Source organism: Capricornis sumatraensis, chromosome 20, assembly GCF_032405125.1.
Source record: "Capricornis sumatraensis isolate serow.1 chromosome 20, serow.2, whole genome shotgun sequence".
Taxonomy (NCBI): Eukaryota; Metazoa; Chordata; class Mammalia; order Artiodactyla; family Bovidae; genus Capricornis; species Capricornis sumatraensis.
The window spans coordinates 58,386,615-58,447,562 of record NC_091088.1 but is presented as its reverse complement, the minus strand read 5'-3'; the positions used below and the strand labels follow the sequence as shown (position 1 = coordinate 58,447,562).

General features: G+C 52.2%; 3 protein-coding genes and 1 non-coding gene across 8 annotated transcripts; 2 read left to right on the top strand and 2 right to left on the bottom strand.

Moving 5' to 3' along the window:
- Window positions 1-446: 446 nt before the first annotated feature.
- PPM1N (protein phosphatase, Mg2+/Mn2+ dependent 1N (putative)) lies at window positions 447-4,446 on the bottom strand. Its single transcript, XM_068993093.1, has 5 exons — window positions 3,535-4,446; window positions 2,394-2,511; window positions 2,212-2,317; window positions 2,067-2,127; window positions 447-515 (listed from the first exon to the last, which is right to left on the bottom strand). The coding sequence occupies exons 1-5, from the start codon at window positions 4,444-4,446 to the stop codon at window positions 447-449; spliced, it is 1,266 nt and encodes a 421-aa protein (XP_068849194.1).
- Window positions 4,447-5,855: 1,409 nt separating this feature from the next.
- On the top strand, window positions 5,856-14,235 carry RTN2 (reticulon 2). 2 transcript variants are annotated; one of them, XM_068992653.1, is made up of 10 exons: window positions 5,856-5,906; window positions 7,765-7,809; window positions 7,933-8,403; window positions 8,510-8,773; window positions 11,159-11,366; window positions 11,741-11,879; window positions 12,029-12,098; window positions 12,226-12,272; window positions 13,528-13,586; window positions 14,154-14,235. In XM_068992653.1, the coding sequence occupies exons 1-10, from the start codon at window positions 5,873-5,875 to the stop codon at window positions 14,233-14,235; spliced, it is 1,419 nt and encodes a 472-aa protein (XP_068848754.1). In that variant the 5' UTR covers window positions 5,856-5,872. The 2 variants fall into 2 exon arrangements, with proteins under 2 accessions (XP_068848754.1, XP_068848755.1); XM_068992654.1 differs by lacking the exons at window positions 5,856-5,906; window positions 7,765-7,809; window positions 7,933-8,403; window positions 8,510-8,773 and adding an exon at window positions 9,469-9,481.
- A 3,764-nt stretch (window positions 14,236-17,999) lies between these two features.
- TRNASTOP-UCA (transfer RNA opal suppressor (anticodon UCA)) lies at window positions 18,000-18,086 on the top strand. The gene has a single exon. It is a non-coding gene; the product is annotated as a tRNA-Sec (tRNA).
- A 4,223-nt stretch (window positions 18,087-22,309) lies between these two features.
- FOSB (FosB proto-oncogene, AP-1 transcription factor subunit) lies at window positions 22,310-26,863 on the bottom strand. Of its 4 annotated transcripts, none has more exons than XM_068992400.1 (5): window positions 26,735-26,863; window positions 24,503-24,823; window positions 24,148-24,255; window positions 22,969-23,150; window positions 22,310-22,845 (listed from the first exon to the last, which is right to left on the bottom strand). In XM_068992400.1, exons 1-5 carry the CDS (start codon window positions 26,861-26,863, stop codon window positions 22,680-22,682), a joined length of 906 nt encoding a protein of 301 aa, XP_068848501.1. In that variant the 3' UTR covers window positions 22,310-22,679. The 4 variants fall into 4 exon arrangements, with proteins under 4 accessions (XP_068848501.1, XP_068848499.1, XP_068848500.1 ...); XM_068992401.1 differs by having other exon boundaries at window positions 22,733-22,845; window positions 22,986-23,150; XM_068992398.1 differs by having other exon boundaries at window positions 22,310-23,150.
- Window positions 26,864-60,948: the final 34,085 nt, after the last annotated feature.

Below are 60,948 nucleotides of genomic sequence, written 5' to 3'. Positions count from 1 at the left end.
ACATATTTGCCAAATGACTGAGCAAATAATGCATGTTTGTTTTTTGTGTTTTTTTTTTTACAAGAAAAATCTATTTTGAATTATGTAATTAAAATTTAATCATAAAAACTTTCCCCAACCTCCCTGCCAAACAGATGAAAAATAGGAAGCAAAGAGAAGATTATTGAACTGAGTGTTTTTCAGAGTCCAATCAGCTCTAATTATTAGACATTTGGTTTTGGGGTTTGGGGTTTTTTTTTTTTTTCGGTCTAGCTGGTGGGTGGAATTTCCCCTCTCTCATAAGACGTCTTATGAGAGGGAAGTATGAGAAAGGGAAATAAACACTCTGGGGTTCCTCCATCAGCTTCTCTTCCTTCCGCTGGTCTCAAAACTGGGGAAGGGGAGTTCTCTTCCTTAATTCCGCTGAGGTCCCAGCTGGGTAGAGGGTCCTCAAAGGATGACAGCTGTTAAGCCTCCAAGTGCAAGGCAGAGATTGAATGGGCGCCAGTGGGTTCCTCAGCCCCTTTCTGCCCCTTCTGTAAAAACAAAATGTGGAAGACGGTGAATAGGAACCCCTTCTTGCCTCTCGGTATTTACTCCCTGGTGTTCTGAATGCTCCACTCCTATTTTTTCCTTTGAGGAACCAACATTCCTCATCTCTTCAACCCCTTTGTTTTAGGGCGAGGGGACCCCAAGGCCAGGCACTAAGGGATGGGCCTGTGACCCCAGCCTGGCCAGTCAGAGACACGGACACTGGTCGGGCACGTGACCCAGTATGGCCAATGAGAAGCAGCTCTGGAACCGCGGCTGCCCCCTACTGGGAAACGCGTGCTCTCACCACTGGGGATCTTAGGTTCCTGGGACGTAAACCTGGAGCAGAAACTCTCTGCCACCTCAGACCGTGCCAGGAAATGAAGCCAACTCAGAGAAAATAAAACTAACTGCATGACATCACTTGACAACTGGATGCAGTCATGCCTTAAGTCCCTGAACTCTTCAATTACACGGACCAGTAAATTCTCTGCTTTGTCTTCGCAGTTTGAATGAGGTTTCTGTCACTCACAAATCAAAAGAATCCTTACGAAGTTCTCCTTTCTGCTGCTAAGAAATTATCCATACCCCAAGCCAAAGAGTAATAAATAACCCAGCTCCCTTCTCTGCCCTGCAAAGGCCTTCCAGTTTCCACTCTCCCATTTCCTCCCAGACCTCCACCCTATACCTTAATTTATATGGCTTCACCCACTACCTCCTTGGACATCTTCAAATAAGCTTTGTGATCCCATGGACTGTTGTCCACCAGGCTCCTCTGTCCATGGAATTTTCCAGGCAAGAGTACTAGAGTGGGTAGCCATTCCCTTCTCCAGGGGATCTTCCCAACCCAGGGATCAACCCAAGTCTCCTGCATTGCAGGCAGATTCTTTACTGTCTGAACCACTAGGGAAGCCCCCCAAATAGGGTATCTGGGCCCAATCCACAACCTCTCTCCTCTAAGACCTAGACCACCCTCAGAGATGTCCTGGTGGTCCCCGCAGAGCAGTCAGGTTGGTCATCAACGTTCTGTGAATTTTTCTGCCTTATTCCTGGATGGAGGGGTGGTGCTTGGGATGATGGAGCTTCACGGAGCAATGTTGTTGTTCAGTCGCTAAGTCATGTCCCATTCTTTGTGACTCCATGGGCTGCAGCAGGCAAGACTTCCACGTCCTTCACTATCTCTGGGAGTTTGCTCAAACTCATGTCCATTGAGTCGGTGATGCCATCCAACCATCTCATCATCAAAAATCTCATCTTCTGTTGCCCCCTTCTCCTCCTGCCCTCAATCTTTCCCAACTTCAGGGGCTTTCCCAATAATGGAGCAAAGTCAGAGGCACATTTCTTGGAGAAGAAGCACAATCTCTTCTCTGCTTCTGCTTCCGATCCCACCCCCCCCCCCCACACACCTATCACAATTCTTCAGGAACAGGTGTGAGAATTTATTAATATATGGGGCAAATCCACTCTGGCTGCAATTTCCCCATCACTTAAAGGAGTAGGGTGGGGGCTTGAATTACATGCTTCTATGAAAACGTTCAAGAAAACAGGGTCCTTACCACACAGTGCTGTCTTGAGGCCTGGCAGAACTGAGAATAAGCTTCAGCGATGACTGTGGCCCTAGAGAGCAAAGGAAGGCCTTCAGGAGGGCATCCTCCTCTGGCCAGCAACTCTCCCATTCCAACCTACCCCACCCCAACTCACTTGCAGTAGAGCCCTCCCCCAGGAGGTAAATCCGGGATGTCCTCAGAGGCCAGAGTCCTGAAAACTGTGTTCAAGCTGGGGGGCTCTGAGGCAGAGGCACACAGCTCTGAGAAAGAGACAAGAATTGTGGGGGTGCTCAGCTGGCAGACAAACCCTTCCGCTGGACTCCCAACACCGCTCACCTGCAACTCTGTGTCCCAGGGCTGCATCGAGCAGTACCTCCTTCCTGACGGCCTCCTCACAAGGTCTGGGAGCCCCCGGAAAGCAGACCAGGAGGCAGGTCATGTTGTCCAGGCTGCCCTGGAGAAGGTGGAGAAAAGAGAGCCTGGTGGAACACACGTGAGGGCCTCAGCACAGGGCTCTATGCCTTCAGCAGCAGTTTCCCAACATCCCCCTTGTTCTAGTACCCCCTTCCCAATCTGGTTATGCGCATTTCTTGAAAGTCCCACCCTTCTGCCACTCTAAAGCAAGCCTCTCACAAAGACCAACTGCTTAGGCCACGCCCTCTCTTGCTGTCCTAGCCCCACCCCGTCAAGCAGAACCACTTTGGCCACCTGATGCGAAGAGCTGACTCACTGGGAAAGACCCTGATGCTGGGAAAGATTGAGGGCAGGAGGAGAAGGGGGCGACAGAGGATGAGATGGTTGGATGGCATCACCGACTCAATGGAAATGAGCCTGAGCAAACTCCAGGAGATAGTGATGGACAGGGAAGCCTGGTGTGCTGCTGTTCATGGGGTCGCAGAGTTGGACATGACTGAGCAACAGCAACGACAGCTTCTCTTTTCCAAAGCTCCTCGCACTTTGCTGTTTAGCTGCTCTTCCTTCTGCCACTAATCACACCTCAGTACCCACCTCTAGGCCTAAGCGTTTGTGTTTAGTCGCTTCAGTCGTATCCGATTCTTTGCAACCCCATGGACCGTGACCCACCAGGCTCCTCTGTCTGTGGAATTTTCCCGGCAAGAATACTGGAGTGAGTTGGCATTTCCTACGTCAGTGGATCTTCCCAACCCAGGAATCGAACCTGCGTCTCCTCCATCTGCTAGACTGCAGGTAAATTCTTTACCACTGAACCACCTGGGAAGCCCTAATAGCTGTCCCATTCCAAAAGACCACGCCCTTTCTCTTAAACCCTTCCCGCGTATCTATCCATCTCATCTTGTCTCCAGTCTTCCCTCAGTCTCGGCCCTCTGCATGTTTTGACCCTGCCCCGTTCTTGCAGGCCCCGCCCATCCTCTAGTTTTACTTTAGCCTCTCCATCAAAGCTCCTCTTCTCTAAATCCTTGGTTCTTCCCTCAAAGACCTCAAGCCCCGCCCCCAAGACCTTGCAAAGACACGTGTCCAACAGCTGCGCGCAGAGAAGCTCTGGGGCCAAGCCCAAACAGAGGCGCGATGCCACCAGTCCCGCTAGGGCAGACCCGGACATCGCATCCCACACGCCATCAGAAGCCAAGAGCATGAACTCGTCCTCCGCTTGGCGTGCCAGGGCGGTCACCTCAGGCTCCGCGGAAACGAGTTGCTGTTCCGGGGGCCTTCCCGGAGCCTCTTTGTAGGCAAAGTCTCCCAGTGCTCTGGACACTGCCAAAGAGCCCTCGAGGCGCCGACGGCTGATGGTGCCGCCCGCGTCATGGATGCGTTCACGTTCTCGGGGACGGATGGGCCGATGGTCCTCGGTGCTGAAGGCCACGGCGCCGGCGCGACTCAGTACCGCGCGAGAGTCACCGCAGTGCGCCAGGTACAGAAAGCGCGGGGAAACCAGTAACGCCACAGCGGTGGAGCCCCCCGGCTCGCCGCGGGGCCAGAGCGCACGCAGGCGCGCGTCTGCGCTCAGAAAGGCGCGGCGCAGTGCTTCGCATACGCCCTGGGGCTCGCTGGGCTCCGGGCCCAGCGCCTCAAGTACTTGGCCCTTCAGGTGGCGCGCGCCGAAGAGGGCGGCTCTTGCCCCGCCGTGGCCGTCGAGGACTGCGAAGAAAGCCCAGCCCGGGGGCAGCCCGGGTAGCGCAAGGCAAGCGCAATGAGCGTCCTCCATGTGTGCGCGCCAGCCCTGTACTGCGCTAGCCCCGAAGCGTAGACCCCACGCCGCCGCCGCACCCCCGTGCGGCCGCTGGGCGCAACGCGGCGCGTCTAGGAGGGACTCAGGCCGGTTGGGAGACCTGCATCCCTCCTCTTCCTCCATCTCCTCTTCCTTGCGGGCTGGCCAAAGGAGACGTTCCAGCAGGCGGGCAAGGGCCGCCATCCTTCGGCCTGGGGATTAGAAAGACTTCACCCTCTGCACCTGCTAACCATCCCCGCCCCACCCGCTCACTAATCCCCTGCCTTGTGACATTTTAAACCATCTAAATCTCCTTCCTATGCCCTTGACTTGCACTCAAGTCACTAGAAAGGGTTGAACTCTTAGGGCTTCCCTCTTTCACGTCTTCAAAGCGAGGCTTTGGGTTTGGATCAGAGAAAAATGACAATAGTGCCAATCTAGCACTGACCATAGCTACACATAATTTTACATCATCATCTCCAGTTTACCGAAGAGGAAACCGAGTCACAGAAGTAAACAGTGTTATTGGGAACAATTTCTAGCATCTGTATTCTCAACACAACACTCGGCTTCGGGTACCCAGCCCTGCTCTGTCCAGTCTTCTCCCATATCAGTGGTCCCATCCCGGGTTTCAAAAGCTTTCAATTCTTAACTTTTTTATTTCGACCTCTCGCTCTCGGTCTAGTCCCTGGGTTTCAGTCGCTTCTCTTCCAGGTCCTGCCCATCCATTCATACATACAGTGGCTCCAAATATTTGCTATCCCGACTGGACTCTAGCTCCGCCTCTTAGCTACAGGCCCAGCCCCCTCACTCCAGATTGCGCTCACCTTCTGAGCCACACCATCTCCCTTGTTTGTTCTGCCTTATTCCCCCTAGGCCACGCCTCTAGCTCCTCTGTCTCGGACTGACTCCGCCCAACTCTGAATAATTCCAAATTAGCTTAAGGCCCTTCAAGTCTGAGCTCCTCCCCTTGTCTCAAAAGTTTCCAAGTAGTTTCTTCTCGCCCCCTTTCCCACTCCCACTGAGATTCTAAGCTCGCACCTTTACCTCCCAGCGGTAATCTTTGCACCCTCCCTTCATTGACACCTCTAGCTCCACCAGAACAGAGTCTGAATTCCACGCCTCCATCCTCTCCGCCTGGGCTCCTGCATCCTTATCTCTCTGAGCCCCTCACCCAACCCTCGGCCCCACTTCACTCCCACTAAAGGCCCCGCCCTCCTTTCTCTAGACCCCGCGGTTCAGACCGCCTTCCAAGACTTCTCGACCAGTAGCCTACCGCCATAGCTCCGCCCCTCTATTAGGAAGACCACACCCCTCCATCCTCCCGCGCTTTTCCCCGCCCCCTCGCCCTCCCTCAGGTTCCTCCCCTCGGTCTGTGGCCCCGCCCCTGGCCCCCGCGCTGCAGTGCCCCCCCCCACCAGCGGCCCCTCCCGCCCCTACCGAGCTGAACTGAGGGCGGCGGCGGCGGCGGCGGCGGCGACTGCTGGAGCAGCCCGGCGGGAGGAGGCGGCGAGGATGGCGGCGGCGGCGGCGGCGTCCTGGGCGCGGCGGAGATGAGCGCTCGCGGCCCCAGGCCCAAGGCGGCGTGGCCGGAGTGGGCGGGGGTCCCGATGCAGGCCCGAGGGGGGCCATGGGGCAGGTCCTGCCGGTCTTCGCCCACTGCAGTGAGTAGGGGGAGGCTCAGGCCTGGTGTGGGGCCCAGAGGCCCGGGTGGGCTCCTCTTCGGTTTCCACTCCGACCTGGGCCGCGGGAGAGCCGAGATAGGGGAGGAGGTGAAGGAGACAAAGGAAGATCTGCCCTCCCCCATGTTCTAGCAGCGATGGGGGAGACTTGACCCGGAGAATCTGAGTGAGACTGAGCAGAGATTGGGGGCACTGAGAGAGCCGAAGGGGGGCGCGCTGGGCGCTTGTATGTGCCGCGGGGCTCCGCCCGGGCATGAGGACGCTCTCCAGGAGCTGTCCCCTCGCCCTGGTGCTGGCCGCAGCCGGCGGGGAGGGGATTTCGATGGAGGGGTAGAGTGAGTATGGAGAAGAGGGGTCTGACTCCCCCTCCCCCGCATCACCCATCTTCGCATCCCAGCTCCGTTTTCTGCCCAAAATCAGAGGCAGCCCCGGTCTCACCCGAAGTGTCCAATCCCCTGTCCCCAGGAAACAGCCAATCTCTGGGTTGGGGCTAGGACTCCTGGATCCTTAGCTGTTTTTACCACTTTCATTCCTGGTCTCCTATTCCCCATCTGAGGAAATGAGGTGGGAGCGGGGGGCATGCGATTTCAATTTCCAAAAGGTATTGAGCATCTCCTGTAGGCAAAGCCCAAAGCTAGCTCTGAGAGGCTGAATTCCATAATTGAAATTGAGCCTTATCTAAGCCTCATGATTTCTGAGCCCAGAGCTCTAATGGTCCTGGTCTAACATTCTCTGTCTCACACCCCTGAGGTTCTGAGAACTGGAGATTTCAACACTGACCTAGCCATTTGCATGTCTTGGGAGTCCAGATGCCAAGATTCTAAGAATTTGTTATTTCATCGTTTTAGCGTATCATCCCTACATTCTAAGATCTTGTCCCTACCTGGGCTTACAAAGGAAGGCCCTTCGTCTTCTCCCCACCCCACCCCCACGTTACCTCTCTGCTCTCATCTCCAATCATCTTCCCTTCAGTCACCCTGTTCCAGTTATATCTGCACACTTCTCTGTTCCTCAAATAGGCAAAGCTTAGTGCTTGCCTCAGGGCCTTTGCACTGGCTTTTCCCTCTGCATGGAAGACTCTTCCCTAGATATTCTCATGGCTTCATCACATCATTCAGATTTCTGCTGAGATGACATCCAACGAGTCTTCCTCACCAACCTGTCTGAAATAGCATCCCCTTATTTTCTCTTCCTTTACTTTGATTTTTCTCCGAATACTTAGCACCCAACACCATAAATTTAATTGTTTGTGTCTATCTCCCCTATAGAGTGTAAGCTCTATAAGACTAGCGGTTTTGTTTACAATTGTATCTTCAGGATCTAAAATAGTGACTGGAGTTTATTAAGCACTCAAATAATGGTTGTTGAAAGAATTAATGATTGAAACCTAGAAGTCTCCTAAAATCCCTAAGGGCTTCCCAGGTGGCGCTGTTGGACCCGCTTGCCAATGCAGGAAACGTAAGAGACGCGGGTTTGATTCCTGGGTTGGGAAGATCCGCTGGAGGAGGGCACAGCAACCTGCTTCAGTATTCTTGTCTGGAGAATCCCATGGACAAAAGAGCCTGGCGGGCTACAGTCCATGGGATCGCAGAGTCAGACACGCGGGAAGCAACGTTTAAAGACTCTAAGATCAAGATTCCTGGATTTGAACTTCCAAGACCGAGCTTCCGATAGCAGGGATAGGAAGGTTTTACAGTCTGTATGCAGAATATTCTAAAGGGCCTGTGATGAAAATTCTAAGATTTCTTAATTCAGACACGTTTCCAGGACTGGCTCACTACTGGCTCACTAAGTCAGGCAGTCTAAACTTCTAAGAGTCCTCGATATTTTTCTCTTGCAGAAGAAGCTCCGTCTACAGCTTCATCTACCCCTGACTCCACAGAAGGTAAACAAAGAGGGAGGATGTGAGAGTGGAACTTGAAGGGGGCCCACAGCTGGGCCAAGGGATTAAGGGGAGTGGGTTAGGGTCTTCGGCAGAGGAGTTCATGCCCTCCTTTGCTTGTGGCAGGAGGGAACGACGATTCGGATTTTCGGGAGCTGCATACAGCCCGGGAATTCTCGGAGGACGACGAGGAGGAGACCACGTCGCAGGACTGGGGCACTCCCCGGGAGCTGACCTTCTCCTACATCGCCTTCGACGGTGTGGTGGGCTCTGGGGCTCGCAGGGATTCAGCCGCTCGCCGCCCACGGCCCCAGGGCCGCTCAGTCTCGGAGCCGCGAGACCTGCCCCCTCAGCCCGGCCTGGGCGACAGCTTGGAAAGCATCCCCAGCCTGAGCCAATCCCCAGAGCCCGGGCGTCGAGGTGACCCCAGTTCTGCCCCTCCAGCTGAGCGCCCCCCGGAGGACCTGGGGCTCCAGCTGGATCAGCTAGGCTGGGCGACCCGGGGAGCAGTGACTGCGGAGGACTCTGCCACCAGTAGCTCCACTCCGCTGGAAGACGAGGAGCCCGAAGGATCAGTGGCTGGAGAGGCTGGGAAAGGTGAGATGTCTGAGGTGCTGAGACTGAAGCCACAAGGGTGGGTGGTTTCTTTCCTGAGGGCACCTCCAAAGCGAAAGCTCAGAGCCTTCTCTCTCTAACGCACCAGAATTGGACCTACCACTCGGATTTGTGCAGTCCTCGCCGCTGGAAGTCTTTACTCCACAGCCCAGCCCTGTCTCTGGGATCCCCCAGACCCCCACCCCATCCCCGCCTCGATCCCAATCCCGGGATTCGAACTCTTCGCCGGATGAGCCCTTGCTGGACGAGAAGGAGGAAGAGCCCTGGGGGCAACTGGAGCGGGAGCCAATCACGGGGCAGTGCCTCGATAGCACGGACCAATCAGAATTCACATTGGAATCACACGTTCTAGGTAAACTCCGCGAGGGAACGGGCTACTTTGGACCACTGGGAGGGTGGAGGATTGATATTTAAAGGCACCAAACTCCCGAAGGAACGGAGGAGAGTGGAGAAACGGAGGAGGTATTGCTATTGGCAGGACATTATAAACTCTACCCTTAAAAAAAGTCCCGTTATCTAAGATTGCCATTGGCTCTTTTTATATCGCTGCCCCTCCCACTCGAGAAATTAGCCCGCCCATTGAGGGTTTAGGATTGGGATTGGCTAATTGCTTAAAAAAAAAAAAAAAAAAAATCCCTCTTTTGTAGTGCTCCCCCTAGAGGCTGATTTTGGACAGGCCAAATCCCTGAAAATGTAAGGCGCTCTTTTGAATGTAGCCACCCGGCTCGCAAAAGTAAACGCGGAGCCTTTTAAAACCTTTCTTCTTCCCTGACCACTAGCATTGGCAAACTGTAAATATACCCGCCTTGCTTTAAAGTATGCTCAGTCTTCATGAACAGTTCCTATAGGTTGGTTGTAGACATCCCTGCTTTCGGCTGTTTACAAAGAGAGCCATACCGTTTTGGAATTGTTCCCACCTCTATGGAGAGCCATTGGCTGGGTACAAAGGGGGCCCCGCCCCCTATTCCCTCCCTCCGGGTTCCACTGAAGTGGGCAAAATCCCTGAGAAGCAGCGGTGTCTGTAGCCTCTCACTCGGAGGAGCCGAGATGGGGAGTAAAGGTGGGCTTTCGGGGCGGGCTGGGACGCGAGGGCTGGGGGACCGTGGAAAAGGCCCCAGATTCGCTTTTGTCGCCCTCAACTCTGGGGGATGTTTCCTCTTGGTCCCAGACTCCTCAAAAATGCAGGCTGGGGCTGAGGGGCTGTGGGGGTACCTAGGGAGGGCGTGGTGGGAGTGTGGGGTCCCCTCTCTCTCCAGCCGGAGCTTTGGGGCCCGAGAGCAGCGAGGCCCCCTCCCCCAGCCTCTGGTCCAGGCGGCGCTGTCACTCAGTAGCCGGACGGGCCAGCACAGCTGCGGCAGAGGCTCCCTCCCCCGCAGCGCGCCTAAACTTAGCCCCCGCCTCAGACGACCCGGCCCGTCCCCCACCCAATGGCGCAGGCCTCGGGGAGCCTGCAGGGGAGGGGTTGAGGGCAGACCTACCCTAGTTACAGTAGATGGGAGGATGTGTATAGGGAGGATGCAGAAGTGAGGAGAGTCAGACTCTGAGGGGGACTGGTTGGGATGGGTCAGTTTGATTGCAGGAAGGGTGGTAGGATGGAAACTGTCCAGAAATAGAAGGCAGGGTACCAGGCTCTCAGTTCAGTGCTCAAAAGGAAGCCGATTATAGGGAAAGCTGTTAAAAGTTAAGATGCGTGAGATGAGGGTTGGGGTCCAAAGGCCACTGATCAAAGCTTAGGCTGGGCCTGGGAGGTGAGTTAGAAATTTGAGTTAGAGCCTAGGAAGGAGAATGATGTCATTAATATTAGGACGTAGATATATGTGTTGGTAGGGATATCAGGGAGATGTTACTTTATACCCCTCAGGGTGCATAAAAGAAAAAGAACAATAACACCCATTGCTGGGCAGGATGCTGGGAAGGATTGTTAGACTCTGGTTTGCAAGCAATTCAATAAAATTTATGATACTTGAAAATACAAAATTAGTCCACCCTGCGATTTGACCCCTGGGATTGTATCTCAGAAACAGAACCTCTTGGAGGTTCTGTTGTTTCCAGTACTGTCTAGGAAGGGGATGGAGGGAGGAAACAAAATAAATGGCCCAGCAATAGATACATGGTTGAATAAAATGAATAATGGTGTAGCTACACCATGGAATATTGTGTAGCCCTTAAAAAGAATGAATTAAAGGCTGTTCTAGTTGACCAGAAGAGAATTCTAGGAGAAAAAGTAGAGTGAGATATGCATGATGCAGAAGAATGATTTTTTTTCACCCAAACTTCTGTTCACACATACTCTATGGGCAGGAGTAAGCTTATGGGGACTCGCTAGACAGTTAACTTGGGTTTTCCAGGAGGCATGCATGGAATGAAAGTGTTAGTCGCTTAGTCATGTCTGATTCTTTGTGACCCCATGGACTGTAGCCCGCCAGGTTCCTCTATCCATGGGATTTTTCAGGCAAGAATACTGGAGTGGGTAGCCTTTCCCTTCTCTAAGGGATCTTCCTTACCCAGGATCGAATCTGGGTCTTCCGCCTGGCAGGCAGATTCTTCATTGTCTGAGTCACCAGGAAAGCCCAAGCGTGGAATAAAAGAAGACAAATAAAACTTTGGAAATTGGGCTAAGGCTCCCACAGGTGTGTCAAGAGGTCATGGTTCAGCCCCAAGACAGGAAATACGAGGTCAAGAGGTCAGCCAGGGCAGCTCCACAGCCCAGCCTGATCGACGCCCCCTCCCTCCACAGTGGTGGACCTGCTGCACTGGAAGGACGCGAAGACGTCAGGAGTGGTCTTCACAGGCCTCATGGTCTCCCTGCTAAGCCTCCTGCACTTTAGCATCGTGTCCGTGGCCGCCCACGTGGCCCTGTTGCTGCTCTGCGGCACCATCTCTCTCAGGGTTTACCGAAAAGTGCTGCAGGCCGTGCACCGGGGGGATGGCGCCAACCCCTTCCAGTGAGAAGCCCCAGCCCGGCCCCCCACCCCTTATCTCTGTCCAGACCCCAGCGCTGACCCATGACCTCAGATCAGGCACTGACTTCTCACTCTGGCCCCGACCCATCCTCTTCCTGTTCCTAACTCCAACCTGATACCCTGACATTAAACCGGACTCTTGACCCTTGGTTTCCAGGGTCAAGACCCTAACCTCTGATCCTCTGACCTCTGACCCTAACCTCTCCTTGATCCCATCTCCTGACCCTGACCTCCACCCTACCCCTCTACACCTGGTCTCCTTCCCAGCTCTCATTTCTTGTCCTTGTCTTGGGCATCCCCCTCAGCCTGGGCCCCCTCCACCTGCCGAGTTGCCTCACACACCTCTGTTCTCTCAGGGCCTACCTGGATGTGGACCTGACCCTGACTCGGGAGCAGACTGAACGTTTGTCCCAGCAGATTGCCTCCCGTGTGGTTTCTGCGGCCATACAGCTGCGGCATTTCTTTCTGGTAGAAGACCTCGTGGACTCCCTCAAGGTGCCCTGAAGCCCCCCACCTCCCTCCTGGGTCCCCAGCATGCCCCTGGCTGCCCCTGGTGGGGTGGAGGGGGAGGAGGGCCATTGCTGTGTGAGTTCGCCGCCTGGGGTGCACCCTGTAGGCTCTGCTCACCCTCGCCTCACCCTTAGCTGGCCCTTCTCTTCTACATCTTGACCTTCGTGGGTGCCGTCTTCAACGGTTTGACTCTTCTCATTCTGGGTGAGCTGGGAAGGCTGTGGAGGGCAGGGTGGGGAGGTAGGGCGCTGGGGCTTGGTGGGGGACAGGGTTATGAATGGAACTGTCAATCTCCGGGGAGGACCCTGACCCCCCACCTCTGTGCCTGCAGGAGTGATCGGTGTATTCACAGTCCCTCTGCTATATCGACAGCACCAGGTGAGTGTGACAGGCCTTCAGTTGGGAGTACCCCAACCAAACACAACTGGGCTGATCGCACCCTGCCCCCCAACAGCCAGGGTCGATGACAAATGTCCCAGCCAGAGACGAGAGGACCAGCTGGTGTTCCTACCCCGACAGAGTCAGGATCTGACTGACACGTGCCAGGCACAGGTGGTCTGCCTGCTGCCCTTCCTCCAGGCAGCTAGTCTACCTAATACATTTCAGGAGTCAGCGACAGGCATTTTGATTGGTGTCCCATGACAGAGCCAGGATCTAGCTGATGTATCCCAACCCAAGGCAAGTGGACTCACCGATGCTCCTCCCCAACAATGATGCAAGGCCTGCCTTGACATGTCCTAGCTCCAGAGAAAGCCTGACTGGTGTCTTCTCTCCCTGACACAGCAGGAGGCCAAACAACACTCATCCTAGCTAGAAACAGGCAGACAGATGAATGCCTCCTCCTGACAGCCTGATACCCTCTGTCCCTGTAATACCACCAGGGACTGACAAACACATATTCCATTTGCAGACAGATAGACAGACTGATGCTGTCTATCTCTACACATAGCCTGGGTCTGACTGGCACCCATCTCAGCCAATCAGGTGGACTGACTGATGCCCTCACTCCCTGAAACTGCGAGGGACTGACATTTCAGTTAAATCAGGTGGGATGTCTGTTACCCAGAACACTGACAGAACCGGGCCAACTGACATACATCCTATCCAGAGACAGACAGATGGACCGCATTCCATTTTGACATTCTCCAGCACAGCTGAGAGCCCAGTGATGCCCCTGCCTGCCAGGGATATAGTCCTAACTAACTCCCTCACATGCTGGAATCACCAAGACTCACAAAGTCAGCTAATGTGAATTTAAATCAATCCACTCAGGGACTTGACAAGCAACACTAATGCCCTCTGCTCTTATGCTGTCCCTAAACACACATACATACACACATCTCAAAGATAAACAGTAGTGCCCAGGACACAAACTCACTGGCAAATTCTTGTGTCTACCCATCATCCCTTCCTACACAGAGTATGGTCCGATCAGTTTGACACTTCAACTTGGACTTCTGACTTCCAAGGGTATTTTATTAGGTTTAGAGTTGAAGGTGGCATGGTAGGCTGCTCCCCCAAACTCCTGATTTGAGTCGGGGCAGGGGAGGGGGAAGGAAGCAGCCTCCTTAATGAATTAGGGAGAAGAGCCCCCTCCAATCTCTCCTTTCACCCTTTTTCTTCATCCCCCCAGGCCCAGATTGATCAGTATGTGGGATTGGTGACCAATCAGTTGAGCCACATCAAAACTAAGTAAGTGAATGTGGTGGAGATGGATGGGATGGGGAATGGGGAAACTTGGGGACCGTTCCCCTTGCCCCCTTTGTGCCCCCACGTCCCCATATTCCTTATCTCTAAACCTCCTGGGGTTGAATGCTGCTGCTGCTGCTAAGTCACTTCAGTCGTGTCCGACTCTGCGACCCCATAGACGGCAGCTCATCAGGCTCCCCCGTCCCTGGGGGCAGAATACTTGCCCTCCAGGCAAGAATACTGGAGTGGGTTGCCATTTCCTTCTCCAATGCATGAAAGTGAAAAGTGAAAGTGAAGTCGCTCAGTCGTGTCCGACTCCTAGCGACCCCATGGACTGCAGCCTACCAGGCTCCTCCATCCATGGGATTTTCCAGGCAAGAGTACTGGAGTGGGTTGCCATTGCCTTCTCCATATCTCCTTCCTAAAAGGTAAGAGACAATTACATCGCAGGCCAGTAGGTGGAGGGCTGGGGCTGGTTTGGGCCCTAAGTTTCTCCTTCCAGTTTTCCCTTTAGTTCTCAGAATTATCCTCTCTTGCCCCACCCCTTGACTCCACCTGTTTTTCCTTCAGGATCCGAGCTAAAATCCCAGGGACCGGAGCCCTTGCCTCGGTAGCAGCTGCAGTCTCCGGACCCAAAGCCAAAGCCGAATGAAAGAGGTGTCTCTGCCTGCGGGACGCCTGCCCCCACCCCGTGTAGCCCTCTGCCCTCTTCCATCTCCTTTCCATCCCTGCCCTCTCCCAGCCTCACCCCGAGCCATTTCCCAGTGGGTGTCAGGATCACTCACACCAGGGAGTTTGCGCAAATTGCCTGAGCGGCCAGGACTACATTTCCCAAGAGGCTCTGTGTAGGAGTTCAAGGAAAGCGAGGCACCTTGGCCGCGGGGCCTGCTGGGACTTGTAGTTGCCTAGATAGGGCACACGCCCTGCACTTCCGTGACCCCACCGCTGGAGGCACCGTGAGGGCTTGGTGTCTCTTTTGACGCCACTAGCCCCAACGCTGGGGCTTTGCATGGGGCCCAGGGGAGGCCTGAGCTTGGATTTACACTGTAATAAAGACTTCTGTGGAAAACCCAGGGCCTCCTGTGCTTCCAGCCCCCTCCAGCTTTCATATCCCTGCCCTGAAAAGCGCGTAAGTGATTCTCAAGAAGGAACCTTCCCCATCTCTGCAGAAGAAGAACCGAGAGGCGGCAGATCCCAGGGCTAGTCAGGACTTGACAGTCGCTTTCCACGCCTGCGCTCCTCGCGGACGTCACTAGGCGATTCCCACACTCTGCCTGCTGTGCCCCCGGTCTCACTTGAGTCCCAGACCCATGTATCCAGCTGCCTTCTGGAGGACTCCCCCCTCAAATCTATCCAAACCTCTTCCTGGTCCTACCTGATTTCCAAGTCCGGGAGCCCCCTCCTGTCCACGTTGTCGCCCAGCCAGAGACCCAGATTTGGCCCTGGGCTCCTACTCCCTCACATCTATTCAGTCGTGAAGCCACGCCTATTTCACTCTCACAAACGTCTCTCATCCATCCACTTCTCTCTATTCCAAATGCCTTGGGAATAAACACAGGGCCTGGTGGCCTCTGGGCCTCGGTTTCCAAAACTAAACTGGGGCAAGAGAAGACAGGAAGCTCGACTCTAAAGACTCAGGCACCTTGGGACTTCCTTGGCGGTCCAGTGGTTGAGACGCTGCGCTTCCCCAGCGAGGGCCGTGGGTTCGATCCCTCCTAGGGGAAATAAGATCCCGCAGGCTGTGCAGAAGGGCCAAAAAATAGGGGAACAACAACAACAACAAAAAACGACAACAACAACCTCTCTACTTATCGACCACGTGACCTTGAGTAGGAAGCCTCCCTTTCCTCAAATGAAAAGTTGTCACCCTAAGCTACCTACATCCCACTCCGTTCCTCGGACTTTTGATGATCTATATACCACCTGTTCTGCTAGTTAACTATTTTGTTCTTTTTTGCCATATCACATTGCTTGTAGAATTTAACCCCCCAACTAGGGATCAAACAAGGGCCCTTGGCAGTGACAGCACGGAGTCCTAATCACTGGACCACCAGGGAATTCCTTAAATTGGTTTATTAAAAAAAGTAAAGCAAATGTCTTTTAAAATGAAATGTTATTCCACCACTAAGGAAGTCAGTATCCCTTGCCAGCAATAGAAGATAACAGTTAAACACAAAACTATTACCATGTAAAATGTTTACTTGTGCATCACTTAAAATCTTGCCTGTAGTGAGGCATGTCACATTTTACAAGATACATAATAATAAAAGTGGTAGTTACAGTACCAGATTTTATATACAGGGGTTGCCTAGCAGCAGCTTGCTACTTAAGAGTACTTGAGGGGCTTCTCCTGAATCTAGATTTGGCAAGCAGGGGCAGTGTTTTGTTTTTGTTTTTTAGGGGCAATGTTTTAAACTTCCAAATAAAATAGCAACATTTCCTAAAGATATTTTTATTGATACTTTCCATAAGACGAAGTGTCCATTTGTCTTTATTAAAAACTGGAGGAAGAGGGACTGGTTGAGATTATGGACCCAAGAATGTCTAAAGCCCCCAAGCCCATCCTTGGCACCCCCACTGGAGGCAGGAAACAGGTTGGTGATGGAAAGTCTGAATTGAGTCACTCACAGTGCCACGTCTGGCTTTTATATCCATCTGCTTGTTATGATTCCCCCTAGTTGCACTAGTCTTGTTTTTCAGATGGGGAAACTGAGGCTCAGAAAAGGATGGTGATTTTTTTTTTTTTGTTCCACCACATGCAAATCTTATTTCCCCGCCTAGGGATGGAACCTGTGCCTCCTTTGTAGTGGGAGCACAGAGCCTTAACCTCTGGACCACCAGGTAAGTCCCCATATTCTTGCATTGATTGTACAAACGTTTAGCGAGCGTCTGGCAAGTGCTCAAGCACTCTTTAGTTATCAGGGACACAGAAATGAACCAAAACAAAGTCCATGGTTTCATGGAGTTGTTATTTTAGCGGGAGCAGCCAGACAATAAGCAAATGGACATAGACAAGGGTAGGTGGTGATCACCTGATCAGGGTGATGGAGAGAAGTCCAGCAGAAGAAGCGGACAGAGTGACAAGGCTTGCTATTTTAAACTGAGTGGTCAGGGACGCCCTCATTAAGTGGTGATATTTAAACAGAGACCAGAGTGAAGGGAGGCAGTGAGTCATGAAAACATATGGAGGAAAGGAGATTCAGACAAGGGGGTCAACAGATGCAATGGCCCTGGGAAGTGACCATGCCTGGTGTCTGCAGCAAGCGATCTGTGTGCCAGAAACCAAGTATATGAGGAGAGAGGAGTAGGAGGATATGGGGTCAGAGAAGTGGAAAGGGCTAATCGTCAGGATCCTAAAGCTGTGGTAAGAGATTTGACGTTTCTGCTAAGGCAGACACGGGAAGATTCATGTCGGGGAATGACATTGTTGTCACAGGATCACCTACTTGGATTATAAAAGGATCACTTTTTTTTTTGCTTAAATAATAATTACGATGACACAGTTTCTGTTTTCCCACGTGGATGGGCTGTGTGGATAGGGTAGGGTACTATCCGTTTCTATGGCTCACTTTCCTCGGCCTTAAAATGCAAATGAAAAAACTGATGATCTCTAGTGTTTAAGCTCAATGGGGACAGAAATTCTGTCATCACCAGTACCTAGGATTGTATCTGGGACTCTGTAGGCGCTCATTGGAAAAGACCCTGATGCTGGGAAATATTGAAAGCGGGAGGAGAAGGGGACGACAGAGAATGAGATGGTTGGATGGCATCACCGACTCGATGCACATGAGTTTGAGCAAGCTCCAGGAATTGGTGATGGACGGGGAAGCCTGCCGTGCTGCAGTCCATGGGGTCGCAAAGAGTCGGAGAGGACTGAGCGACTGAACTGAACCGAGAGGTGCTCATTCAACTTTTGAAAGGTTTAGATCGCTGAAGTTCCACAAAACAACAGCAGGTGTCGCACCAGCCCTACAGCCGCCAGCGCTGAGTCTCCGCGGCTGGGCTAAATCAAACTCTTAACGGGAACGGACACACTCGAATTCAGATTTTTCAGGAAAGAAGCTTCTGGATCCCGAATTATGAATCTTTTTTGTTTAAAAAAAAAATAAACGGACTTCTCTCTTGGATAAAAGAGGCTTCAGTCTCTTTAACAGCTAGACACCACGGGGCCACTTCCAGTACCACCGTTTCCCAGAATGCGCGGCGTTATGCAAATGAGACAGTTTCCAAAGAGACGTGATTCAATCCATAGGAGACAAATGCAGCATTTTGGGAGGATGTCTGTTGTAATAAACTTGGGAGAGTTTATAGATGTTGAAATCAACAGTTTCACACTCCCACAAACTATGTCACCATAAGTGTAAAAAATTAGAAATTTCTGAGCTTTATATAGCTGTGTGGGGGAACTTTCCTTCTGCCCGGATGATCCTCAGTGGTCTGGGGTGCAGGCTTCAAACCTGTAGCTGTCTAGCGACAGAGTGGTTCAATTCCACCTTTCGGGCGAAGCGGTTTCTCTTTTTCTTCTTCCAAACTGGACATTAGAATGCGAGTTGGCCCAGAGGACCTTGGACCAGCGTCTGGAGATGTCGCTGCAGTCTTTATTTTTGCCGCTCAAGTGTTTCCCTGTGAATACATTCACACACCCCACCCCTGCCCGCCCCGGGGAAAACCAAAGAACTCCAAAAGATGAAGAAAAACTCGTGTATACTCTCAGTTCTATGAAATTTACAGTTAGAAAGTGATCCTAGATTCCTCCCCTTCACTTGCTTACTCACTTATTCAGTCATTTACCCACTCATGTATTTAATCACGTTATAAAATAGTCGAATATTTATTCCTTTGATCATTTATTCATTCACATATTCAACAAGTATCTGCTGGGTGACTGCTCCATGCCCAGCCCTGCACTGAGCGGTCTTGGGGACACACTGATGACTACAAAACCCTGACCCTGACCTCGTGGCCAGTGGAGGAGACAAACTTTAAACATTAATTAACTCCCCATTGAATTAACAACTATCACTACTGGGAAGGCAGGTACAAAACCTATGAGGACGTCTTATAAGGAGACCTGAGTTCAGGTAGGGTGTCAGGGTAACGTTTGAACATATACCTGAAGGATGGGAGTGAATTAGTCAGCAGAAGGGGAAAGTATTCCAGAGAGGGAAACAAGACGGCTGTAATAACAGGGATGAGGATGGTAATAATTGCGCGTTTACTCTGTGCTCAGCGCTGGCATGTATAAGCTCACTGATACCCTTCAGCCCATTCTGCAGCTGAGAAAACTGAGGTTCAGAAAGATGAAGCCTTTTAACCAGGATCACCTTTGGGAGGCCTCCAACCCCAGGGCTCTCCCACCCCTGGACCATACTATTTACCACTGCCCGCTGCTGTCTTTTTCCTAAGCCAACTACTCACCAAACCCTGCCTGTTTTGCCTCCTTGAAGTCTTGAATCCTTCCCCTCCTCTCCAGCCCACAGCCCTGGTGCTGCTCCAGGCACCCCCCCCGACACACCTCAGTGTTCTCATCCTAGCCTCCTCCCTGGTCCTCTGCCTCATCCCCGCCTCTTTCCCAATTACCCTCAGCCTGGCAGCTAGAGGAGTCTCCCTAAAGCACAAAACTGTCCTTGAATTTCTTATGGCCAAAACCTACCAGAGCTCCCCAATACTCTCAAGAGAAGATCTAAACTTAGTCTGGAATTTTAGCTTGCAGAATCTGGTCCCTGCTCAACCTCTCTCTTCACACCTTTTGTTTTAGCCCCCGGGAACCTCTAGCTTCCTCAATGTACCAAGCCCTCCCCCGTCAACTCTTTGCATTTGACTCAGCTTCATTTGACTCAGTTTTTTCTATTTCCTTCTATCCCCTCTGTTTATCCTCTAAGACTCAGTTTAGGGATCCTCTCTTCCCAGAAGTCTTTCCTGACTCCCAGACCAGGTTAGGTGCCCCCACAGGGCCCCCCAAGTCCCATGGACTCCCCCAACTCTGCCCAATTTACATTATCCCTGATTGGGAACAAGTCTGTGTCCCCCCACTTGACTGTGAACCCTGGGAGGGGGAGCTTGAGGCTGTCTCGGTCTCTGCAGTGTCCCCAGCCCTGGACACATAATATTGTATGCGTCTGCTCAGTCACGTCCGACTTTGTTTGAACTAAGTAATAGTTCGAAATTAATGTTAGCACATTTTTGAGCTAATTAATAAATTAAGGGATCCCATTATGACAAATCCCCCTGCTTAGTCATTTACTAAGACACCTAACCTCTGGACCAGTACTTCAATTCTCAAAGTGCTTGCTGCTATGCGAATGAGAGTGGGCTTGGATCTTGCAATGGGGATGGCTCAGTGTATCTGTGGACGAAGTGGCAATATCTTTGGTTTAGTCAGTCTTGGGTTGTCCCCAATATGTTCCTCACTCAGAAGATGTGATCATGTGAAAAAGCAAAAGGAAACTCATCTTCACTGTAAAGTGATCCAAGCTTTATGATTCACATAACCCTGAGGACTCCCAATGTACCTGAGTGGTCTTCAACAGTTCAAGTTTTTTTCTACCTCTCACTTTTGCTCAGGCCAACCCTAGAGCATTACATGGTCAAGTATAAATTCTTCCCTCACCTGGAAACCTCCCTGAGCCTTTAGTATTTTGGTATCAGACACCTCATGGCTAATATTCTGCCTCATTACTTCTTCAAGGAGGAGGTACAGCCTGTCTGTGTGGGAAGTCCTCCTGACTGTCTAGCCTCCCTCCATCCTGCTGTTGACTGATTCACTAGTAAGAGTTCCAGCATATGTGTGTGTGTGTGGTCCTGTAGCAATCTAACCTTACTCCCTCATGCTGAAAGGAAGGCAGATGATGGGTGTCAAGAGCAAAGAGATCCTGAAGCTTGGTGGATACATTTTTAAGAGCTTTTTATTGGCGACAGTGCAGAACCACGAGGAGGAGGGTAGTGGCCCAGTGCCAGCCAGCCCCAGCCCCCGGGGGAATCAGGTGCAAAATACAAAAAGAATCACAAATACAGCATGGGGCAGGGGGGTTGGGGATTCAATACATTGTGGTCTGCAGGGGCAGGCCCTGCTCACAGCATCACTCGCACCCAGAATTCTCAAAGATACAGATTGCAAAAATCTATAATCCCTCAGCTTACTCACAAAAATAAAATATCAGGTCCCCAACAAACCCAGAGTCAGAAGACGGCTGGAGAACCAGGGACAGTCACATGGAAAGAGTCAGGTAAAAACTGGCAGAGAACAGACAGAGGCGGGAGAGACTCAGGAAGGAGATAGCCAGAGACGGCCAGAAAACAACCAGAGACGGCCAGAAAACAACCAGAGACAGCCAGAAAAGAGACAGCTAGAGACAGAGGCAGCCGGAGACAGGCAGCCTGGAAGTTTCCAGAAGCAGTGTTTCCAATTCAACGGCATGGCTTTGAGGGCCAACGTGACCTAGGCCAAGGATGCAGAAGCGCTCACACACTCACACGCGCGCGCACACACTCATATATAATATATTTATTTATACATAATAGATATAAGTGTCTTTCGCAAATCAAGAAAGGGATAAATAGCCACGGAAGTGGGTTGGGGGCGTCTGGGTTCAGGGCGGGAGCCGCAGGACGGGGCAGTGGAATGTTTTCCATGCAGCACAGAGGGCGGCGTGACCCACCCGACATTAAAAAATATCAATTGGCCTCATGATACAATCCTCATGAGGGGAAACACAGGGAAAGGCAGGGTTAGGGAACCTAAACCGAAAATTGGGGCTGGGGTTGGGCGAGGGGAAGCTGGGATCTCAGGGAACCCAGCCCCTTGGAGTTTGCCAGTCCAAAAATATTAGGGGGTGGTGGGGGTCAAAGCCTCAGCCTTTAAATCTTCTCCGGGAAAATGTCGGGGACCCCTGGCGATCTCCCCCTGCTCTCTTTCTAGAAAGGTTGTCGGAGGCCAAGGCAAAGGAGAAGTTGGCGTCCTAGGCTGGGATAGGGTGACAGGCCTTAAAGAAAAAGGCCAGGACTTGGTCTGGGGCGTGGAGGCGGGGGGGTCCTGAGGAGAGAGGCCACGTGGATGGATAACTGTCATCCCCTCTCGATTCTGTTACCCCCTCGAGTCTAATTCATTTTGAGGGGAGAAAGAAGGCAGATGGGGGGAGGGGAGACCACGGAAAGGCTTTGGGGAGTCGGGGGCTCAATCCCTCCGGAGGGGTTCTGTCCCACCCGGCTCCCCCCACAATCCGGCCAACTCGTTTCACAGTATAAAACACTCCAGCAGGACAGGCATCACAGCGCCCCCTGCTGCCTGAATCAGAGAGGCCCAACAAGGAAGGCCAGGAGGGGAGGCTGTGGGAGGTGGGTGGCGGGCAGGGGGAGAATAATACTGTAATCAGGAAGAAGGGCTGGGAGCTGAATGTTGGGGGAGGCTTAGGAGGTGGGAAATTCAAAATCGGAGCCAGTTTTGCCGGGATGGAGCAGCTGGACGGTCAGGGAGGGAGGTTCACATTTCAGACTAGGTCTGGGTGGAAGGAAGATTATCAAAGGGGGGGCGCATCAACTTCCCTTTAAAGGGGGCTCAATTCGGAGGAGGATCGAAGCACATGGAAATGTTGGATAAATAAGCTGAGGTCGTGGGGGGCGGCAGGGAGAACCAGCCTAGTCACCCCTGGAAGGGTGGGCATAGGGGAAACACTTTGGGGGTTCGGTGGCATTTCCTTGTTGGGCCTCTCTGGAGATAACTCCAACCCACCCACAGCCCACTGCCAACACCCCACTCCCTCCAGCCCAAAGGTGGGCATCGCCCCCGCCCCCACCCCCCATCCCCAGAGGTTGGGTCCAAACGAAACGGCCCAAAGGCAGCAGTGGGCAGCCTGGGGGGTGTCCATCCCCTCCCCACCCCGTGCCCCCAAAGTCACCAGCTCTCTGGCCTCGCCGGGCCGGCAGAAACAAGAGGCAGCACAAAACACAAGGAAGTCCTCCTGTCCGATGGCAGCGGCAGCAGAGGGTCAAGCAGGAGAGGCAGGGAAACCACACGCCCGCTTTGTCTCTTCCCCTCTCCTCCAGTTCCTCCGCGTCCAAATCTCTCTCCCTTGTGTGTTTGTTTGTTTTGTCTAAAGTTCACAGAGCAAGAAGGGAGGGCGAGTTCAGGGGGTCGGAAGGCTGGTCACTGCCGCTGGTGCGTTGGGCGCCGGCGAACGTGGAGACCTCCGGGCAGGTGAGGACAAACGAGGAAGTGTACGAAGGGTTAACAACGGGGAAGGGGTCGCCGAGGACTTGAACTTCACTGTGTGTAAAGAGAGAAGCTGTCAGGTTGGGGGGTGCGTCTTGGCTGGTCTGGAAGGGCAGGGGCGGTGGTGGCGGGGGCGGCAGCAGCCAGCTGAAACCATCTTCCTTAGTGGATGCTGACCCCGGCAAATCTCTCACCTCCGCCAGCGGGCCCGGCCCGGGCCCCCCGGGCCCCTCTTCGTAGGGGATCTTGCAGCCCGGTTTGTGGGCCACCAGCACAAACTCCAGACGTTCCTTCTCCTTTTGGAGCTCGGCGATCTCCGACTCCAGCTCCGCCTTTTCTTCCTCTAGCTGATCTGTCTCCTGAGGTCCCCGATGGCCACGGCGGAGCACGGAGGAGAGCAAGGAAGGAGGAAAAGGCCGTGAGCGACTGGAGAAGGTGGGTCATGGCTGAAACCAGCTCTCCTACTCTGATGGCTAAGGCCGATGGCTGGAAGGCGGCTCCCGATTGAAAGACTCCCTGAGGTAGAGGCCTGGTGTGCTAGGGGACTTGGGGGAGGGGTCTTGCCTTCTAGGACCCTCAGTCTCCCCATCTGTCCAGTGGTTGTTTGGCAAAGGGCCAGGTACACAGGGGAAGTCTCTGGTTGCAAGAGGCACTCGGAGGGTTGTTGAATGAACCAACCATCCTCACGTGGTTTTCATGCCCCCTATTCACCTCATTACCCTTCCCCCTCTGCCTCCCAGGGAAGAGACCAGGTAGCTTAGGGAAGTAGACAATTTCCCCGGTTTCCTCCAAGGTGAGCAGTCACCCTACAAGCGTAACGTAGAAAACTCTCAGACTGAGGTAGGGCATGAAAATTGAGGGGCACCTTGGCACAGGCCACCAGCCCAAGATAGAACTACAGGTGGCAGGGGCAGATGGTGGGGGAATTGACATAGGATTAAAGGATTTTGTTCCTCAGACTCTCCAGAATGTTAAAGCTAGGAGATTCAATGAGGAGTTGATGAGATGGAAAACTGAGGCAAAAAGGGTTATCACTTGCCCAAGACCAAAAAAGGGACATGACTGAAGCATCCCTCTATTAAAGGTCGCTCGTAGGTCCCCCTCAGGATAAAGTGAAGGCCAGGCAAGTGGTCAGGGGCGTGAGGGGGTCATCAACCAGGACAGGGACTGGCCAGGAGTATGTGAGGGTCAGTGTGTGTGAGCTGGCTGACCCCATCTGTATCCAGTTCCACATGTGGAACCTCTTGCTCTCAGTTCAGGACAGAGGCACAGGTGGTGGTGGGCAGCAGAAGATAGGGAGAGAGAGCCCCCCTTCAGCCTTCCCTCAGCCCACCCCACCCCAGGGACCACCCTCACCGCCTGGAGTCGGTCAGTCAGCTCCCTTCGCCGGTTCCTACACTTTGCTGCTGCCAGTTTGTTTCGTTCTCGGCGAACCCTTCTCTTCTCCTCCTCCTCTGGGGTGAGCTGAGTAGAAGAAATAGAGATGGTGAGATCTGGGGACACGGTGTACTCCCCCTCCATGCTGAACCTCCTCTTCGTCAAGAACCCCCAGGAGTCAGAAACGGACCAAGTCCTCACTGTGGGGAGGAGGACAGGGTTTCTGCAGCATTGAGGCTGCAGGTGGTCCTTCATCCAAAGAGTGGGAAAGTTCCTGCCTCTCTCGCTTCCTCCCTGCCAGCCCCCAGAGCAAGCTCTGATGCTCCTTACTCACCGTCTCCTCTCGGGGTCTCCTAGGCCGGGCTCGAGCTGGGCGGGAAGGCCCAGGTCCACTGGTGGTTCCACTGGTGGAAGGCCCACCACTGCCACTCGCTCCGCCACTGCTGTAGCCACTCAGGCCCGGTGTGGAGTAACTGGTTCCTGGCATGTCGTAGGGGTCAACGGCCGGGGGCTGGGAGGCCAGTGGCTGCCCCTGGGACTGGGCCATGGAAGAGATGAGGGTGGGTTGCACAAGCCACTGGAGGTCCTGGCTGGTTGTGATCGCGGTGACCGTGGGCACGAAGGAACCGGGCATTTCCCCAAGACCGGCGCACTCCTACGGGGTGACACATACACACACAGGCGTAGACACACAAACAGAGACACCGACACACACACACCCAACACACATACACACACCGACCCGGTGAGTGAGCACAGGGCCAGCGGGTGTGGATGTGTGTGTCACAGGCAAAAAGCCACAACACCCACCCTTCCACTACACCGTGACGCAGTGGTTAATGAGGATTTCTGTGCAACTGGCTTCTACCTCCTCCTTCTTCCTCGGGGAAAGGTTGCACGGTTCCAGCGGGTGGTGAATCACACCCCGGGTTGGTGACTCTTAGGTGTGGGGGGTGGGGAGGAGGCTGGACACAGCCGGGTGACAGAACCCCCGGGATGGAGTCACAGCCACACACACAGCCACAACACCCCACCCCCACCCCAGAGGCAAGGGGAGGGAGAGGGAGAGGCCTTAGGCTAAGCCTTCCTCTACACTCACACACATATACACACCCCTTTGAGCGCAGGGATAAGGGACTAGAGGGTCCATGAGACCCCCGTGCAGGGGCGGGGGGTCCCAGTTAAAAGAGTGTTGGGGGACGGGTCTAGGAGTTTAGAACAACGTTTCAAGTAATTGTCTCTCCCCAGAGTGAGACTGACGAGAGACAGGTTACGGTGGGCAGACAAGGACAGCAAGTGAGCAGCCAGGCTCCCACAGACTGTCGCGGACGCGGGGTGGGGTAGGTCCTGAGACCCCAAGCCCTAGCAGCGCTCATGTCCTCCCCCCACCCCCAAAATATAATCCTAGAACTGCTCGGAAGGCTCAACTACTCTCGCGGGGGGCGTGGTGAGGGATGGGCTGGCTCACTGGCCAATCAGCGCCCCGGAAACTCAGAGGGGGCGGGGCTCCTGGAGACCACCTGGCTGGATCCCCCCGGGCTAGCGGCTTTAGTCCTATTTTCTGACACACCGGAGGCACCCGGCATCCGGAGCAGAGGGAGTGAGAATGTGTCTGTGTGTGCCTGGAGAGGTGGGTGACGGTCACTACGTCTTCCAAAGGAACCGTGGCACACAGACACACTCTGATCCTGAGAGCGGAGGGACAGGATCCCTGCCAGGTCCTTGCGGACTCATTGGGTGGCAGAAGATCGCTACTGTGGCGACAGGAATCCCCTCGCTCTGCCTCTAGAGGCCCATGAAAGAGACCCTAGCGCCGGAGAACCACAGGTTCCGGGGACGAACTGTGGGAAGGAAACTGCGCCCTACAAATAGGAAGCGAAAGTTGATTGGCCACAGCTCGTGCCGCGGCGGCCAATCGGGACGCCGAGCTGCCCCCTCCCTTAGCAACGTGGCCCGGCGTTCCAAAATAGAACGCTCCCGGGACGTCAGGGGCGGGGCGGACGAAGGGGGCGCCACGCGCCGTGCGTGCCCCGCGTCAGACGGAGGATTCCAGCGCGTCAGCCGTTACGCACGGGTCCCCCGTTACGTCTCCGCGCAGGAGGCGGAGGCAGCGCCACCGAGGGTTCGAGGCCCGCCTTCCCGCTGGATCGAGGGTGACCCGGCGCCGGAGTAGGCGCTAGGATGGAGGAGGAAAAAGAGAGGAGGCTACTGGAAGCTTCTCCGGGATTTCCCTCACCTGCCTAACCGCTCTAGCTTCAGGTTGGTGACCTGAGTGGGGGGCAGTCCCCGAACCGGCTAAAAGTTCTCAGCCCTGCTACCTCACACACGTTGCACTGAACGGCGCGCTCTCCCCACCCCCAAAGCTCACCCCTCTGTGTTCCCTCCCTGCGCTCCACGCACACAACCAATTGCAAGCACGTCCGGACTCTGCAGTTTGCAAAGTGCGCCGTGAGCCTACTCCCTGTCTGATCCTAGATTTATTTGGGGTGAGGGGATTGCTCGCGCCACCCTTGAATTAAAAAAATTTATAAACCACAAAGCAATAACCCAGCCCTCTAGAACTTACCTGGGAGGCGGCGGCGGCGGTGGGTGGACTGCCGAAGGAGTCCACCGAGGACAGATACTGAGACTCGGCGGAGGGTGAGGAGCTGCACCGGGAGCCGGAGTCGTAGTCTCCGGGGAAAGCTTGAAACATTTCCCTGGGCACAGGGGGGCCCCTGTGACCACGCTGAGGTCGCCGGGAAGCCAAGGCTATGGCCGGGTGGGGGAAGAAAGGTGCAAGTCCGGGGTGAGCCGAGCGCGTCCCCAAAGTGCGCTGTCCGGGGAAACTCAGGGTGGGGGCAGCGTCCCGCTCCAACAATGGCAAAGTTTCCGTGTAATTCCTTTGCGGTGCCCAGGCCCCCACAAGATGCCGCTGTGCCTCCTGGTAGTCTGCGTTCCGTAGGACCCGGGGGCGAGGGGGGATCGCTCCCCCAGAGGCGGAAAGCGCTGTCCTGCTGTACAGAATCTGCTTCGGGTGCGATCCCCTCCACGCGTCCGGCGGGTCCCACGGGGGAGGAGGGAGTAGTAAAGACGAAAAAAAAAGTCGATCCTCCGAAATAAAATGTAGAATTATCTAGAAGAATCCTTCCAAAAACTTTCCGGAAGACAATAAACCTAATTTCACAGCCCCCAAGAAGAAGAACCACAACAATCAAGTTCCAGCTCCGCGTGTCCCAGTCTTGACCGTAGATCTCAGTCTTATGAATGAAGCTCAGAGCCGCCAGCCTGTATTTATATGCCCAGGGCCCGGCCCCCTTGTTGACGTCACCCGTCCCTCACTCGGCAAACTTCTCGATATCTCCGGCCCTTGTGAACCCAGCCCCGCACCGTCCGGCAAGAGGTCTGTCTTAGCCTCGATCTGATCATCTGCATCACCCTCGTGGCCTTGGGGGTCTTGGGGGCTGCATTCTGGACCACTCGGCGGGAGGGGATCCCGGCCGGTCTCCCCGGAGTTCCTGTGACGCAATTAGCCATATAAGGAGCTCGGCCGGCGCGGCTGAGTGTTTGTTTGGTATCCTAGCAATTACGTCAGAGGGAATCCCTCGCTCGCTCGCGCGCTCACCAGGCGCGCCTGCGGAACCCGCCCGCGCCTGCGCAGTCCAGTGCCGCCCGGGGGACGGGGGAGGGCTGGTAATAATAGGCTATTAGACTGACCCGGCAAAGGATCCCGGCTGGGGAGACCCCAACTTGGGGGTCCATATCCCTCTGGCCGCCCCTCCCATTTCCCCTGATGGTGCAGCGCCCTCTCTCGAGAGGAAGGTCAATCTTCAAAAGGAGACTCTGGGTCTGTGGTTGTAGTCACACAGGCGAGGAAACTGAGTCCCGAGACAGGAGAAAGTGGAGGTGCGGGTGGAGTCCCTAGGCTCGTACGAGCTTATGCCCTGACTAGTTGTGCAACCTTGAAAAAAAAATTTTTTTTTCTTCTCTCTGAACTTCAGCTTCACTTTTCCTGGATGGACAAAGAGTGTGTATCTTGGACCCTACTGACCCCAGAGGTGCGGCGTTTGGGAGGTACGCGGGTTTGGGGGGGAAGGGGAATGAAACTTGAGGTGAAGTGTTCCTGCTGCTGCTGGTGCTCCCCTTTCTGCTTTATAATCCTATTCGTAGTCAGAAATATGTGTGACGGTGGTGGAGGGGTGGGGTGGGAAATAAATGATAGTAATAATAATGATATAATAATAATAATAGATGCCACGTATTTAGCATTTACCAAATACCGGCCCTTGTACTAAGCCTTTCAATACAAGGTTTTCAATCCTTGTACAGCTTCAGAAGTTTAAGGGAGGAAAATCTTCATTTTATAAACGAGGAAAAGGATAAATCACGACTTGCCCAAGATCTCAAGAAATTCAAACCCAGAATTCTCGTTCTGTTCCTCCGAGAGCTGCCTGTTTCAGTGACGCTCCTTGAAAAACCTGGGTGTTGGGATTATTGAAATAACAACTTCCAGTGGTGGGGAGTGATACACCTTGCAAACCTCTTCCTGTCTGCTCACAGCATACACTATTATAACCCAGGTTTCGGGTCGGGCTTGGGGGGCGATGGCGGGGTCAGGGGGTGGGGGTGGGTGGGAGCAAGCTGCTTTCTTAGCTATCCAGTTAGGAAATGTGGTTCAAGAGTCTAATTAAGGTATTTCAGACCCTGCTAGGAAATGTGGTTCAAGAGTCTAATTAGGGTATTTCAGACCCGGAAGCCTCCAACTCTTTGGCACATAGTGGTAAGGATCTCACCAGCTGCTTCATAAACCTGAGTTCCTGGCATTTCCCTCCCAGGTTGGAGCCTGGCTCAGCCAGGGCACAGAGGAAGAAGCACCTTAAAACTGTTGAATCCCACAGGCCCAGAGAGGGGGAGGGCTGGCTCCTGGTTACACATTAGGTATGAAGCCAAGTTGGAGGGGTTAGGTCTTCCTCATTCCCAGGAGACTTTTGATTCCCTGTCCCCAGAGTGGGGAGGAGGGAGGGAGATGGGGAATGCTGAAGGGACATGGGCTCAATACAGGGAGGTTGAGAAAAAAGCCCAGCCACAAACACCGAGTTAAAGTGGGGAGGAGGGAGGGAGATGGGGAAGGCTGAAGGGACAGGGGCTCAATACTGGGAGGCTGAGAAAAAAGCCCAGCCTCAAACACCTCGTTCCCCCACGCCCCCTCTGTCTGCCACCAGTCTGGGAGTAGGGAGGGGACTAGGAGATGAGACAGCAACCACCAGCAGGCAGTGACTCGGCTCCAGCATCAGACAGGGAGTGACCCCTCATTCCTGTTCTGTCCAAGCCCCTCATCTCCTCTCCCACGGAATAAAGGAGACACATAAATGCCTACCTTCGCTGCTCAGAGACCTTCATACCCCAACCGAGGTGGCCCCTATGACCACACAACTGCTGGCATGTCCTCAAAGGGGCATACTTGGCATTCAGGTTTCACACGTATCCAGAGACACACACACACACCGCACATAGAAACACACCTTCTCATGGTTACCAACACATGTGACAGGCACATCCTCACTATAGATACTTGTGGTTGCTCTTTACACACAATGACAATTGTGTGTTAATTCTTTTGAGCACTTGTATTAATTTATTTAATTCTCACAACACTCCTAGGAAGTAGGAACTATCATTTTGCAGGCAAGGAAATAGAGGCCCAGAGAGGTGAAGTCACTTGCCTCGAGTCACACAGCAAATTAGTGGCAGAGCTAGGATAAGAATGTAGCCCCTGCTTTTAATTATTATTAAATGAGTTACATGTGTCGATATATTGACAGGCAGATGGTGACACTCATGCAGGCACTGGGCATTTACTGCCCTCCTCCCCCCGCCCCCCGCCCATAGGCAGACCCAGAAACTAGGTGCCTTGAGCTTACGTTCTGACCCCACCACTTAGTAGCTGGATAAACTTGAGCTGGTGAAGTCTGGAGCCTGTTTTCTGTCCTTGGAGGAAAGGAGAAATAGTGCCCAGCTTATGACGCTGGTGGGAGGATCATGTGAAGTGAATATCTTGGAACATGCCTGGCACAATGGAGGGGCTTGTTTTGTTTTTAAAACAAAGCCACCCTAGGACTTGCCTGGTGGTCCAGTGGTTAAGACCCTGCCCTTTCAAGGCAAGGTATGTGGGTTCAGTCCCTGGTCAGGGAACTAAGATCTCACATGCTGTCCTACCAAAAAAAAAAAATTGATTCATTTAAAAAATAAGTAACGATAAAAAATAAAACAAAGCCACCAGACACACCAGATCACATTGCCGTTTTCATGAGTCCTGAGTACTTTTGCCTTTGTGGGCCTCTTTCTCCATAAAGACCTTTTTTAAAGTATTTCTTCATGACTGCATTGGTATAAATACAAATACTGAATATTAAAACATTTCACTTGACCTAGAAGTTCAGTTCTTCTTGGGTTTTCTTGGGTTGGCCAAAAAGTTTGTTTGGGTTTTTCCAGAAGATATTAGGGAAAACCCCGAATGAACTTTTTGGCCAACCAAAGAAAAGAAATTAAACAGTTATATCGGCCCCTAAAGTTATCATAGGTCCTAGTACCATGCTCTCTGCACCTAAGGGAAAAATTGGCCCTGGAGACACACCACACACACACACACACACACACACACACACACTCACATTCACGCAGTCTCACTTGAGCATATACGCAGACATGCCCTAGCAGCATGGCGGGGGCAAGGCATGTCTTCCTCCATGAGGCTCAATACCAGGGAGCTTCCAGGAGGAAGAGGAGGACTTGAGTGTAGGGGAGAGGGCGGGACCCCTGCCCTGGCTCCCAAGGGCTTGGGCTCTTCAGGTGATGGGGAGCAGGGGGAGCCCTGAGCCTCCTGTTCCTGTTGGGGGTGAGGAAGCAGCGACAGCTGCGGTTGCTCAGAGCATCCTGTAAACAGCCTGGGAGACCCAATTCTGCCAAAGGGAGCCCTCATTCTTTAATTCTTCCTTTCGCAAAACCCTTGCTACTGTGTTCCTCAATATCCCCACTCATAGGGCAAGAAGGTTAGATGGCCATGGGCTCTGAAAGTCCTTTCCGGCTCTGAAATTTAACAATAAAAATGACAAGGAGAGGCTTCCTGGTGGCTCCATGGTGAAGCATCTGCCTGCCAATGCAGGAGACATGGGTTCGATCTCTGGTCTGGGAAGATCCCACTTGCTGTGGAGCAGCTAAGGCCCTGTGCCACAACTATTGAGCCTGTGCCCTAGAGCCGGGGACCGCACCTGTTGAGCCCACGCGCCTAGAGCCTGTGCTCTGCAACAAGAGAACCCACTGCAAATGAGAAGGCCAAGCACTGCAACAAAGAATAGCCCCCACTCCCACAGCTGGAGAAAGCCTGCACAGAAGATCCAGCACAGCCCAAAATAAATAAATGAAGTTATGAAAAAAAAAAGAGGAAGAACATACGGGAAGTAAACAGTTAGCTCTGCTCACATGAATTATCTCAGTTAATCCTCACACTACATCAGCCCCATAAGTAGGTTCTGATATTATCCCCATTGTACAGAGAAGGAAACCAAGGCACAGGGAGGTTAAACCTGAGAACAGGGTTTTTCAGCTGTTTCTGTGAAATCAAGCCAGCTGGGGAATGTGGTTACGACGCGTGTCTGGTGTCGTCTTGTGTGTTCCCAGGCAGCCCCTGTGTGATTCCAAGGCTCTGGCTCTGGAAGACAGGCCTGTGAGAGTTTCTGAGGCGTGAGGGGGAGGGCGCACATGGGCGGGTGTAGGTCCTACTGCGGCGCCTGTGACCTCCAAGAGGGTAGAGCCCAGCTGGTTAGTAACTGCTGGCTCCTCTGGGCCCAGGGTTAAGTAGTGAGTGTCACTGGCTGGCTGGGCCCACTCTCCGTTGAGCTATCCTGGAGGCCTCCTGGAGGCGGTGTCTGTGGAGTTTCAGGGAAGCAGAGCATCCAAACTTGGGACTCAGCTTGCCCTTAGTACCTCTGCGTCCTGCATCCAAACTCCTGACTCACCACAGCCCACAAGGTCTGGCATGACCTGGCTGGGGCCAACCACTCCAGTCTCACCTCCCCCTCCTCCTCTTCGTGTGGTCTGTCTCCCTGGTCTTCAGATCTTTGCGTGTACTCTTCCCTCTGCCTGGAGCATGCCCCCTTTTCCTCCCTCTAGCTCATACTCTCTTCCTCCAGGTCTCAGCTCCTCTATTCCCTCCTCCAGGAAGCCCTCCCTGGGTTAGCACCCTTCCCTTGGAGAGCCCCCCTCCCCTCTATGCCTGTCTGGGTTCATCACTCCCTGGGGACAATCTGCTCTTCTTCATTGGGTTGTATTATTATTCAGACCTGAGTCGAGGTTGTCCAAGTCACAGCCACATCCCCAGCCCAGTGCCAGGTACTCAGCAGGTGCTCAGTAAATATTTGTTGATTAAATGATTCTTCATCATCCATTCACTTACTCAGTTATCAACTCTGACAGACTGCCTTGGACAGAAACATATCTGTTCCTTTGCCATTTCATGGATTGAAGGGGGAAGATGCTATAGACTGATTGACAGGCGGGGTGGCTGTACACGGGTGTTGGGACCTGGCTCTCAGTGTTGATAAACAGTCACCTGTCTGTCCTCCCTGTCTTTTCCCAGCTGAGCTGGTGACCCTGGGTCCTCCCAGGGTCGAGGTGGACACATCGTCAGGGGTGGGAAGGAGGAGGCTTGGTTTACAGAATCCAAACCGTGGAGACAAAAAGACAGACACACAGGCAGACAACACAAATGTGCATGCACACCTCTCACCTTTGTCTGCACAGACACACAAAGAACTAAGCGAACACACAGTCACACACACAGCTTAACACACGCTCTCGTGCACACACATTGCAGAAATGCACAGACACCACACAACAGATACTGACAGGCGCACAGCTCTACACACACAAACTGGCAGAGCTAGGCACCCCACTGCCACAGAGAGGCCCCCAGGGCTGTGGACTGGCAGAATTTCTTAGCCACCCACATTTGTGTGGAGGTTCCCGCCTCCAAGTCACTTGGACACAGGGAAGCTTCACATTCTTGCTCAAAGTTGCATACGAACCTGCAGAACAAGGCACACAGAGACACGGCATCACATACTCAGACCCCATTACTGTGTACCCTCTTTCCCACGCATGCTCACAGCTACACGTGCAGTTTCACGTGTGAGGGCATGCAGACACTGCTGAGCAGAGGCTACTCTCAGATGCTGACGTGTCTCAGGCCCTGGTCCAGAGGCCCTGTGAACCCCCTCACTGTGGGAGCCAACCTCTCACCTATCCTCAGACCCACACAGTGTGATGGTGTAGCACTGGCTATAACCACTCCAGGCATGGGGGTGGGGAGGTGGGAGCGCTTAGGGAGGCCTGAGCAAGTCAGGACTTGCTGGTGGAGGTGGGTCTGGGCAACTGCTGTCAGATCCTGAAAAGATTTAGATAAGGAGGGAGTCTGTGAAAACACTCTCTCCCTACTACAGACATCCAAGACCAAAGAAGAGGAAGCAGGAGAGCCTGCAGGAAGCTAAAAGGAAGGACTGGACCAAGGTGGATGACAGTTTTGGAGACCTTTCCAGCTGCACTTTGAATGAAAATAATAGTAGTAATAATATAGCTGGCAGTCACTTGAGAAAACTAACCATGTGCCTGTTGCTCCTTACAGATCCGCTGTATATTCTTGTTTAAGTCTTCTGATACACTATAAGGAGGGAGCTAGCAGTGTGACTCTGGGCAGGCAACTTCTCTGATCTCAGTTTCCTCATCTGTAAAGTGGAGATAATAACAGCACCTCCCTCCTAGCGTTTTGAGGAATAAATGAGTTTGTATGTAAAAATGCCTAGAACAGTGCCTGGCAGAAAATAAGTTCCCTGTAAGTGTAAGCTGCAATGGCAATAATTAGTATTATCCCCTTTCAACGGATCAGGAAACTGAGGCCAGGAGCTCTTAGGGAACTTGCCCAACCTGCAGGTTTGTGTGAAGTGAAGACTGGTTCCAACACTGGTAGTGAAGCTCTGGGGTAGTAGGTGGGGGAGGCAGGGCCTCCCCACTTTGGGGTGTGTGTGCTTGCGTGCATGTGTGCGTGAGCACACGTAGGGTGATTCCATTGTTCTCTGCGCAAACACCCAGACCCCATCCCACCCCCAGCAGGTCATCTAACTGCTAGCCACAACCCACAGCCTCACAGTCATACCCAGTGCGGGTTTCCTCTTTATGGCCCAGGGGCCTCCCCACCGGCTGACCCCCCCCCCCCCCCGCCTCCCCTTCCTGCACCTTGAGGATGCCTGTGGCTGGACTGGGTGGTCTCAGGCTGGAGCTGCCCCGTCCCTGACTCAGGCCTGTGCCCCCTCACTGACCCGAATGCGGCCTGCCTGGCCCCCACAGCCAGACAGCCACGCGGGGGTGTCAGGGGAGGGGTGTCACAGTGGGCCACGTGCCCGCACCCGGGGTGGCTGAATTCCGCCTGTGATTCAGTCAGCTTGTCTGGGTCGCCGGGGGTGCCCTGGTCTGTGATGTCAGTGGCCAGGTATGCGTCCGGGGTTTCTCTGAGTGTGACTCAGGCCCAGAGCTACCCTCTCCCTCCTGCAGACACTCCGGGCAGCTTTCCAGGGCTGGCGGCCGGCAGGCAGCCTGACACTCCCTTCCCGGCCCCCTCCACGCCCTCCACACCCCTGAGCTGTGGGAACAGCGGACTAGGGGACCGGCAGGAGGCAGATTCCAGAGGCTCAGACCCCAGGCCAGCCCCAGCAGCCCACCGGAACCTCCCCACCTCCCCTGGAGACCAGGACTCACAGATTGTTATGGGATGGAATTCATTCATTAACTTATTCGTTCAACTAGCCATTCAAACACATGTTCTCAGCACCTCTCCTGTGTCAGGCTCTCCAGACACTGGGGACAGAGCTGAGAATAAGACAGAAATTCCTCACAGTGCCCCATCAGAGCCTGAAAGTTTTATAATATTATTATTGCTATTGTTATCCCCCCTCCCCAGATCCCACCAGGCTGCAAGACTCAGGCTAGTTTCTGTTCCTCCAGGCAGCTGTCCAAACAGCTCCAGTTACTTTTAATCCTTGGCTCCCAAACAGCCCCTGGGAGGAAGTCCTTTCAGGACTCTGACCTTCAGCCAGCCTGCCACAGCAGGTGCCTCTCCTTCCCTCTTGGACTTTCCTCGTTCCCCATTCCAATGAATGATTTAAGCCTCTGTTCTCCCTACCCCCAAACTTTTACCCTCCACTGCCTTTCCCAGAACCTGAGCTTCATCCATGATCGGCCTAGCAGACACCGAGGGCTCCCTAGGTCCTTATACCAGGGTCAAGACTTAGAGACACATCTTCATCTGGTCACAGCCACCCGTGGAGGAAGCCTGTTGTCACGCTCATTTTATAGGAAGGGAACTGACACTAAACCACACGGCTAATGCCTGAGCCTGTAACTCATATTCTGGACACATGCTTACAGGGCACACACAGAGAGGAAGTAACAATACTGCTGACAGTCAAGTGTGGTATTTCGTAAGTTTATTCTGTGCTGAGCACTTTCTAAACGTTCTCTGTAGGAACTCATTTACTCCCCACAACAGTCCCATGAGTGTGGGCAATTATTATTCCCATTTTACAGATGAGAAAACTGAGGTCCATAGAGGTCTTAATGCTAATACGGTTCAAGTCCACAAATACTGACTGAAATCCAGCTATGTTTCCCAGTGTGGTGGTGCTGAAAATCAGAGCTATACAACTAGACACGGCTTACCAAGAGCTGCAAAGCTGGAAGGCACACATAGGAGACACAGAACCATTCACACAGTTACACAGATGTGCACTCAACGTGGACACATGAGTCACAGATTCATTTACTCAACAGTAATTACTGAGTACCTACTGTGTGCAGAGAAGTGCTGGGAATCCAGCGGTGACCACGACAGCCCTAGGCCCTGTCCTCATGGAGCACACAGCCCCATAGGGGAGACAGTAAACAAAGAAATATATAACTAAAGACTGATAAATTCTGTGCTAAGAACTGAGAGATAACTGACTGACAAACGCAGCCACCTGCACAGTCACACAAGATGACCATACACAGAGATCCAGAACTGTACACATACACAGAGACAGGCAAGCTGAAAGCAAAACTGTACACACCCAAATGTGTGTATCTGTAGTGCTGTGTACATGCCGCTGCTGCTGCTAAGTCGCTTCGGTCGTGTCCAATGCTGTGCGACCCCATAGACAGCAGCCCACCGGGCTCCGTCATCCCTGGGATTCTCCAGGCAAGAACACTGGAGTGGGTTGCCATTTCCTTCTCCAATATACGTATATAAGTACTTACATAGTCATATTTCACATACGATTACACAAAAAGACTCAAGTACACACACCCAGACACACAGTTAGCAGGGTTCAGATACCCATACATCCAGTTGGTGGTGGTGGTATAGTCGCTAAGTCATGTCCAACTCTTGCAACACCATGAACTGTATAGCCCACGAAGCTCCTCTGTCTATGGGATTTCCCAGGCAAGAATACTGAAGTGGATTGCCATTTCCTTCTCCAATACATCCAGTTACACAAGTGCAAACTGAGGAAACCACTCCCTGAGTCCGTCAATTGCTCTCACACACATGAAGGGAGCCCTCATAAGCATGTTCTCACACAGGAAACCCCAGATAGACACTGTCACGGACAGAATCACTCACCTACAGCCACAACCATTCACAGTCAAACACCCAGTTTTTTCTCTCTGCTTGGAGATTTGCCCCAGCCCTGGTCACATGAAGCTACTGGTTCGGGGGTGTCGGGTGTGTGTGTTGGGGATGAGTTATTAAAACCTCCCAGCTGTGGACAGCTTCCCGGACACAGGATGGAAGGATTTGGGGCTGCCTGTCTGATGAAAGAGCTTCGAGGAAGACAGGCAAGAAACCCCGAGGGGAGCAGGAGGGAGCTCTCGCGCTGTGGCTCCGATGTGTGTGTGTGCCCTGCCTGTCTCCACTGGTTGGGACCCCAAACTCAACAGCGCACCGGGGAACCTGGGAGTCTGAGGCAAAAGCAGAAGGCCAGAGAAGTGTGCTTGGATCTATTTTAGTTGTTATTATTTGGGGGAATGTGAGACAGCCACCGCGCGGGAGATGCTGGACAGACAGACATGCCGGGGAGGAGGAGGCGCAGACGGACAGATACCCAGCGGAGGCGGTCCTAGGTCAGACAGGAGGAGCGGGTGACAAGCAGACGGCGGCTGTCTAAAGGGAAACCGGCAATTTGGGGGCCTGGTTCTCCCCCGCTCCATCACCGCAGCGCCCCCCCCACACCGGGCTCCCGGACGGCTCGTCTGTCCGCCCGGGCCGGTCCTGGTTGCACCCTGTGCGGCCGCGCGGCTAGGCCCGGGACAAACAGCCTTTACGTTGCTAAGCGACGGCGTTCCACAGCCCGTCGCGTCACCGCGTCTGCGCGGGCGGGGGGGGGCGGAGAGCGCGGAGACGGCGGCTGAGTCGTTTGTTGACGTTGCCTGGCGACCGCCGAGGCGCTGCCAGGCAACGCCGGCCGACTGTTCGTTCTCTTAAAGAGGCAGGAACATTTTACTGGATCCGGCTGGACCGCGCGGCTTGACTGAGGCTCTGCAGGGAGAAGGGAGGGTCGCTGCCTAGGCGTTGGAAAGATTTAGGGAATCGGAGGCTGGCTTACACCCTCCTAGAGTAAAGAAAAGGGTATAAGCTGGGGATTGTTGATATTTTAACTAAAGTTTTTAAGATGTTAGTGCAAGATGTTAGATCGATTGCACACGTGCATAGGCGCACTTGTAGGCACGCACTTCCACGGGAGAGTGGGTGGCAAAGATAAACCGATAGAGAGACCTGGGTTCAAATACCCTCTCTGTGACCTTGACCTGTAACTTCTTTTTTCTGAGCATCTTTGCTTCCTGAAATGGGAGTGATAGCATCATCCGCCTCCAGAACTCTGACTGTATGAAATCCTGTTAAGTACTTAGTACATAGTAAGTGCTCTGTACATAACAGGTGAAATTATATTCTTTAATAACTGAATTCTTTCCCTACTTCACTGGGATTTGGAATGAGATGGTATTTGTAAAGTACTTACTGAAGTACAGAGTGCTAAATACACAGGGGCTGTCATATTATTGCTGATGTTTTAACTATCATTTCCTCTACTCTGTGAAATAACACATCGCAGGGCATTGTCAGTCATCGCCTTTCTTTGTGTCTTGGGGTGCAAAGGCAAGGAAATCAGGCAGATGTGATTGGAATTTTTTTCTACTGGCTCCTGGCTGTGTGACCTCAGACAAATGCCTTGCCTTCTCTGACCCTCTGCTTTCTCCTCAGTGAAACCTGTGATCTCTCACTTCTCACATAGTCACTTCCAGGTAACGGTCCTGGGTGAGGGGTCCGCTCTCATCAGGTGTGTCAGGTCACTGCCCCATGTCTGCAGCATGACTCATGGGGCTACATTATGTAAAGCTCTTAGATTCTGTACAGAGGGCAGGTTATATAAACGTGTTTAATGTGCATCCTACATGTCAAGCCTAGGGAGGAGACCTGGCTTGCTAAGCCTGCAATTGCCAAACTGTGGCACTGGCTGCTTCTAGGAAGTCAAGCCTATCATGTGTATTGCCTCATGCAAAATATGCCTCTATTGGGGTCTCTCTATCCCCCTAAATGCTGTGTCTCAGTCTCTGTCTCTTAATATGTCTTCAGTTTTCCTCTTCATCTTTCTGCTGTCTCTCTGTCTCTGTTATGCCATCTCTGTGCTTTTCTGTCACTGTCTATCTTTGTTCCCCTGAGTCCCTTTCTGGGTTTCTGCCTCCCTCCCACTCCCCTTTCTCTGGGTTTTTATCCATTTCTGGGTCTCCTTCTGTGTCTCTGTGATTCTCTTTAATTCATTTAACTCCCAGATTTGTTCCCAGAGTCCACTGATTCTGAACAGCACCAATCCCCTCACAACTGAGTGCTGTGGGTGTCGGGATGGTTCCTCTGCTCCTTGGGCCTCTGCTCTTTCCTTTGTGCAAAATCAGATGGAGTACCAAGTGGCACTAAAGGTAAAGAACCTGCCTGCCAGTGCAGGAGATATAAACGATGTGGTTCAATCACTGGGTCGGGAAGATCCCCTGGAGGAGCGCATTGCCAACCCACTCCAGTATTCTTGCCTGGAGAATCCCATGGACAGAGGAGCCTGGCGGGCTACAGTCCGTGGGGTTGCAAGGAGTCAGACACGACTGAAGCGACTTAGTGTGCACACACGGCAGTGCAGATTGACAGGGAACCCCATCTCCTCGGCAACTTGATAAAGGTGGATTGCCTCAGTCCCACACCCGAAAGCTGTGGGTCAGAATCTTGAGAGAAGGAGGTGGCAGAGATTATAACATGGGAGAGTCTGCCTGAGAGATTCTGAACAACTGATCTGAGGCCTCCACACGTGTCCTGATGCCAGGTGTTATTTTTTTAACGGTTTTTTAAATTGAAGTATAGTTAATTTACAATGTTGTGTTAGTTTCAGGTGAACAGTAAACTGATTCAATTATATGTGTGTGTGTACATATATATACATATTTATATACTCTTTTCCACATTCCTTTCCCTTGTAGATTATTACAAAATATTGGGTATAGTTCTCAGTGCTGTACATAGGTCCCTGTTGGCTGATGCTAAGTTCTGATGCCACATAATAGGTGAGGTTCCGTGGAGACATGGCCAGGGACAAGAGTGATCTCCCCTGCAGGTAGAGGGTCCTGAGTGTGGACAGAGCAGGGGGTCAGGGTACGGAGAGAGACAGATAGCAAGACTCAGACAGACAGAGACAAAAAGATAGAGGCAGAGAGATATGGAAACAGAGAGACAAAGCCAGAAATTGCATTTTCTGCACACTGCCTGAAAATGCACCTTCATGGTGGAGGGCCACGTACCTACCTGCATGCGTGTGTGTGACTGTATTCAACAGGTCGATGCAGGCAGCACTGGGGTGTGCCGGGTCCAGTGCTGGGACTGAGTGTGGGAAGCGGATACTGGGCTGGGAGGTTCTGGGTGGACCCTCTCTACATGTACCTGCCTGCCTTTAAGCCAGTGTCCCGGGCCAGCATGGGTGACTAGCTGACAACTGGAACACCAGTCAGGCAGCTGCTTCTGTCAGGCCACCACTTTCTACGCCCACTGGGTGCGGCTAATGAGGATATAGCTCCAGGGGTCCTGGGGCCCATGTGGATAAGTTTGGGTATAGCTCCAGACTCCGAGGGTGTTGTGGACTTGGGAAGAACCAACCTAATAGAGGGGTACCGTCTTTGGAGCCAGACTGAGCTGACTCCTTAGGCAAGCTGAATGACCTCTGGGAGCCTTGATTTCTGCATCTGTAAAATGGGGAGGATAAGGACTTGTGTGAGGATTTTGTGAGCTCTCTTTCACAAAATGGTAACTGCTGCCATCTATTGAGGGCTTGCCATGAATGTGCCTGTAAGCAAATTCTGCAGCTCTGCCTTCAAACATCTCCAGAATATGATTCCTGTTGCCCCTTGTCCAAGTTGCCGTCACCTCTTGCCTGGACTATTGCCTGGGTGACCTTGCTGGTCTGCCTGCCTCCACTCTGGCCTCCCGAAGCCCATCCCCATATACAGCTGGAGGGATGCTGTTTAAATCAAAGTCAGTTCATGTTCCTCTTTTGCTCAAAACCCTCCCCTGGCGTCTAACTCACCCAGAGTAAAAGTCAAGGTCCTCACCATGGCCCATAGGCTCCTTGTCTCTGCCACTCTCCCTCCCCTCCCTTTCTCTGCTCCAGCCACACCAGCCTCCTCCTGTTCCTCCAACACACCAGGCATGTTCCCCCCTTAAGGCCTTTGCATCTGCTGCTCTCTCTGACCCGGATGCTCTTGACCCAGATATCTCCACCGGCTCCTTTCTCACCAACATTCAGTCTTTGCTCAAATAATCACCATCTCATGTCCGCCTTCTCTGACCACCCTATTTGAACTGGCAACTTCAACCCTCCCTTCCTCTCTACCTCCCCAGCACTGCTACTTTCCAATGTGCTATGTAAGGTCCATCATCTCCTTCCCCACTCCCAAGTGAGAGCTTCTGGGAGGAAAGGGACCTTCATCTTGTTCACTGTTGAATTGCCAGCGCTTACCACAATACCTGACACATAATGTGTGCTTGAGAAATAGGCTGAACGAATGAATGACGTGCCGGGAGTGTGCCACGAGTTCTAGGTCGGTGAATTCACTGAATCCTCATGTTGAATCCCCATTGTCACAACAGCCCTCTATGCGAAGCGCTACTCATTTCACAAATACGGAAACTAAGAGTCAGTGGGGGAAGTCCCTAAGACAGAAGCTCAAAGGCCCGGACGATCCGAGGTAGATTATCCTGCCTTCAGGGGCGTCCCTGCTGACCGGTGTGTTGTCTGTGTTTATCCTCATCATCCCCATGTTTATTTCAGGGCCCATTCCTTCTTTCCTTGGCTGCGCGGCCTCTATTACTGAGTCCCAGACAGCTCCCTTCAGACTCTACGAATTTCTCGGGGTTTCTGACTCCGGAGCCCAGAATCTCTACTTCCGCGTTACCGTCTCCTCGGGTCCCTGCGCCCGGCGGACCTCCGGAGGCGAAGGCCCCAGCCTGGTACGCCCACCCCGCCTCCGCGCCCAGTCTCGGCCCCGGCGCAGCAGGACTCGCAGCGGGCAGCCCTGGGGCGGGCGGGGCCTGTTGCCCGGAGACCAATGTTTTGCCGCGGCAAACTGGGTCTCTGGGCCACCGCGGGGGGGCAGCCTGGGAACTCGAGCCGGGCGTGGGAGCGGGCTGGGGAGGGGCGCCGGTGGCCGGGGGTCTGGGGCCGAGAGAGCCCGGCGGATGTCTGGAGTCGGGAGGGAATCGGAGACCCGATTTGAGGGGAATGAAGTAGGAATATTAGGGCAGTTTCGGGGGACTAGGGGGCTGGATTAGGCACGAGAAAGAGTATTAGGGATCAGTTTGAGGGTGGTGGGGCGGGATTTGGGGAAGACAGGTGATGGAGGAAGCTTGGAGAAGCCACGGGAGGAGTTTGGGAGGGCGGGGGGGAGGGCGGGTAGGAAGTTGGGCATAGTTTGAGGGACCCGAGACAGGCTCCCCCCACCCCCAACCTCGACATGGATGAGTGAAGGAGGGCATGGGAAACTGGACGTTTAGGGTATTCAGAAATGACAGAGGACTGGTATGATGGCAGGGAGTTTGGGTAGAGAGCTGATATTTGCAGGCCGAGACAAATTTGCAGGCCGGGACAGAGCTGAAATTTAGCGGGGACCAAGAAGTGAGGGTAGAGAGCTTGGGGGAGATACGGATCCCTGAGGAGAAGGAGGAGGCTTAAACGGGACGGAAACAAGGGTGAATCAGAGGAGAGGGTGCCCTTGCCACTTCCAGGTTCCTGGCGGGAGGGCCTCTCCCCGCCCATTGTCCCCGGCCTGGCCAGGACGTCCGGAGACATCCCTGGGGACGCGACGTCGGGGTTATGTAATACCGCCAGGCCCCGGGGAGGGGCGGAAGTTAGGACTCCCGGGTTCCTTTCCACGCCCCATCCCAAGGGAGGGACAGGGATCGGGATCCCCAAGCGGCTTGTGACATCACATGTGGGCGGAGTCCATCAGAGGCAAGAACTCGTTTTCTTGCTCACCCCCCTCACCCACCCCTCACCCTCATTCGGAAGCGGGGACTGAGATGAGACCCTGGGTGGGGAAGGGTATTCCTAGCTATGTCTCTGGCTGAGGCAGCCTGATGGCCCCGGCTGTGAGGCAAGAGATCCAAGGAGTGCTGATCCCTTTCATTCGATTCATTCAACAAACATGAGCCCCTACTGTTGTGCCAGTCACGTCCTGGGTGATGGGGAACAAGCCACAAACAAAACAGAAGTCCCTGATCCCAGCGGCCCCTGATTCTGTGCCCAGACCTACTCCATCCCAGTCAAAGGTGGAAGAAACTAGACCTTCTTCATTAAACAGAGCCCCGAACCACGGATCCTCCCACCCAGCCTTCCCTGGTGTAGGGGGCAGGACACACTGGCTCAGCTCCTGAGTCCCCTGGTCTCTGAATGACTGCATCCCTGTTGCCCCCACCCCCGTGGCCTGTCACTTCCTCCCATCCTCATGCCCCCCACAGGGCATGACTAGAGATGCTGGTCGTTGGCGAATCACTCCGACGTCATTACAGCCGGCTGTGCTATCACCGTGTCCCTGAGTTGTCATCCAGAAGCCTCAGTCTGTCCCTATCATCACCTCTGGGGCATGAGGAGGGGGCACTGCCCTGCAGCCAGGGACGCCTCAGCCCCCCAAAGGCAGTGACTTGCTTCCATCCAAATCCCTCATAAGAAGGTTCTGGAAGGCACCTTCCTAGCTTTCCTCACTCCTCCTCCAGGCAGCCTCCTTGAACTCCCAGTCACTCCCCTCCAGGTCCTTGGGCTCTGGACCCTGGCCCTTCGGACTTGTTCCTCTGATCGCATCTGCTCCCATACCTTCAAGTTTGAAGAGCCTTCACAGCCAGGCCCTTGAAAGGACACATTCCCACATCTCTCCAAAGCCTCAATTTTCACTTCTCTTAAATGGGTATAGCAGTGGTGCCTGGCTTACACACTGGGTGATGAGTGATTTGGACAAGGTCACTTCTATGATGGGCTTAGCACAGGCCAAGGTACAGGGGATGTAGGTAATAGAAGTGGGGATCAGAGGGAGGAGGGAAATTTACTTTTTCAAAGTATACTCTTTTGTATTTGCCAATGTGCTTCTGTGCCAAGTCACTTCACTTCAGTTGTGTCTGATTCTTTGTGACCCCGTGGACTGTGGCCCACCAAGTTCCTCTCGCCCATGGGATTCTCCAGGCAAGAGTACTGGGGTGGATTGCCATTGCCTCCTCTGACGGATCTTCCCAAACCAGGGATGGAACCCACCTCGCTTATGTCTCCTGCATTGGCAGGTGGGTTCTTTACCACTAGCACCACCTGGGAAGCCCATTTGCCAGTATGCTGCTGCTGCTGCTAAGTCGCTTCAGTCGTGTCCGACTCTGTGCGACCCCACAGACAGCAGCCCACCAGGCTCTCCCGTCCCTGGGATTCCCCAGGCAAGAACACTGGAGTGGGTTGCCATTTCCTTCTCCAATGCATGAAAGTGAAAAGTGAAAGTGCAGTCGTTCAGTCGTGTCTGACTCTTAGCGACCCCATGGACTGCATCCTACCAGGCTCCTCCATGGGATTTTCCAGGCAAGAGTACTGGAGTGGGGTGCCATTTGCCAGTATATGTTCCCTCAATTTTTTAAAATACCTTTTAAAAAAAAGTTTAAAAATGACCCTCTTTGGACTAACTTTGAAACTTACCGGGGCCTCCTCTACCCATACCTGCCCTTGCTCCTCTTGGGCCTCATGTCAAGGATGACCCCACCATCCCAGTCTCACCTGAGCAGAGACGTGGGCCTCATCTTGGGCGCCTCTTTGCCATCACAGTCTCTCAGCCACCAAGTCTGGCCCTTCTTGCCGTCTCACTGTCTTTCAAATCTGCTCTTTCCTCTCTCTCACTCCTCCCTAGGTCCAGGCCCCTCCTCTCCCCCTCCTTTCCTCAGTCTACCTCCAGGAAGCAGTCAGAAAGGTCTTCAAACCTGCCTGGGTCCTTCCCCTCCTCAGAACCTGCCATGGCTTTCCCAGTGGCCCTGGGGGAAATAGTCCAGGCTCCTCACCATGGCCCATGGGGCCCAGGGTTGTCTAGCCCTTGGTCACTTTTCTAGCCTAATTCTTCCATCCAGCTGCACGATTCTTCTTGCCTTAAAGGATCCTCCAGCCCAGTCCCTTTGCCTGCTGGTTGACGTCCCATCCAGACAACATAACCATCAAGGCACCTGCCTAAGGCTCAGTGTCTACTACAGACAGGCACAGCACTTGAGGGTGCCTTGCATCCGCAGCCGAAGGGTTCTGCTTGAATTTTCATCGAGACATCATTCTACAGGGCAGTTTCTGTTCTGTGGTATTTCAAAGACTAGAAAGATGCAGGCATTGAACCTCAGGTGAGCGTGGTATAAAATCTTTGAGGCTGATTCTGAGGGTAGGCACTGAAAGAGTCACAGGCTATCAGAATAGAAAGGTGTCCCTCAAGGATCCAAGTGCAAAGGGGAGGCCCAGGCCCAGCAGGAGCAGGGTTCTCGGCTCTTCCCACTGCATGGGGCTATCCTGTCCCACACTTGCAAGGAAGGGAAGAATCATAGTTGAATTGGGTTTGATGAACCAAACAGTGGGGCGCTGGGCAGAGCCCTGACTTGGTGACACAGAGACCCCAACTGTGGTGACAGCAGACCTGCCTCTGTCCCCAGTCTGAGCCCCAACCCTGGCCCAGGCTTGAATCCCTGACCCTTGGCATAGTATGAGCCCTGAACCTGGCTGAGACCCAGAACTAAGCCTATCGGATCCACTACAGAAACTAGCCAAGAAGTCAGAGCCTCACTCCAGCCCTCTGCCTGGCTGGTCCGGCGTGAATTCCTGTGACCTCTGCATCATACCCCCATAGAAGCGGAACTGAGGGCTGGGGGTGGGGGGAGACGGAGCGCGAGATGGGCTTCAGAAAGGCGAGGGAGAATAGGGACAGGGCTTCGGGAAGGGTGGGGTGAGGGATGGAGACGAATGTCAGCGGGGGACTTGGGAAGGGCGGCAGGGTTAAGAATAGGGGTAGGATACGGAAGGGGAAGCTGGATAACGGTCAGGGGTGAAGAACAGAGGGGAAACTGAGGCGTGGGGGACCGGGAGACAGGGAACTGCGGGGAATGGAGGGGCTAGGGGCACTGATTTGAGGCTGGTGACAGTTCGGGAGATGCGGGTTGGGGTCGCAGTTGGGGGCAGCGCGGGGACGGCGGGGGCCGGTCGTCCGGCCGCAGCTACGCGGAGAGGCCCAGCTGAGCCCGGCCCCACTCCCCTCGCCCCCCCCGAGCTGCCTCCCCCTTCCGCTCCCCGGAAGCGCTGAGTCGTCCTGCCCTATCTGGGGGCCGCTATTTCGGGCTCCGCTCGGAGCGCGAGGACTATTTTTAGCGGCGCTCGGGTAAAAATGGACGCGGCGCCGCGCGAGTTCCCGAGGCCGCGCACGCTCCCTCGCGAGAACTGGGGGCCGCGCGCCTGAGTCACCGCCCGCCCCCCTGCGAGGAGCGCGGACACCCGCCCATCCGCACAAACTCTTGGATTCCTGAGCGCTTGGAAGCCAGCGCGGCTCAGAATATTCCAGGACCGTCGAGAAGCATCCACCCGGGCTCGAGCGGTTGAAGGCCGACTTTTGGGCAGAGGCGCCGCGCCCCCTGGTGGCCCCTGCGGGGATCGCAGGCAGGGGCCGGGCCAGGAGTTCACACACCCCCAGAAACCACCCACGGCCGGCCACACACCGATTTTATAAATGAGGAAACTTGAGGCCGGGACAGGACCTGGGTTAGGGGCCTCGCATCATGAATTGCAAGGTACTGCTCGTTCAGTTTCACCTCCAGCACTTCCCTTCATGAAGAACTCACTACCTATCAGAAAACTAGGCACCCTATGTTTTTATAAACAGCATTTAGCTAGTCACTGGACAAGTATTTATCAAGGGCTTAATGTGTACCAGGGAACGTGCTAGCTGATGAGGACACAGCAGTGAACAAGACAGACCTCAAATATCCTTGGTGTTGTGGGGCTGACATTCTAATGGGGGAGACTGAATAAATAAGATGATTTGGGACATCCATGGTGGTCCAGTGGTTAAGACTGTCCTTCCACTTCAGATGCATGTGTTCGATTGCTGGTTGGGGAACTTAAGATTTTACAGGACATATGGTATGCCCCTCCCCCCCAAAAAAAAACCATAAGATGACTTCAGATTGTGGTAAGCACTGTTAAGAAAATAAAATGGGACGGTCTATTATAATTAGAGGGATGCTTTGGTAAGAGTGGGCTTCCCAGATGGCTCAGTGATAAAAGAATCCTCCTGCTGATGCAAGAGGAGCAGGAGACTTGGGTTCCATTCTTGATTCACCTGGAGTAGGCAATGGCAACCCGCATCCAGCGTTCTTGCCTGGAAAATTCCATGGACAGAGGAGTCTGGCTGGCTACAGTCCGCGGGGTTCGCAGAGTGGGAAGGGACCGAGCACCCACACACTGAGAGTAATCCAGGGGAAGCCTTTTTCTAAGGAGGTGACACTCTAAAATGATCTGGTTTCATTCAGTCGCCTTACCCCATTTCATAGACTTGGAAACAGAAACCCGGAGAAGAATCACTTGGGGACTGAGCTTGTACAGTGTACATTGCATGAGTTTTCACTGCATGATTGCTCAGCTTCAGTTTGGTTTCCTCCCGAGCCTGGGTGCTCATTACCTCCCAGCACATAGATGCCATTCATTATCAATAATAGTAATACTGATTACTGGTTTTTAAATAATAGCTACCTCTTATCCAGCACCTACTTTTTACTGAGCAGTCTACTAAATGTCTCACCTGTATTAATTCATATAATCCTCACCCTAACCTTCAGAGGTGAGGTCATAATCCCACACCCCATTAACAGAAGAGAAAATCTGTTTTCCCATCTCCCTTTGCTTCCAGCCACATGAGTATCTCTGGTTTTGCCAAATTTCTACTTGGTTTTTGGGAAACCACCCCTTTTTCAAGTTCAGTTCACCTGATTGTCTTGGGTCTCACCCCATCTCGGTTCCAGAAGATACCTGACCTAGGTCCAGCCAATCAAAGTATTCCAATTGGGCTGGACTTTGAGGACGGTGATTGGGTCAGAGGTGAGCATGTGGCCCATTTAAGACAATGAATGATGAACCCTTGAGCAGGAGCCCTTTCTCCCCTCAGGGGTGGCTAAGAGGATGAGATATGAGCCTCAAGCTGTTAGGGCTGTCTTTGCTACTTCAAGGAATGTCTTCCTGAGGAGAAAATCAGAGAAATAAAAAACCCAGATATGGGACAGTGACTTCATATCATCGTTTAAGCTCCTGGATCAAGCTGTGACTGAAGCTGGTTTTACCCCTTGACCTTTTGAAAGTGTGACCAATGCTTCCCTGAACCAGTCTCCATTTGAAACTGAGAGACTCCCAGTTAATTCACTGTCGCTTTCTAACCACCCCCATAACCAGGAACTTTCTACCACCTCTATAACTGTACCTCCTGAAGTACCCATTCATTACACACACACATGCACACACACACCCATGGAGGCATGGACTGCTTGTATACACCTGAGCCCCCACCCCTCATCGGGCAGGCACTCCTGTGGTGGCTCTGGGTCTGCTCATCTTCCTGTGCCCAGGTATAGATCAGAATGAGAACCCGACTCTGAGGCTACTGTCCCGGGCAGGACCACTTTGCACTGTCGTCACTGGCCGGTGGTGGGTTTACCCTCCTGCACCCTCGTTTCTCCCACTGTCGGGATTGCAGCCTTGTCTGAGCTCTGCCTGCCTCCCAGCCTCTGCTTCACATCTCTCCTGAACTCCAGACCCATGTATCTGGAAGCTTCTTGGATGCCTCCCCCTGGTTGTCCCACAGAATTTGACCCTGACCTCAGTATCTTCCTCCTATGCCTCTGGTTCCTTCTCCCAGGCCCCCAGCTTCTGCTTAGTCCCACATAGACCCTGTCTCTTGGACCAGAGTCCTATTGGCGCCTTCCTCCCCTTACTTCCCATAGCCCATCACTCATCTCCATTCTTCTGTTTTTTTTTTTTTTTTGCCACCCTGTACAGCTTGTAGGACCTTAGTTCCCCAGTCAAGGATCAAACCTGCGCCCCTTGCAATGGAAGCTGAGAATTCCTAACCACTGAACCACCAGGGAATTCCTCTATTCTTTTTTTTTTTCTTTTTAAACTGCACTGAGTCTTCATTGCTGTGCTCAGGCTTTCTGAAGTTGCAGCAACGTCTTTAGTTTCCGTGCAGGGCTTCGCATTGTGGTGGCTCCTCTTGTTGCAGAGCAGGGCTCTAGGGCGCACCGGCTTCAGTAGTTGCAGGGCGTGGCTTGGTAGTTGCGGCGCACAAGCCTCGGTGTCCTGCGGCACGTGGAATGTTTCCAGACCAGGGGTAACTGTGTCCCCTGCATTGGCAGGCAAACTCCTAACCGCTGGACCACCAGAGAACTCCTCCCTCCATTCTATCTTTTAAAGATTTTATATGCTCTCCTTCCTCCTCTTCCGTACTCTGAGCCAGCTGCCTACTTGGCCCCCTTTCCCCACTTCTTCCTTCACATCTACACTCATCCCTGGTTTCCTGCCACGGATCTGCCCCCTCCCAACCTGCAAGGATTTTGCTAAACCACAAGCCCGCTCCTTTCAGATCTCTCCCCTGCTCAGAGCCTGCTGTGGGTCCCCAGTGCTCTGGTCCTGTGATCTACAAGGCCTTCCGTGGCCTGCTGCTTTATTCAACTCCATCGCTTGCCCCCCACCCCTTCCCCTAACACTTGCCACTTCACCTTCAAACAACACTGCAACAGCTTGCCTTTCTCCAGTGCCTCACGCATGCCTCCAGACTTAAACGTTCTGCTCTCTCTGCCCAAATACCTTTCCCATCCTTCTCCACCTAGTGAGTAGTGCTCCGTGCTTTGAGGTCCACCACAGCGATCCCCTCTGCTGAGAAACCTAACATGACTCCCTCCGACCTAAGCCAGCTCCCAGCCTCTCGAGAAACCTGGCGGCTGTTGTAGCTCATTCTCTGCCTGGTAGCGAGCTGGGCCCTTTGCACACACGGCCTCTCTGACTTCCCCCAACACCCTTCAAGGGGCAGGAACAAACACTTCCAGTTTCTGGATGAAGATACTGGGACTCATAAAAGGAGTCCCAGCCAGGGAGGGGACAGAGTCAGGATTTGAACTCGTGATCTCATGCAGCCTGGTTCATCCATGAGTATTTTATCTCTGTTTTGTTTGTTTCGAGGGTTTTTATTTTTGTTTGTTTTTTGCCCATGCCACCCAGCATGTGGGATCTTAGTTCCCTGATCAGGGATCAAGCCTGCACCTCCTGTATTGGAAATGTGGAGTCTTAACCACTGTTCCACCAGGGAAGTCCCTTTTATCTCCGTTTTGTAAGTTTTTATAATGTTTTTAGTAAGGTCACATGCGTGCGTGCTAAGTTACTGCAGTAGTGTTCAACACTTTGTGAACCTGTAGACCGACGCCCACCAGGCTTCTCTGTCCATGGAATTCTCCAGGCAAGAATACTATAGGGGGCTTCTATGCCCTCCTCCAAGGGATCTTCCTGACCCAGGGATTGAACTTGGGTCTGTTAGATCTCCTGCCTCAGCAGGCGGATTCTTTATTACTAGCGCCACCTGGAAAGCCCGATAAAGGCACGCGTGTATATAATTTATGAATAAAAAGTGTACTCCAGACACCGAGTGGCTGCAAAGTACTACCTGGCACTGCGGTCTCTCTCGGCTAAGTAGCTTCTTCCCCTGGGTCTGGTGCAGAGAGGAATTTGAGAGCGTCCTTTAATGCCATGTTTTTGATGTGAGCATTAGTCGCTCTGTTTGAATGTGCTTCTGACATGGATTGTTCCAGAACAATCACAAGAAATCCTGAGGCTCAGTGACCCCCGGAACAAGTGGCACCCCATCATCTGATGCCCTCCCAGATGGAGAGACAGCAAATCCCATGGACCAATGCTGTCCACAAGAAATAGGACGTGAGCTTGAATGGCCTAGTAGCTCCCCTGCAAAAGCCAAAAGAAACAGGTGAAAATAATCTTGTTCCTGTATTTTATTTAACCAGATAGATGCAAAATATTATTTCAACATGAACTTAATATCATCAGTCTCCTTTTTTAAAAAAGAAAATTATTTATTTTTGGCCGTGCTGGGTCTTTGTAGCTGCTCACGGGCTTTCTCTAGTCGTGGTGAGCAGGGGCATCTCTCTGGTTGCAGTGCGCAGGCTCCTCACTGCGGTGGCCCCCTTGTTGCGGAGCGTGGGCTCTAGACTTCAGGTTGCACTAGTGGTGCTCAGGCTTAGCTGCTCCAGGGCACGTGGAATCTCCCTGGACCAGGGATAGAACTTGTGTCCCCTGTATTGGCAGGCAGATTCTTAACCACTGGACCACCAGAGAAGGGCAGCAGTTTTCATAACGAGATAGTTTATGTTCTTTTTTTTTTTTTTAATCACTCTAAGTATATGAAATATGATGTGGATTTTACACTCATGACACGTCTCATTTTGGACCAGCCATATGTCAAGTGCTTAAGAGCCACATGTAGCCAAGTGGCTGCCATATTAGACATCGCAGCAGTAGCCAAATCCTGACCAGGGATCTGGGAGTATGGCTTCCTCAGAGTTCAGATTTAATGTGAGGTGGTGTGCCTCCAGGTGACAGTAAGGCTTAACATCAAGAACCTAGGCACTGAAGCCAGACTACAGGGTTCAAGCTCTGAAACTTCCAAACTGAAACTCTAGCCTCTCTGCACCTCAGTTTATTCCTCTATGAAAGGAGAATCGGCAAGACATCAGAGGGGGTTTTGTGAGGATTAAATGAATTAATAGATATTTAAATACTTAGAACAAGACTTGGCACATGTTAAGTGCTGTATGAGTGTTTGACTTTTATTATTATTTGGAATTTTGTGACAAAGAAAATCTCTCAACTCCACTTTAAGAGTTGAAGAATGAAAAACTCCCTTAAAGACTTCCCATCCTCATGGAAATGTCAGAGCATGGTGGACACACCCGACTTCTGACCATTGTGTGAAGGCCACCAGGACCACTCTGGGCTCTCAAGGGCGCGTGCTTGGACATTCGCCACCGGAACAGGGGCGTGCAATCACAAAGCTTTGGATACCTCCCAGCCCAAACTCTGCCACATGTTTTCCTGTTCTCATTTTTCTGTTTTAATCTGTGTAATGGGTTGAATGACGTGCCCCTCTCCAACCCACGTTGAGTCCACCTGAGATCTGTGAATGGGAACTTATTTGGGAAAAGGGTCTTTGCAGATATAATTAAGGTTAGGATCTCAAGATGATGTCACTGTGGATTATCCAAGTGGTCCCTAAACCCAATGTCAAGCGTCTTTACAAGAGAAAGGCAGTGGGCGGGGGAGGAGATTCCCTGGAGGTCCAGGGGTTGGGACTCACGCCTCCGCTGCAGGGGGCACAGGTTCAGTTCCTGGTCAGGGAACTGAGATCCTGGATGCCGTGCAGCATGGTCAAAAATAAATAAACAACAGATGTGCAAGATCTGTACACTGAAAGCTAATAAAACGTTGCTGAGAGAAACTAGGGAAGACCTACATAAATGGAGAAGTAGATATTAAAAGAGAGAAAGAGAGAGACCAGCAGAGGGAAACTAGAGAGGGTTAGAGATGTGGTCACGTGAAAATGGAGGGAGAGATGAGACTGATTGAGTCACAAGCCCAGGAACACCTGGGGCAACCAGAAGCTGGAAGAGGCAGGAAAGGATCTTCCCCTAGAAAATTCAGAGGGTGGTCTAATGGTTAAGAATTTACCTGCCAATGCAGGGGACCTGGGATCAATCCCTAGTCCAGGAAAATTCCACATGCCTCGGAGCAACGAAGCCCGAGTGCCACAACTGCTGAGTCATGAATCGAGAGCCTGTGCTACCTGATGAGAAGCCCAAGCACCTCAACAAAGAGCTGCCCCCACTGGCCGGAACTAGAGAAAGTCCGAGCACAGCGACGGAAATGCAGTGCCACCGAAAATAAATAGATAAAAGTAATAAGAAGAAAAGTTTTAAAAAAAATAGAGGGAGTGTGACCCTCCTAATATTTTGATTTATAATAGGATTTCCGCTCTCCAGAACTGAGAGAGAATAAATTCTGTCATTTTAAGCCAGCAAGTTTGTGGTGATTTGTTAGGCAGCCACAGGAAATGAATACAGTCTGTTTGGGGGCCTGTCCCCTTACACCCTGAAGACAGTTTCTGTGGCTTTCAAATGCTGTCTCAAAGGAGAAAACTGAGGCTCAAAAAGAAGGCAGGGTTGGAATCAGATCTCAGGTCCCCAGAACCTCATTCAAGATCCAGGGGCCACTGTGGAAACTCACAAGGTATTTTGCCTGTTTTTTTTAAAAAACATCCAGAATGCCTATTGAACTTTCTTTTAAGGCAGTGGTTGACAACACAAGCTCTTGCTGGAGTCCTGGTTTGTTTGCTTCTTTGCTGTGTGGCCTTGATCAAGAGACTAGCCTCTCTGTACCTCACTTTCTCCTTCTACAAAATAGGAATAACAAGATAAGTCATCTCAGGGACTTTCCTAGCGGTCCGTTGGTTATGAAGCTGCTTTCCAAATGCAGGGGACGCAGGTTTGATCTCTGGTCGGGGAACTAAGATCCCACATACCACAGGGCAACTAAGCCTGCACGCCGAAACTATCGCGCCCATGTTGCTCTAGGGCCGGCATCCCACAGCTAAGACCTGATACAGTAAAAAAAAAAAAAAAAAGTCTTCTCAGAAGGCTGCGCTGTGGAGTACGTGAGGACCAATCAACCTTGCCATTTGGCATTGTCCTGAAGTCTTTGCAAATGCTGTAGGACAAGAAAAATAAATGAGATATAAAGACGGGAAGGCAAGAGGGAATGCTACCATCTCAAAGAAAGACTAAGAGAATCAACAAACTATTTTAAACTGAGAATTAGGCCAGATTGCCTGGCCAACTGATAATATTCAGTAACATTAATCAGCTAGAAATTATAATAGAAACAAGATAAGCATGGACTCTAGGCGATGGGGCTTCAATAGTTGCAGCACGTGGATTCAGTAGTTGCGGCTCGAGGGCTCTAAAGCACAGTTCGGTAGTTGTGGCATGGGGACTTAGTTGCTTCTTGGCATGTGGGATCTTCCTGGACCAGGGATCAGATTGGTGTCCCTTGCATTGCAAGGTGGATTCTTAACCACTGGACCACCAGGGAAGCCCCCAGGCATTTCTTTTGACTTCCCATTCACCCTTATCTAGACTACTATCTGATCTTCCCTGGACAACTGAGATCACTTTGCTACAGGGCTTCGGGCTTCCATCCTTGGCCATTCTCCACTCAGAATAAAATCCAAAATTCTTACCATGGCCTTTGCAATCTTACATAGTCTGGTCCCTTGATTGCCTTCTTGCCATTCTCCTCCTCACTCCATGTGTTTCATCTTTGTAGGCTTAGCAACTTCCTACCACAGGGGCTTTGCATGAACTGTCCCCACTGCCTTGAAAGCTCTCCTCCCTTCACCTGGTGGATTGCCAGTCATCCTGTGGATATCTTTAATGTTTCTTAGACGGAAAAAAACTCTCCCACCCTCCTATTCTCCCACTCCCAGTTAAAATGATGTTTCATACTCTTGTCTTTCATATAACACTTAGGTATTAGGTCAGGGATTCTTAAACTTTTGGTCTCAAGATCGCTTACGCTCTTAAAAGTAATGAGGACTGGACTTCCCTAGCGGCATAATGGATACGTCCACCTGCCAGTGCAGAGGACATAGGTTTGATCCCTGGTCCTGGAAGATTCCACATGCCAAGGAGCAACTAAGCCCACGAGTCTCAACTGCTGAGCCCAAGTGCTGTAGCTACTGAAGCCCGAGCTCCTACAGCCTGAGCTCTGTGACAGAAGAAGCCACTACGATGGGGAAACCCTCGCAACACAGTGAGGAGTGGACCCCGTTCACTGAAACTAGAGAAAGTCTGGGCGTAGCAACGAAGACTCAGTGCAGCAAAAACTAAAAATGAATCCATAAAAAGTAATGAGGACTCCAAAGAACTTCTGCTGATGTGGATTCTATCTATCCATATTTACTATATTAGAAATTAAAGCTGAGATAGTTAAAGATTATTTATTGGTTCATTTAAAAAATTTCAAAAAAATCAGGTTAAGATAAATCCTATATTTTAAATTTAAAACCACCATATTTGGGGGAATTCCCTGATAGTCCAGTGGTTAGGACTCTGAGTTTCCACTGCAAGGGGCACGGGTTCCATCCTGGTCAGGGAACTATGACCCCACAGACCTTGAGGCATGGCAAAAAAAAAAAAAAAAGCCAACCAACAAACAAAACCAACTGTACTTGAAAGAAAGAGAACATTTAGTAAGAAGAGGGGCAGTGTTTTACAGATTAATGTCTGGCTAGACAGAAGATAGCTAGGTCTTCACCTTGGCTTCTGTGCCAGTGTGTTGAGATATTTTGCAGGTGGCACTGAACATTTGAGAGAGAAAGTGAAAAAGTGAGTTAAGTATCAGCACTATGATAATCATTTTGACCCCAGGGACCTCAAGAAAGTGCTGGGGAACCCCCCAAGTTTCTGTGGACTGCACTTTGAGAATCACCCCTTACCTTTCGGTCCAATAGGAACTAAACACAGTGTCCTGGGAACTGGACATCTCTGGGGCCAGGGTACCTGGTTCAGGAGACAGTTCTGAGGACATGTAAGGTATTCTTTGAGCCTCAGTTTCTTCATCTCTAACATGGGGTTGGACTTCCCAGATGGCTTAGTGGTAAAGCATCTACCTGCTAATACAGGAGTCGCAGGTTCGATCCCTGGGTTGAGAAGATCCCCTGGAGAAGGAAATGGCAACCCACTCCTGAATTCTTGCCTGGGAAATCCTGTGTACAGGAGAGCCTGGCGGGCTACAGTCCCTGGGGTCACAGAGTCGGACACGACTCAGTGACTAAACAAAAAAGACAACATCATGAGGTTGGCGATGATGAAAATAATAAAAATACCTCCCTCCTAAGGTTGTAGTGAGACCCATAGGAGATAACTGCCCAACTCACACCTGGCATGTAGCATACAACCAACATTTGCTGTGATAGTTTGGGAAATGTCATTTTATTTTATTACCAACAGTTTTTATTCATGCAGTTAATTTCTCCAGAGGTCTATCTTATGTTGGGAAAATGGTGATGACTGAGAAGCGCCTGGCCCTACCCTCATGGGGCTCCTAGGCCAGTGGGTCAGAGTTTTAATTTGTGAGGGATTGCGCATAGCACCAGGTCTCTGAGGAGCATGAATTCGTAAGACTGGGGAGGCAGGGAAAGGCATTCTAGGGAGTGGGAACAGCATGCAAGGAACCATGGCAAGCGGAGAGGGGGACAGCTGTGACCCAGGGGTTTGGCTCGGTTGTGTCCATGTTTCTACCCCCAAGACGCCTCAGTCCTGTTGCTGGTGATAAATACGTGTGTATATCTGGTTCATCTCCCCTCCTTCCCAACCCCTCTTCTTGTATAAAGTTAGTTCCTTGATTCTGGGCTCTTTGAGGGAAGTCCCACCTCTGATCTAACCTCAGTCTCTCGTGCTGCAGATCCTCCTTTTTGCTGCGTATCCAACAGTGCCTCGTGGAAACCTGGGACGTCCCAGCAGAAGAGGTGCCCGGGATGGCGCGGGGTCGAGTCCAGCGTCTCCACTGTCCTCCATCCGGGGGCCGCCGCTCCGGGCCGGGTGAGTCAGCCCCCGGCGGCTCCCGCGTCATCCCGGCCGCTCGGCTCCGCGCTATTTCGGGTTCCGGGCTCTATAAATAGAGGCTAGCGGAGCTGAGCCGCTCCCCCTCCGCTCGGGCCCCCCTGCGTCCCCGGCCCCGCCGCGATAGCCGGGCCGCGCGTCACCGCGGCTAAGTTTAGAGGCGGGTGGGGACGCTGGCCGGGTCACTGCGCCCCTCGGCCGCGCCCTCGCTTTCAGAGCCTTCGGTCCGGCGGCAGTCGGCCCCCCGCCCAGAGTCTCTTGGGTGGAATTAGGAGCGAGGTATCCCTATGTTCACCATTCTCACCATAGTCCTTTGGAGGTTCAGAGGAAAGTCGAAGTTGGGGTTAGGGGAAGGTTTGGGAATGGGGCAAGGTCTGAACTCAGTTACCCGGAAACTTCGGTTGGGGCTGGACTTTGAACTTGAAGTATTTGGAAGAAGGATGGGGAAATGAGTACAGTACGGACAGGTGTTAGACTCGAACTCGCAAACTCTGGGAGCTGGAAAGATTCGAATTCAGGATCCAAAAGTTCAACTTGGGAACTGAAAGTAGGAATCCAACTTGGAAAATATACTGTAGAAGTGAGAGCAACTTTCTCCCGCTCAACTAATCGAATAGGCTCAGAGTTAACCTGAGCCGCTCTCCGCGGAGCCTTTGTTGCACTTGAGCGAGAGAGAAACGGGTCGGGAGATGGCAAGGGACAGACCGCCGCCTTCGCTGGGGGTCTTGCCTAAGGGTGGGTACCTGTTCCAGCGCCCCTACAGCTCAAATCCTCTTGTGGGATGCCATCGCCCCCTGGCGGAAAAGACACGAGTTGCAGGTTTCTTTGGTAATTTCCATTTTCCTTCGGGAGAAACCGAGTCCCGCCCAGGCTGGCTTCCTTCTAGGAACCCTCTCTGTCCCTGGATTTAGAGACAAAATTTCATAGGCCATCTCCGTGTCACTGGGGCCTCAGCTCCTTCATCTGTTAAATAAACTATCGATACCTACATGCATGCTCAGTCGCTAAGTCGTGTCCGACTCTTTGCGACCCCCGTGGACTGCAGCCCGCCAGACTCCTCCGTCCATGGGATTTCCCAGGCAAGAATACTGGAGTGGGGTGCCGTTTACTCCTCCAGAAGATCTTCCTCGCTAAGGGACCTTCCCGACTCAGGGATGGAATCCCTGTCTGCTGCCGTTCCTGCACTGGCAAGCAAATTCTTTAACACTAGTCCCTAAGAGGAAGGTGATTATGAGGATTTAGCTCATAGTATGCGCTCAATCTACTTTGATAGTTAGCTCGTTGATGGTAGTATATACATATTTTAAAATTTATAAAGTCCCTTTTCCTGAGACTGTGTGGTCTCCTCCATCATCTATTTCACATCACTTTTTCTTTTTTAATCATCTCCAGAGCGTAAATGACTGTCTGGAACTCTTTTACTTGTGTTTTTTTCCTGTCGTCTGACTCCCATGAAACCATCCGCGCCACAGTACAGGGACCTGGTCTGATTTGCTGTCAGCTGTATCTCCAGTTGAGCTTCCCAGGTGGCGCTAGTGATAAAGAGCCTGCCTGTCAACGCAGGAGACATAGGAGACAACGGGTTCGATCCCTGGGTAGGGAAGATCCCCTGAAGGAGAGCATGGCAACCCACTCCAGTATTCTTGCCTGGAGAATCCATGGACAGAAGAGCCTGGTGGGCTAGGGTCCATAGGATCGCAAAAAGTCGGACCTGACTGAAGCGACTTAGCACGCACACACGCGCGTATCCCCAGTGTCTGCCACACAATAGATGCTTAGCATGTAGTTAGTCAAGGACTGAGTGAACCAGGCAGCTCAAAGCGTGTCTCTGTGGTCTTAGTGAATTCCCACAACCTCAGCAGTCACCGATGTGGAAGCAGCGGCTCCAGTAGTAAAGTCGCTTGCTGGAGGACCCTGTTTCAGTTCTTTGTTCATTCAAACACTATGTGGTTCAGTAGTCCCTTCTGGTTTCTGGGCACTTTGATACAGTAGGGGTCACAACAGCTTCAGCCCCTGCTTGCCCAGGATGTGGTCAAGGATTATATTATTTTTATGGCAGACCTGAATATTGCATATACTTTGTGCCAAATACAGATGTAGGCACTTTCCACATACCTCATTTCCTCTTCCTAATAGTTCTGCTATTGTTACTCTCATTTTAGAGGTGAGCAAACCTGACCTACATGGAGAAACTGAGTTGCTGGCACTAGGTCACACTGCTAGTAAAGAATCCTGGGGAAAATTATGCTCAGAGCTTGCTCATGACGAAAGATTTATCATCAGCGACCCAGATAGAGGACCCGTATCTCCTTATTTTTTATTCTATTTTTTTATTTTTGGCTGCACCGGGTCTTCCTTGCTGCCCGCGGGCTTTCCTCTAGTTGCCAGCAGTGGGGGCTGTTTTTCGTTGCACGCATGGGCTTCTCACTGCGGTGGCCTCTCTTGCTGTGGAGCACAGGCTCTAGGCGTGTGGGCTCAGTAGTTGTGGCGAATGGGCTTTGTTGCCTTGTTCTTGGCACGTGGCATTTTCCTAGACCTGGGATCCAACCCTCGTCCCCTGCATTGGCAGGCAGATTCTTAAAAACTGGACCACCAGGGAAGTCTGGACCAGTATCTTCTAACTGCAAAAAAAAATAACTAAGAACCAAGAATTTGAGACTCCATTTGGTCTTCTTTTTGGCGAGCTATGCAACATGTGGAAGCGTAGTTCCCCAACCAGGAATTGAACCCATGCCCCCTGCGTTGGGAGCTCGGAGTCTTAACCATCAGGGAAGTTCCCCTAGAATTTGAGGTTCCTTTTGTGAGGGTCAAATAAAGACATTTTCGGATGAACAAGACTCAGAAATTGCCTATCTAGAATGTTCTCTGGAAAAGTTAGAAGAGAATGTACTCTAGCAAGAAGCAAATTAATTCAGAAGGAAGAAGTTTATAAAAAGTAACAGAAAATTGTTAAGGGTTGAATGGTGGCCCCCAAAAGATATGTTGAGTCCTAACCTCCATTACTTCAGAATGTGACTTTATTTGGAAATAAGGTTCGATTCCTGGGCCGGGAAGATCCGCTGGAGAAGGGATAGGCTACCCACTTCAGTGTTTGTGGATTTCCCTTGTGGCTCAACTGGTAAAAATTCCGCCTGCAGTGGGGGAGACCTGTTTTTGATCCCTGGGTTGGGAAGATGCCCTGGAGAAGGGAAAGGCTACCCATTCCAGTATTATAGCATAGAGAATTCCATGGACTATACAATCCATGGGGTCACAAAGAGTTGGACACGACTGAGCTACTTTCACTTTCAAGGTCTTTACAGAGACAAGTTAAAATGGGGTCACTGGTGCACGTGTGCTCAGCCACTCTTTGCAACCCCATGGAATGTAGCTCACCAGAACCCTCTGTCCATGGGATTTCCTAGGCAAGAATACTGAAGTGGGCTGCCATTTCCTTCTCCAGGAGATCTTCCCAGATTGGAGATAGAACCTGTGTCTCCCGCAATGACAGGCAGATTCTATACCACTGAACCACCAGGGAAGTCCAGGAAATTATGCATCAATTATAGAAATAAAAATTAATTAGAAAAAATATTTTACAGTAGGCTCCTAACAAAAGGCGAAATCATTGGAGAGAGAGAGACAATATGTTCGTGGATATCAAAAAAGATGTCAATCTTCTTGTCATTAATTCATCAGTCCAATGCAATTCCCATTCCAATCTCAGTAGGAGTTTTCAGGGAACTAGCTAGAAAAGCAGCTACTAAAGTCCATCTAGAAGAGAAAATGGACAGGAACGGTAAAGACAGATTTGAAACTGAACAGCGGTGGAAGACTACCCTCATATGATATCAAAACATATCTAAATAAACAATTTGGCATGGAGGCAAGAAGCAGATTTAGAGATCAATGAAATATAATAGAAATGTCAGAGATCGACCTGTGGATATATGGGAATTTGACAGATGACAACAGTGGAATATAAAAAACCAGGGAAAAGGACTGACTTTTTCTCTCTCTCTCTTTTTTTTTTTTGGCTGCTTGGCAGTGAGGCTTGTGGTATCTTAATTCTCTGACCTGGGATGGAACTCAATCCCAGCAATGAAAGCGCTGATTCCTAACCTCTGCTGCTGCTGCTGCTAAGTCGCATCAGTCGTGTCCGGCTCTGTGCGACCCCATAGACGGAAGCCCACCAGGCTCCTCTTTCCCTGGGATTCTCCCGGCAAGAACACTGGAGTGGGTTGCCATTTCCTTCTCCAACGCATGAATGTGAAAAGTGAAAGTGAAGTCGCTCAGTCCTGTCCGACTCTTAGCAACCCCATGGACTGTAGCCTACCAGGCTCCTCCATCCATGGGATTTCCCAGGCAAGAGTACTGGAGTGGGATGCCATTGCCTTCTCCGCCTAACCTCTGCACCGCCAGGGAATTCCCAGAGC

Bases quoted from the DNA above. Each gene is read 5' to 3' on its own strand.
- FOSB (XM_068992398.1), bottom strand. From the start codon at position 26,863: ATGTTTCAAGCTTTCCCCGGAGACTACGACTCCGGCTCCCGGTGCAGC. The intron at 24,824-26,734 runs GTAAGTTCTAGA...GTCACCCCGTAG, and splicing joins CCGCCGCCGCCGCCTCCCAG to GAGTGCGCCGGTCTTGGGGA. The intron at 24,256-24,502 runs GTGAGTAAGGAG...TCTTCTACTCAG, and splicing joins GGAGACCCCGAGAGGAGACG to CTCACCCCAGAGGAGGAGGA.
- PPM1N (XM_068993093.1), bottom strand. From the start codon at position 4,446: ATGGCGGCCCTTGCCCGCCTGCTGGAACGTCTCCTTTGGCCAGCCCGC. The intron at 2,318-2,393 runs GTGAGCGGTGTT...TCTCTTTCTCAG, and splicing joins CCTGGGACACAGAGTTGCAG to AGCTGTGTGCCTCTGCCTCA. The intron at 516-2,066 runs GTAAGGACCCTG...TTGTTTTTACAG, and splicing joins CCTCAAGACAGCACTGTGTG to AAGGGGCAGAAAGGGGCTGA.
- RTN2 (XM_068992653.1), top strand. From the start codon at position 5,873: ATGGGGCAGGTCCTGCCGGTCTTCGCCCACTGCA. The intron at 7,810-7,932 runs GTAAACAAAGAG...TGCTTGTGGCAG, and splicing joins TACCCCTGACTCCACAGAAG to GAGGGAACGACGATTCGGAT. The intron at 8,404-8,509 runs GTGAGATGTCTG...CTAACGCACCAG, and splicing joins GGCTGGAGAGGCTGGGAAAG to AATTGGACCTACCACTCGGA.